The sequence below is a fragment of the Lichenostomus cassidix genome, chromosome 1, assembly GCF_008360975.1.
Source record: "Lichenostomus cassidix isolate B80296 chromosome 1, HeHo_3.0, whole genome shotgun sequence".
Taxonomy (NCBI): domain Eukaryota; kingdom Metazoa; phylum Chordata; class Aves; order Passeriformes; family Meliphagidae; genus Lichenostomus; species Lichenostomus cassidix.
This window is the reverse complement of record NC_139479.1, coordinates 8,795,547-8,867,635: the sequence shown is the minus strand read 5'-3', so window position 1 is coordinate 8,867,635 and position 72,089 is coordinate 8,795,547. Positions and strand designations below refer to the sequence as shown.

The following is a 72,089-nucleotide window of genomic DNA, read 5'->3' as shown; positions in this document are numbered from 1 at the left end:
ACTATGAAACAAATAGGAGTTAACTGTGTCAATAGAACAGAATCTATCTGCTGAGATAATGTAATGTATCTTCTGAGATAATGTCACACGAGCAAAACGAAATATCCCACATAATTTTCTGCATTTCTTATCACATGGTTACTCTTGAAATGTTAATTTCCATTTAACCACTTGCTTTTGCCTTAGTGAAACATATAGCAAGTAAATCTTTAGTGTGTTGAAGAGGATAAAATCCTTTAGTTAGTGTAGTCAATGTTATCTTATTGCTTGTAGAATATCACTAAAAGATTTTAATTTTCTCAGAACTTATTTAGCGTTTGAAATTACTCAACAGTTTAGAAACTACTGGCATGAATTTTTCAAATGAATAATGCCAAAGTTTTTGATACTCCAAGGAGAAAATGAGGACCTAAGACTGAAAAAGCTTTTGATTCCTCCAACTAGAAAAGAAGGTAAGCCATGGCAGAGAAGTTTGTCTTTTTCAACAATTGAAAAAGGTAAGTTAGGGTTTTTTACAAAAAAATGGTAAACTTTCATTCAGGGATTTTGAAAGAAAAGTTTGAACTTGTTTGTTTTGGAGGCCTAATATGCTGTGTTGTCCCCCAAAAAAGCAAAATGAAACTATGTTTAAGAGCCAATAGTATCTGAAAGATTTGTCAACAAATGGTATGGAGACCAAAGAGTTTCCACATGCGAGGCATTCCCAGTCTCCAAAACAATTTCAGGAAAAGTTACCATGTGAAATCAGTACATCAGTCCAAAACTGTACATTCTCGGATTTTCAAAGCATGAACAAACTGAGAAGGAGGAGTGAAACAGACGTTATTTTTCCAGTTTGACTAACCCAAGCCAAGAATTTGACTTTTACTAGGAGAGTTGCTACAAAGATCAGTTGCTGAAGTTTTCTGCTGACATTCACCCCTTAAGGAACTTTCATTACTGGCCCTGGGCTATACTAAGTAGATATCTCTTTAGCTGGAATTCATGTTGAATACATATTTCCGAGGTTCCTAGGAAAAAAATTATGTTCACTCTAAAATGTTGTTTACTTAGTTGCACTCTAAAAATTAAAACAACCCCCCAAAGATTTGGTGCTAATGAAATCAGTGGAAAAGTTCTGTAGATTTTCAATCAGAGCAAAATATTTGAGAAATAATGAGACTGAATGGTTTCGTTGGGTTTTGTTGTTGTTGTTGTTTTTTAATCTATTCACCTGTCATCTTAACACTTCAAATTTGCATTTGTTTGATCTTATATACAGTATTTCAGAAGAAATTACCATAGTACTATTACTGTCACAGTTTCTGTTGCCTTGCGAGTTTTGTTCCTTCCTTTCAATTTTGAACCAGTGAGCATAAAATAATCATTTTCTGTGTACCTAGAGAAAGTGGAATAGGGCAATGAAAACGGCTATTTTTGTAAAGCTTAACTTCTTTTCTAAGAATGCAGTAAATAATTCAGAAAATCTGACATGAACACTGTATTCACAACTTCTGCAGAAATAAAGAGGGGCTTTTATTGCTTTCTGCCATCAGTGTTTGGGGGTTTTTTATATTATTTAGATTATTTTAATGTGTGGTGTGAAACTGATGAAATAGCTTACCCTAGACCTATTTAACCTTCAACAATGGTATGAAAGAGAGCAAAGATATATATATATATATATGTACATATGTATGTATGACACAATGTTTTGCATCTGGACAGCATTTTTCTGGATTTGCCCTTATCTTGTGGACTGCCAGTGGAAAAAAAAAAAAAAATCCTGTTTCAGCTCTATTGGCTTTATGTGAAAAACCCTTCCTGGTAAAAAATTGTGCCATTTTCCTGATTAAATGCATGCAAATTTACTTTTTTGCTTTTTGCTTTTTTCTTTTCTTTTTTTTAGCAAATGTCAGTATCTATGAAGTTTCTTACGTTTCTTCAAGAGTAAACTGTCTGCATGACATGAAGTGCAGCATCATATTTCTACACATTCATTCTTGAAACGATTATTAAAAAAATTTTAATCATTCTTAAAAATCAGCATATGAAACAGCAAATGGTGAGCATGACCAGTCAGGGGAGGTTACTGTGAAGCTTATCCATGTGTGAGCTCATATATATTCATTTACTTCTTACCCTTGGTAGGAAAGTGGAGTCTTAGGGAAGATGTCATACCTGAAAGCTGATTAATATTTTCCAGTCATTGCTGAGCATCAGTCAGAAGAGAGAAAAAGGAAGGAGAAAGAGGAATTACAATCAGAATTTTTTGTCTTCCAGAAGAGGTTCAGTTCAGTAGTTTTTGCTGTGAAAGCATTTGATGTTTCTTTATCAATATGAGCATCTAAATTTGAGGACTGCCCACCTGTCTTAGCCTTCTTTTGTTGTCAAGGTTAGAACTGGATGCTTTTCTTTCATCATAATAACTATTTCTACATGAATATAACATCACAAAAAGCAGAAGTCCATGACCAGTTCTCATTTTCTTCTGTGCAAAACAGTTGCTCAGGTATTGTGAAGGATCCAGTTGTGTTAAAGAGGCAATGATTCCCATAGGAGGAAAAGTGAGATATTTTCATTACAAGCAAAACTGTGGGTAGAAATTCCTCATAATTCCTACTGTTCCTAATAAAAAATGGGATACCAAAGGGATATTATTTGTTTACTGTAGCATGACTGATGTAAATTATGGCAATGTGTTCATGCTACCTGTGTTATCATATTTTTGTAAGACTTCAAAGCTATGAGTAAATCCTTGCATACTCAGAAATATGAAGGATACTGAGGGCTAAAGAACCTGTGTTTGCCTCTCCTCTGAGCTCTGCCCTTGGATGTGCTTCCAACAAGCTTTTACAAGAGCTTCAGAAGTAGATTCCTATGGCTTATTTTTTATTTTTTTTTTGCCAGGAAACAAGTGATGGGTTTTTCACAGTGAAGCCAAAGCAAACAACAGAGGCTTCTCTTACATTTGTAAATGCATTTTTGACATTTATTAATTTTCTGAATAAAGTTGAAAGAATCAAGGAAAAAAACAGGTATGAAACTGACTGATTCCTGCTTCACAGTAAATTCAAAATATGTAGTGCTTTCCTGAAACTCTTTTTAGTGAGACTATACATACATATATTTTTTATCATTATGTAACAGTGTATACTGTTTTATATTACAGTCATATATGTGTATTAATATTCCTACCAGAATTGGCATAAATTAATCATCCACCTTCTGTTCTTAAAGATGAGCAGGCAGTATTTAGAGGACTAGACAAGCAAGTGGGCTCCAGGTAGGGCAAGATGACTCTTCTTTCAGCAGCAAAAATGATATGCAGACAATATTAAGTGTAATTTCACTTATCTCTCAGTCCAGGCTACAAAGAGGAGTCTGTTTATTCTCTGATACTCCCAGCTGTCCCAACATAACATTAATAAAATGGCTGTAGACATGATTTTGAAATCAAATTACTCAAACATTCTGCTAACATAAAAGATATGTTAATGATACTAAAGGCAGGGTGGAGTTTCAGTTTAAGTATCCATTAATATCTTACTTCTAGGAAACTGCATGTCATTAAATGTGTATAAGCCATGCAGGTACACTGCAGATAAGTATTTTTTCTTAAGATCTATATAAAAGCTTTTGCGTCAGTTAAAATGAACCAAGATATTCGATGCAAAATTTGGAATTCCCTTTCTTACAAGACAGGGTACTTGCATTTGGAAAATTTCATTATAGATCGTTTTCTACAGGCAGCATTAAGTATTTGGCCCTTTTTTAGGCCAAAGAAGCAAGGTAATGTGGTCTAATTCAACTAATTTTAAAGCTATTGTAAGCTATTTGGACAAGCTTTTCTATAATTCAAGAGTGTTAGGTCATAGGTTGGACTCAATCTCAAAGGTCTTTTCCAACCTAGTTAATTCTCTGATTCTGTGATTCTGAGTAAGAAAGTTTCCACATAATCACTCAGAGAGACACACTAACATTGCTGAGATTTAAAAAGAGGCATATGAACAGAAAGGAAAAACAATTCTCTGTCCAGCCAGAGACACCTGCAAAAGCCATGGGGGAACTGGAGAAACTGAAATGGCAGAAGTCACTTCAGCAGAGGTAGTGAAGTACCTGTTGATGGGATGGGCACTGGTGGGAACCCCACAATGGCCCAAAAAAGTTGTGTAATGGGTGTGTGGGGAACACACTGACCAGAGGAATCACCACTGCCCAGCTCAGCCTGCAGTTAGACTGATTTCAGCGCAAAGTGGAACTGAAATGTTGTGTAGCTGTCATTACCACAGCATCTCAAACCTTCAGTGCCTTGAAGTGTTCATTTTCTCAGTGTTCCCATGAGATGACAAAGGGTCAGTTCTGTTTCATCAGAGGAGAATTGGGGCAAAAAGCATTTTCCCCTGTTCTCATCTCAGCTCCTAAGAGTCCAGTAAAGTACAGTGCAGCCAAGAAGGAGGTTACTGCTAAAGCAATATCTGCAAGCACTCCTATTGCAAATGCAGCTTTTACTGATGAAGGACATTACAGTTCCCCAAACTAAACAATACATAGCAGTTGAGTTTTCACTTTTTGGCATCACTGTGCTGATAGAAAAATGATAGGTGAAAAAATACACTAAATTTAGGCAAACTGAATGTGTGGCTTACAGTCACCTGGTGACTGTTTAGTGTCTGCCCATCTTTTCCCATGTTCTTTGTGTACATATTCCCATCACCTGCTTTTTTTCACACCGAGTCATCCCAGAGCCTGAGTGCACCAGCTCATTGCATGGATCTGGCCTAGAAGGACTCATTTTGTTTGTCCTCAGAGTCAAACCTGGACAAATTTCACCTGGACCAGGGCATGGCAGTAGGAAGGCAGCTGTGGCTGAGCAGGCAGGGATGATGTGAGGGGAGACTGCCTTTTTCAGGAGCAGTACAAGCTCAGGTGATCTTAAATGTCATATAACATTTATGTGCTATTTTATGTGCTATCTTGTGCTATTTTAACAGCACAAGATGTGGGGTTAGCCAGCTCTCATCCTTCTGACTACAGCAACTGGCAAGGCTACTGGATACACTTTTGACTTTTCCTCCAGAGAAATAAAAGACCTTGTGCAAAGGTCCCATAGGATGCCTGTGGAAAGACTACAAACAGAAGGGAATCTTTTGCACTTTAATGATTGAGACATGCTCTGCAGAGGGCTTAAACGTCTTATGCTGTATATGAAACATTTATCACTCCCCATTGCAGTGTGTAGAATATTTTGGTATTTTTTTTTTAGAATGTTTTTCTATGAACAAAGCTATTTATAGTAAATAATACAGCTGGGGATCTCCAATAGCACATCTCCAGCACAGTCCTTACTGAAATATTGAAAGCACTCTGGTGATAACTTTTGGGTTTATTGGCACTATGACCTAATTTTGATGCTTAATAATTTTTTTAATTATATTTTTTTAATTGTTAGGAGGTTGAATGGCAAACAGGAAGCTCATTCAGCTACTGTGTAATGTAGGATATATTTCTCACATGTGGTAATGAATCACTTGGGGAAAGAACAGCTGCATATGACTCCTCTAACAAAATAAGCCAAGAGCTCCTCAATTCCAGGTGCAACAATTTACAGTGTTAATATGTAATAGAACAGAGGGTTGATTTTGATTATCAAGGACTCCCTGAATTGCCTAGAAGGAGAGTAAGTGGCAGCAGAATTGAGAGTTTGTTTTCGAAGCCAGCTGACCAAGGAAGTTCAGATTGCTCTGTAAATTACATGGCTTCTCAGACAGCAAAGGAGTGCTCTATGTGTAATCACCTCCTTTACTAAAAATGCACCATGGCCTTTCTTTTAATCTTGTGCTCAGTGAGTATGGAGCTAAAATGTTTTCCATCTGCTCCTATTTTCCTCAGATAATGTCGATGAAGTTTCACAGATGGAGGTGCAGACATCAGGCAAAATTTGCTTGAGCAAAGTAATAAAACCAACCCATTACCAACAAGTTTGAGAAGAAAACAATGGTAGAACAACTGTGAATATTTATTTTTGACTTCTTAGTTCAGACGCTTACAGTCACTGTAATGTATCATAGAATAATTTAGGTTGGAAAAGACCTCTAGGATCATCAAGCCCAACCATTAACCCAGCCATGTTCTCCAGGTATCATTACATTTGCTTTCCAGCAATAATGATTTTTTTTTCTCCCTAGATTTTGCTTTTCTTGAAAGTAATTTCTAAGACTTATGATATATAGTAAACACACAGGGGTAGAAGTCAGTGAGCTTGAGAAGATATACAACATCTGTGATCCTACGAGCAAATTACCTTCACTGTACTTAAAATGTGAAAAATCACAAGAAAAAACAATTAATCACCATTTAAGAATAAATACTGCCAGCAGTAATTGCTGAAAGAACTGAAGTGGAGGCAAGTGGTGTCCAAGTCTCTCGAGAGCAATTGAAACTGGATTTAAAAAAGCACTCAAAAGATGCTTTGCGTTAGAAGGATGGCAGTAGTTTTGGAGTCTCACATAATTGCACTAACCACACATAAACTTTCTCTGCTGCTTTGGTTTGACATCCTGAAGACAAGGCTATGCAGTCCAAAGTTGGCACATTGGGCTGATTTGGGGGAAGTGTAGATTCAGGTACCTTCAGGCACAGCTCCTGCCAAGTGCAAACCCCAGTGTCAGGGTTTGGGGCAAGGAGAGGACCAACAGCTTTTCCTTTTCTGGTGTGTGCTGTAAAAGAATATTTTTAAAACTTTCAGAGTTCAGCAGAACAGAAAGCTTTTTTTCTGGATGCTACTGCTATTCTTGGCTCCTACAGATACAGAGAAGGGCTTTGGGTATCTTTCAGATTAAGACTTAAGACTTCAGTTTCTGGGACAAAAATAGATAAAGTATTTTAACGCTGTAACTCCATGTAACAAATGCTCTTGCTGGAAGCTCAGGGCATTGTAAAGAGCGAGAAGCAATCTCCTCTGTATGAGGTGGCCACAACTTTATGACTTCCAAATGAGAGCACCACCTGCTAATTTGAATAGATGGCTGTGATCTGATGGATCACATGCAGTTCTAGGTGGTGTCTCGTGCTAGACCTAGAGCACACAGGAGGAAAGGGTAGCAGCTCGATGTGCTGGCACCCAAAAATGAGAGGGAGCACTGTCAGTGGTGGAGCTGCAGGTTGTGTTCCTCAGCAGAGCATCCTGCAAAGCTGGAAAAGCCTGGCTGCTCTCCTGGAGTAACCATCACCATTTATCCACAAGGAGCTGCTCACAAAAAAGGGGTTTTCTTCTTTTTGATTTTTTTTTTTTTTTTATGCCTAGCAGGTAGTAGGAAGGCACCAACCTGCCCTGCCTCACTGAATGCCAGCAATCAGGCCAGGAGCACTGAGCTCCAGCCCAGGGCTGTGGTGTGGGCTCATGGCTGGGGATGCTCCCTTCTCCACTCTCCACTCCAGCTAGAGACACAGCTGGGCTCAGAGGGCTCCAGGCTAGCCCAGGAAGGACTCACACCCTCAGAGCAGACCTTTCTAAACCCCAAACACTTTTGTAGTGATATTTTTAAGGCCTGGTGATCATCACGTTTCCCCTTTTCTGCTGGCAAATCTCCCCTCACATCACCCCACACCGAAAGCAAACAAGAACTGTGCAGCTGCACTCTCCTGTCTCCGCTTGCTTCATGTCTGCTTTGGTGTGACTGATTGGTAAAGAAGGTGGGTAAACAAGCTACATGCCAGCTGAAAGTTCCCTTTCATCACAAATACTCCCAGCTGGACAGATGCTGCCAGAGGCTGACTGTTTTATGCTGCCTAAGCAAAGTAATGGAACCAATTCAGTGGAAAGGATATTGCCCTACATATTTGCTGTTTAAATAGCTTTCAAATTTAAAAGCAGTCTCTTGATCATTTTTAAAGTGCTCGATGAATATGGAGTAAGTAATGCAAAAATAATTTCACCTTATTAGGGGATTTCAGTGTGCACCAGGGATAGTGGGCATTTAGTAAATTCAGTTGACGAAGAACATTCAAAAACAAGACAAATAATAAAATATGGTGCCTGCAATTCCCAGACTTCACTCTAAGACGTTGTTTTGATAAACAATAGTGCTGCTTAGGTAAACTATTGTCTGTTTTAACTTTAATGTATAGCCACAATAGAGGATATTACTGGTACAGATTTAACTTTAAAGGGTTTTTTGTTTTAAAAAAGAAGACAGGACAATATTGGATAGAATGGAATGCTTTATGGGAACATCTAATGTTCAGACATAAGAGTAAAGGCATTTTTATGGTTATATTTTTACATATACTTTATGTCCCCACTTTTATATTCATTTTAAGGAAATGTCGTGGATCAGTTATCCTGATTATAACTGAAAAATTCCAGAGCTATCTCTGTCCACTTGTTATTCAGCAATTTTGCAATAACTAAGATGCATCTTAAAGCCAACCTCCCAAAGCCCAACATATGAACATTCCTAGTACCTGCCAGTCAGTTTTTATTACTGCATCTTCTCTCATTGTGGCAGCAATTCAATCCCACCTTCCACAGCTTCTTTGCAAGTACATTAATGTAAAAACTCGAACTTGACTTTATCTATCATGTCCTAAAATTAGTAAATGTCTGTTTTGAAGCAGCCTAAGCAATGGTATTGCTTCCAACACATAGATAGAATTCAACACAAAAGCATCTATGAGAAGTTTTGGCAGGGAAAAAACTCATACATGAGTTGAACAATGTTTAGACAAAGAGTTGGAAAGAAGATGGAGCTATAACCTAAATATTTATATTAAATAGAAAATATTGTTTATAGCTTTTGACCTAAATTTTCTTCTGAAAAGCTATCCATGAGGGTAGGGACATCACAAGGGAGAGATATGTATGAATACCAAGAGGAAGCCACATGTGGGAAAACAGAAAAAAGAAAAAAGGTTCATTCCGGGATAATTGAATGTTGTGTAACCAAAGGGAAAACCCCAGTACATTTCTCTTTGGCAAGGAACACATCTTCATCTGTTTGCAAGGGAGGACTATACTGAAAAAACCCCAGGATATAAACAGGAACTGTACTTCTGATGATCCACGTGAGTTATTAATTCATTGCCTAGCTCAGTTCTGGATGTTTCCCTTAGCTTTCTAACATCTCAAGCATAGTTTAGTTTATTTCTTACCTCATTGATTCTTTAGTTAACATAACTTCACTTTGCAGGTATTTCCTAGCCTGCTGAGGCATAAGGAAGTGGTTCACTGCAATCAACATTACCTACAGCAGTCTGGACAGTAGGTCCTGAAAACGTGAATTTGCTTGTTTTTTAAAGGATTGAATTAAAGAATCATAGAATAACATGGATTGGAAATTACCTCAAAAGATATCTGGACCCACTTTTTGTGGAAAAGTGAGCCTAGCTGACATTATCTATCACCTTATTAATTTTTCCCTTTAAAAACTCCACCATGTCCCTGTGGGGTTATTCTGAATGATTGTTGTCAATGTAAAAAAAAATTCCGTTATATCAAATTGAAAACTCTCCCAGTTCAACTTGCACCCATTCCCCCTTGCCTTTCCCATGTGACTTATGGTGAAGGGAGAGTCAGTTTCATCAATGGAAAACTGTGATAGCACTGAGAATAGACAGGTTGCTCTGAATTCCAGCACTGGAGCTGGGATCAAGCTGTCAGGATAGCTAGCACAGCTTTGAGTAGCTCTTGTTTTACACTGTGATCAAGCAGCAGAATGAACTCTTAGTGCTCTCCCTCGATGAACCCCACTGGCATGTGGTGTGTTTACAGCCACAGTCCACAGAATGGAAAAAAATAATAATTTATCAGATTTAAAAGCAGTGTGAATCAATGCCTGTATTACTTTAATTCCTTTCACACTCTATGATCCCCAAAAGCAGGGTCTTAAACTACTGCACTGTGTTGATTTCTCTTTGACAGGAGATGTTTTGCAGGAAGATTAAGGGTTAAGTCATCTTGCCTCTGTGTTATCTGAAGCATAAACAATATAATCTAAAAAAATGACAAGATCTGACATACCTAATGCAAATAAAATAACGCAGTCACAACATTTTAAAACTTCTCCTTCCAAAGAATAGCAAGATCAAAAAAAACCCCAAAGTTTCAGACTGTGTAAAATGAAATTCATGGCTTGTTTAATGGCATATAAAACTTGTCAGATTTATGCTTTAAGTCAGAGTTTAGGAAGAATAATGAACCTACAATGAGACACACCATCCCCAGAAATATTATTATTCTTACTTGTCCTAAAAACTGGCGGGGTGTCATCTCATTTTTTCATTCTGGTACAAGCAGACAGAGGATTAAAACAAGGCAAAACCCAATCTTAAGTAAAACAGACATGGCTCAGGGCTCAAACAGAGACAGATCAGTTATCTTGTGACTCCATGCTCAAAAGCCTGGTAAACAGAAACATGTTTGATCACTGTTTACTGCACAAACCTTGGGCTTGCAAAAACTGTCTCCAAAAATTTCTGCTTCAGCCTTTTATTTTCCTTAGAGTACCATTTATGCTGTTCTTCTCTTTTTTAGGTGTATGAAACCAAATAAACAGCTTGAAAGAATATGTATAGGGCATCAAGGTAATCAATATCCTTCATCATCAGTTTATGTACATGCACCCCTTTCATCTCAGTTGGGAAGGGTGAACTCTTCACAGTTATTCAAATGGTTTGCAAGCACTGACATCCTGTTTACTGTTCAAGTCAGTTCAGATGTAGCACTGAATTTTGGGATTAAATGTGTCCATTACAGAGGTTGCTGTGGCAACAACTATGCTTTAAAACTGAAATGTTAGTTTCATTATAGACTCCCTTTTCTTTTTTTGGTTGTAGCCAGTAAGCAGCTCATCATGCCAAATGTTTGGAATATGCCCAGATGACTGATTTAATTCTGGTCGTTTGCACAGCATCCTCCCAAGCATCCCTGAATTCTGTGCTTTGTTTTGAACACAATGCAATACACCCCTGGCCTGTGCATACCAACCTCATTTGTATGATATATTTTATACAATATTTCATGCAGAGTCCAAAATTTAAGCTCAGCTTGTTTTATAGATTTCAATTCAAACAGAAAACTTGGAAAACTTTGAAAAAGAAGCACCAAACAATTCTGAGCTAATTTTTCTTCTGACTTTAGTGTTCCAGCTGTTTCAGAGGCCTCTGAAAAATTCAGATATGTAGGTACTGCTTGGACTTCAAGCCCTGCTGATTATCTCTGCATCCTATTTCAGTGCTTTTGCTGCTTGACAATCTCTTTGCATTACTGGCATTCATATGGTTCCCCTTTCCCTCACATAAAAAACTGTCCTTGGTTTCCAGCTGCTAAGTCAAGCAGTTTGTCTAGGGTGGCTAACTGGGAATTGCAGCATTCAGTAGAGTTTAGTGGCATTAAAAACTAGCAAAATCCTGATGAAGAAAACTCCAGCAAGTCCCTCAGACCTTCCAAGGAAAGGGTGGCTCAGGCTGTCCATGGCATGCCAGCAGGATTTGGTTATAACCACTCATCCTGTCTACATTTAGCTGTTCCCATTCTCTCTCTCATTCCCATCCCTCTCCCCTGTCTGGCTGCCAGCAAGGCTCCAGCTCAGGCCATCCCAGCAGCTCTGCAGCTCCTGGGAGCCTTGCAGGGCCAGCAAAGATTTGGCTCCAGCAGCAGCAAGCAGGCAGTGCCTGCAGCATCCCAAGAGCCAGGCTGGCTCTGCATGGAGCTCCTGGCACCCCTCTGCTGCCAGCCCTGGTGTTGTGTACAGCCAGTGACATTCCTCTGTGTCCCCCAGAGCAGCAGTAATGTCTTTAATTCTTTGTCAGTGAGAGAAACATTGAGAAAAAACACCCCACCCATCTTAATTAATCTACCAATCTTCATATTAAGTTATTAATCGTACCTATTCTGAGTGTCTTTCATTTCAGATTGAATGTTATTTTTAAAATGCTCACGTTCTGCTGATAAAAATAATACAATGTATTTCTTCAAGATGACTGGCTGTGGCAATTCTATTAATAACATCTTAATGAAGTGAGAGTTTTTTAATATGTCTTAATCTAAGCTGTGCTAACACTTCATTGTGAGTGGAATTAATTCAGGAAATTCAGATATGGTTCTCATTTAAACAGGATTCAGTGAGTGATCCAAGATCCATGCATCCACAGAGTTTTCTACCTAAAAAGGAATTTTACAAGAACAGATTTCTATTTTATTGTTTATTTACTTTGAAGAAACAAAAGCTATCCATTAAAAGGATAAATTCATATTTTTTGTCAAGGGCTTGAACACAATGTTCTCACTCTTCTGTTTCCTTCCCCCAAACAATGCTCTAGACATTGCTGATACACAGCTATGGCATTCACAAGCATATTAAAGTTATTTACAAAATTGTTGGAGGCAGAGAAAGTCTCAAGTACATGTCCCAGAACATATTGCCCTCAGAAACTCTAGTTATAAAGTCATTTCCTCTAGTTTAATCAGAGCCCTGAAATGTTTCAAATGGCGCTGTATAAACAAAGCAAAATATTAAACATCCTCCCTGTTTCCCTCAGCAAGTGAATAACTCTGTATTTCCCAAGGCTCTATAAGACCTGAAAGAAAATGAAGCTCAAAGATTAGAGTAGGACCTTGAGAGAATAACTGCAATCAGACTATTGCCACATTGCATTTCTGTTTCAATTAAAAACACCTTAAAAACTGAGAAAAAAATTAAATTTGTGGCAGACAGCTGAGTGCTTGCAACTTAAAAATACTGCTGCATCCCATTTTGACATGTTCAATGGAAATATTATCAGCACCATCTATTCATTCACATATCTGATCTGCTTCATGACAAGAAAAAACAGTTTCCTTTCTCCTTGTGAGACGGTTTTATTAGATGATAGAGGAAATGCCAAGGGAAGAAAAGAAAACTCTACAGATAAATAGAAAGAGCTCATGTGTAAAAATAGTTTCAGGAAAAAGCAAATCCCACAGGTTTCAGTTCTGTTCAATGGGTCCAGCCTGTAACACATTCACATCAATTCAAACAACAGAAAAAAAAAAAACCCAAAAATAACCCCACAACAGCAAACAAGCAAAAAACATCTTCAGGTCAGGTGTGAAACATAAGTTCAATTTTTATGCAGCCAGGATGGTTCCAAAGCCATTTTTCTCATTAAGGAAATTCTGACTATGTTGCTTTCATATTCTTAAGCATAATTCAAATGTATGTCAAAAATAGAAGGGAAATGGCTACATGGTGCAGCATAGCTGATATTAATGAAGTCTCTGAATGTTTACTTTTTATTCCTTTTTTTTAAAATTTATTTTTTATTAAGGGAAACTCTGCCAGAAGATTACAAGGAAAATTGTAAAGGAAAGTTATCACTTGCCTTATTCTTTGCCAAAATGTATCTCTTCTTGTGGCTGTGAATGAATTTTCAATGGTGAAGTGGGAAATAAAAGCAGAATATAAAACCACATTTCCTTGTGCTTTTTGGGATTCCTTGAATTTCTTCTTCATGGCAGATACAATGCATTTTTTTCTGTATTAACATAAAATTAAGCCTACTGTTAGAGAAAGATAAATAAGTCAGTTCAAATAAAGAAAGCCCCAGCATTGAGACCACTGATCTCAGTCAGTAGGCTTGACTCGATCAGCAAGATTTTGTTCTCACCAAAAGTCAGTGAGGAAGTTTCATTACACAGAAAAGATGAACAAGCTTGGCTGCAAGACCAGAGCTTTCTGATGGTGCATGATATTCACCCACAGCTACTGCCACAATTGCTGACTGTAATTATTATTAGTATTACTGTACATGTCCTCAAAGGAGAGCCATATATTTACTCTTTTGCATCCCCCCTATGGATGTGTAAATGTGATACAAATGTTAATAGGCTAACTTTTTAAATGGTGTTTTCTGTTTAGGGCAATAGTAAACAGTCTTTCAGGCTGTTTCACAATACTTTTGGAAAAAAATTATTTAAGATAGGAAAATTTAGGAAAACCAGCCAATTCTGTAACCCAAGATAATCTGGGTGTGAGGAAGTGCAGTAGTTTGTACAATTTCATATACAGAGCTCAATATGATGAACCAATTTACTGCCTTCCTTACAGCCAGAGGGAAGGACTCCACGGTGAAGGTGTCCTGTAATGCTTCTTGTGGGGTTCATGGCAGCACTAAGGAGACACAGCAGGATGGGGCAGCCTCACCTCCAGCACCGTGGGAAGTCTTGGTAACCACAATATAAGGGAGATATAAATCTCAGAGAGTATCAGAGGAGAGCACCAAAGATGGTACCTTGAGGTGAAGCCAGGTAAGGAGTGGCTGAAGACACTTGGTCTTCTCAGCCTGGAGAAGAGGAGATCAAGGGGAGATCTCATTGCAGTTACAACTTCCTGGTGAGGGGAAGAGGAGGGGCAGACACTGATCTCTGCTCTGTGGTGACAGTGACAGGACCTGAGGGAATGGCCTGGAGCTGTGTCAGGGGAGGTTTAGGTTGGATATCAGGAAAAGGTTCTTCCCCCAGAGGATGGCTGGGCACTGAACAGCTCCCCAGGGCAGTGGTCACTGCACCAGCCTGGCAGAGCTCAAGAAATGCTTGCACAATGCTCTCAGGCACATGGTGGGACTCTTGGGGTTGTCTTGTTCAGGGCCAGGACTTGGACTCAGTAATCCTTGTGGGTCCCTTCCAACTCAGGATACTCTATGACTGTATGATTCAGGCATGCACATTAAATACACTCACTTTTTCAAAGGGAATAACTCTAAATGGTTTCCTCTGAACATGAATAGGCACTCAAGAATCAGACAGAAGAATCTGTGTTGCAGACTCCTGGCTCAGACAACCCTGGAGACCTAAGTAAAGGTTCACTTCTTTATGTAATTTAAAGAAAAATTCGCTGGGATTCTACAGAGAAAAGCTCACCTCCCCTTCTCCATTTAGCCATTCCCATCTGCGGAGGCACCAGTGACTCACACAGCTGCTCCCTACATAATGCAGAGCACCTCACAAAATCATTTAGCCCACTTACAGGAGAATCTGTTTTCTTCCTGCTGTCTAGAGAGAGGATAACTCATTTCAATATATTTACACACATAAAAGACCTTTTCTGTGCTGTCATCTTCCCAAAAGCTTCCGTCCAGTGACATTAACATGACAAGTCTTGTAAAGTGACTGCCTGCACATCCACAAACAGGTAGCACAAAGCATCACTTAGTGGTGTTTTCTCAGATAAACCTTTGTTTTTACATTTCAAGGAAACTTATTGTGTGCAAGTGAAAGCTGTCTGTGTGCTCACAGATATTTGCTGTGCTTGGAGCAGCCACAGGTTAGACAGATGTGAGCAGGGCTACACTCAGTATTAATGAGCTCAGAAGCTGTGCAGCAACTGGTGACTCACTCAGCACTTAGATGTTCACAGGTGGGATGCATCCCATTAAATGTAGAGCTTTACAGCTGAGCTTTTAGGGCATGAGTTCTCAAGTAATAGCCTAAAGCAAATGACAGCAATTGCCCCCCCAAAATTGTCATTTAATTCCTTTCAATGGAAAGATAATCTATTTTGTAAAGCTCTAAAATAGGTGTGATGAACCCGGAGTGATTGCTGTAAGAATATGCAGGAGGGGAGGGGGGTTGGAAGTACCTATCTTTTTATCATCTCACCCTTGTCTTTACAGATGACCTGAGTGTGATGTTTAGCTGCCTCTGGACATCATTGTTTGAGCACTGGAGACAGAGCATCTTCATTAACCTTGCCTTCTACCACAAACAATCAGCCCAGGTGGTTCAAAAACACAAACTGTGAACATAGCCTTTAGGTCAGCAGTTTCAGTGGCTGTTTCAGAATCTCTAAGGCAAGTAAGAATTTCATAAATGTGGTCTTGAAGCTATATTAAATCCTTCTGGTTACTGCTAGAGTAAAATATTGACTTTATTAATACGATTACTGGAAGGGATGAGGGAAAGCAGTAGCTGCTTTTATTAGAAAGCAAAACAAGGAGCCAATTTTTATTAATGTTTTGTGTGTGAAAATTATGATAGTGTTGAAATTATCAGCCTGCCTTTGAGTATAAGAAAAAGCACTACAGCAAATGCTGAGTACTTGAGATATTCTCTCTCTGCTCTGTGATTTTTCATTTCACAGACACTTATGAATTACCATAGTTATTTCACAGCCTCAGTACCTCTTCTCAACAGCATTATGGAAGGAATATCATTTCCAACCACTCTGGTATCATGGTGCATGTGCACTTAGCACAAAAAGCTTTCTAGGTATTCCTTAATATATTGGTATAGGGTTAAGCTGAAGTGCAAAAGAGTTTGAGAAGCTGTTGGATACAATAATGAAGCACAACAGCAGAGGATGTCCTTCTCATCAGAAATGAGCAAGTGTCAGACTCTGACAGAGAAACACCACGACCTTCTCAAATCAGCCCAGACTACCAGGCCACTTCAGCCGTCCTTGGATGAAATTCTCAGCTGGAATAAAAGGGAAGGATCTACCACAACCCACTTCTGTTTTTTGCCCTCAGCAGAGGAGTGGACCTTCACTTCTAGATTAATGTTGTATTGTGTCATCAAATCTATTGTATGAGTTAATCCTTTACCCAAAGGGAATTCATAACTCTCACAAGATACCACTGCCAGAAGGAGAAAACAAGTTTGTCCCATAACTTCTCAGGTAGAATACCAGCATATCTGCACTGAGACCAGGAAGGAGTTCACAGCAGGGTAAAAGACATTAAAAGGAGGAATGTTGCTAGCATGAGATTTCTGCTCAGGATTCACTTCTGCTGGATGACTGTATTGTAGTAGAACAGAAAGGAAGACTCACTCATGCACTACAGCAATTTTTTTTAAAAAATCTGTGGCCAGGGAGTCTGTGGCCAAATACCTTTCCACCAGTCTACATGATGGGTTTTGGTAGCTCTGAAATCAGACACTGTCAGAGGTGAGGGAGGGGAAAGGGATCTGTTCGCCACTGCTGCTTAAATGAAGACACCAGAGCATGCTCTAGCTCACATGATGAAATCTGCTTGTGGAGCTACTCTTTTTCTATCTTGGATATCAATTAAACCATACACATTCAGAATAAGAGGCCTCCCTAAAGCTTGGAAGCTGGTTTCCCAGATGAATCCAGTATTCAAGAAAATACATGTTCCAACAACATGGAATATGAAACTTCTAATTTCAAAATGCTTAAGTGTTTTTTCTTTCTTCTGGTGGACCACATTTACAGACTTCTTCCTTTATCTTCACAACATTGTTACTGTTATCAGTAATGAAACAAATCTTTTGTTAAATCTTTTTAACGAGGTCCATTCTTAATCAGTCTTCTCTTAAATTTAGCATAGAGGCATTTAGGTAGTAATTTCCTTTGAAGTTAAACAAAAATATCTCTAAATATTTTCTCCAGAGCTCACAGTAATAGTGAAGTTCTTACTTGGTGAGAAATAGTTGTGTGGATTTGATAACTTAAAGCACAATCTTATATCTTCATTTATCCAACACTGGTTACCCTAACTCCCCTTCCACCACCTCAGACAATCCCTGATTTAAGAGCTACAACTGCCCACAAAAAATGTCTGCAGAAACTATTTGTAGATGACCTGTATGGTGATATTTTCAAAGAGACACTGGAACTTCACAGTTGTGTAAAAAAGAGAAAAGAAAACAGAAATACCCACAGAAGTCAGGGAAACTTTCAGCAATACACAAATATTCTACATGAGCCTAGTTGTACAGAACCAAAATAAGTACTATTCAGCTGCATTGCTTGAAACATGTTTTACTTAAAAGTCATTAAGATGACTTTTAAGGGACAGAGATTCCTAAATCATTACAAAAATGAGAAATTTAAAAATTACAAAACCTAAGAAAAAAGGCAAGAAATACCTAAAGCCAACAGAAAATTGATGGGGCAATTAAAGCTTTCAGCCTATGCCAAATTACAGGCCAAGCTGAGAGAATAAGATCTTGTTTGCAATATGGAAAAATGAGCACCCTGGAGCCAGACAATGGATTTTAGTCAGTTAATTGGAGCAATTCACATACAGCATTTTTTATTTCCTGAGATTTCTTTATGAAAATGTTCCAGAACTAAAAATCTTCATACAGCATAAGAAATTCAACTTTAGTAGGTATTGCGTGAGAATGGGCCCCTTGAGAAACATTTACTTCACATTTAAATGGAACTCAGGAGAATTTTTGTTCATTAAAAGCTCAATTAATTTAGTAAAAGATGACATTTGTTTCAAAAGCACAACAAGCACTGGAATCAACAAGTGGGAAACTGGGAAATTAGGTACTTACACCTTTGTCAATACAACAATAGAACATAGTTTAGTTTTCTAACAAAGGGATATTTTCAATAAACATGGAAAAAATCATGCTAAGTGCTGTGAGAAGAACATAATTCTGGAGAAGATTAGTTAACAAGTAATCATCAAGGGTAATTTACTTTCCCAAATATGGGCTCCAGATATATTTCTAGTTTCAAAAAGCTGATTTGTACCAAAGCCTGACAATTTTGAAAGCAAGTGTCTTTTGATGATGTAACAACTTTCCATATCAAAGACCTGATGATTTCCTACTGCAAAAGACTGGACCATGCTGATTTCCCAAAGCTCTGTTTTAGAAATGGAGGTGTAGCATATTAAAACAAACACCATTGAAAGGGGACAGGGGAGGAAGTGTTCCTCCTCCTAATAATCATCATCGTCATTCTCCACACCAAATCACTTTCTGAGCCTCTCAAAAAAAGAGCACTACAGGAAAAATGTCATCAGGGAAGTCCTGGGGAGCAGCTAGCAAACAAAAGAGCAATTACATGAATTATGGATCCCAGCTAAATCTCAACCACCAACCATTATTTGCCAAAAAAACAATTGCATAACTGATACAGAGAGGGGAAAAATCAAAGTGCAGTCTGGTTTTCTGCTGGTTTTCCTAACAAAGTCCATGTGTTAATCACCTTTTTAGCAATCTCATAAAGAAAACACCGAATTGTCTGCACTAAGGTAGATTCCAGGCCATATTTAGTGCATTTAAATTACAGAAGCAAAGATGTCTGGCTTGTCACTAGCTGGTATTTTGTTGAACAGAAAGCTGAACACAAGGGCATCTGCTGTCTGAAAACTGGCATCAGTCAGCGAACCTTGCAGACATGCAAAGACATGCAAGTGACAGATAAGGCACAGAAATCATGGTGGGAATTGGCACCACTTCGTGGCACTGACACTGCACACTTTAGGGTGAGAAGCAGCACTCTGCTGCAGCAGCCAAACAGATCCATATTTCTCCCTTTGCATGAAGTCAAAATAACCACACTCCCATGGGGGATAGGTGATGTGCCAAAAAAGGGGGAGATAAAGGGCAACAAGGCTGACATTTTTGCCTGCAGACAACCTCAGGCAGACAAGAAGCAGTGAATTAGAGCCATCCTGGGACACAGCAGCAGCAGGGCCCAGGTGTCAGCACCTCCCAGCAGTGCTTGTCAGGGTCCTGCAGAAGCTGGCAGTCACTCAGTGTCACCTGCTGCTTCTTTTGCCTTTCTCCAGAAGATTTGGTCACCCCAGATCCAGTCAACATTGCTGCTGCTGTGATGTAAGCCTGGCTGCAAGGAGGCTGTGTGCTTAGCAGGTGAGAACAGTTCTTGTGCCGAGCTCAAGTCAGATCCCAAACCACAAAACAGATCCCTAGCGTTGGAATATTGTGTCAAAGCCATGAAACAGACTCCTAGCTTCGGAATAACGTGTCACTTTGGAACAATCTGTATAATATGTCTCATGTCAAGTCCATGTCAACATCTAAATCACAATAGCCCAACTTCTAAAATTCACCAGTGATTTTTCATGCTTTATAGTAAATCCAAGCTCTTTACCAACAGCAGCAACAGTTAGTAGTTGCTTGAAAAATGCAGTTTTTTGGGAAGGGTAAAACTGAAATATCTCTTGTTACTAAATAATGGAACTCCACATGTTATAATTTGAATAATTCAGTGCTGTGACAGAAGTCTAATGTAAAGATGAAGGAAAATTTTCTCTATTCCTTTACCCCCACTAGACTGGATTGCCAGTGTTGCTCTTGTTTTGTGTCCCTAATGATATAAGCAGGGAAGGTAAATAAAAGAGTGAAGATACTCAGCAGATAAAAGTTGGCTTGGGTGGTTTCAGGCCTAAGTGAATTATTTATTAGTGACTCAGTGCATGTCTTCTCTGCAAAGGAACAGTGCAGCAATTACACTTACTGGCTTTTTTTGCGTAGAGAAAAAAAATCCTGATTAAGATAATGTTCTGGTTTTAGTTGGGATGGAGTTAATTTTCTTTACAGTAGCCAGTATGGGGCTGTGTTTGAGATTTGTGCTGAAAACAGTGCTGACAACACATAGTTGTTTTCACAACAGATAAACAAGTAAAAAACAAGGTTACTGCTTACTTCCAAAGCTATAAACAACATCTGCAAATTACCATCTACTGAAGATGTCCCTTGAAGATACTTTAGATGGCTTATACAATCCCTTTTAATATGAAATGCATTCTGCTGCAATCAAGATTACAGAAGGGTTAATGGCAGTAGAATTCCTTGTTTCCTAATGTCATATTTGTATTTCTGGGTAAGAGTAAGACAGAGTAGGAATATCCCATTTAATATTTAGTATGTTGTAGAAATATAATGGATAATCTCAGAACAAAAGTTACTTTGAATTTTTTATTGCTTTTCCCCCTAATGCTGAGGCTGTTTGAAGACAGAATAGCAAAGAAGGATACAGATACTGCAACACAAGTCATTCCTTTCCCAAGTTAAATTGGAATGTCTTATCATTAAAAATTATGGAGGGTTTTAACCATGGATAACACATGCTTTCTTGGATGAGCAATCATTCCCTACATACTCAACTACAGCACTTGGCCTTCCAGACCTAGAATTTATATGAAATTTCCTTAAAAATGGGCAAAGCTTCTTCCATTATATCATTTGCTTCAAGAGAAAAGCAAAAATCTCAAAGCATTGGCTTTGCATATTTTAAACCATGTAACACAGGTACAGAGCAGTAAAATGAGAACTCAAAGAGACTTTCTTGCTACAGCATGGCAAGTAAGGAACTTGCCTGGGCTCAAACCATTTTGCACTATGGTCATTTAATTCCACAGATCAGATGGTCAAGCAAGGTGTGGCTCAGTATGAGAGTGTTGTGGAGCAGAAAGTCTTTGCAAAGTGAGGGCTTTGCTGCCTTTGTAAAATCTTTGTTCACTTTTGTTACTTTGGTTAACTAAAAAAGCCTTTTGGGAATGCTTTAGATAAACTAAAGGTTATAAACAAATTATATAATTGTAATACAATTATTAGAACTAATAAGGGCTCACATTGTGAGTTTGTGGTTGGTTACATTTGATATTTGATATCAAATGTATTTGATATTATCGTGGTCTCTGGTGGTTGGTTAAGCACATTTGTTGTGCCTCACAAGTATGTAAACTCATAACAAACTAACAGTTTAAGAATTTTCAAGATTTTTACAGTGAAGTATCTTGTCCATACCATCATAGAAATCGTATGTTTAGCACCACATGAGAGCCAGTTTCTGCTCTTACCACAGAAAGTGTTCAGATAAATTCACATGGTGGTACAGAAAAAAGTGGAACATAGTTAGGAATGTTTGCTGAAGGGTTCCCAAAGTTGTTGTGCCTCCATCCTCCATCACCCTTCAAGAACAGCCTTTTCTTGGGATATGTTATGTAGACATATACAAAAAGGACACATCTTTTTCATGATAAAATTGTAACCTAAAAATCCAAGACAAAGACAGGAAGAATAAAAAGATGCAGAGAAAGGTGAAGTGATTTACACAAGGAAGAAGTAACAGTGTTGTTCCAAACATATTTGAAGCTTGCTAGTTTTGTTCTAGACCCAAGGGAACACTAGTGTGCTCAGAGTTAGTCTCTTTTCTGATTTCATAAAATCTGTTTGTGTACATGTATGGAGACTTTTCAATATAATTTTTGCTCTAACTAATTAACTAAAACAATAGAGTAAGGTCAAGTAGGGATCAAAAGCATTTTTCTGACACACTCTAACACTGTATTCACAGTTTCCCGTATTAATCATGTGTCTTTTAATACCCTCAACAAACATCACTGGGGGATAAATTTATACTATTATTTGGACCTCTTTTTCCAGCTAACTGTGCAGGGGACTCTGGGTGTGCATGAAGGCTGTTAACAAGTGTTAGTATCTGAATTGTAGTGCATTTTATGCCTAAAGCTACCCAAAATAGAAGGATTCAGCTGTGGACAGAAGGGAAAGCAGAGCTAAGCTCCCACCTGAAAGACAAACACATGAGTACAAAGCAGGCAGGAATTACATCAATGTGCAGCCCAGGCTTTCTGCTGTAGCACAAAGTGATCCTGCACCTTGTCAGAAACATCTCAGGATCTCCAAATCAGCTCTCAAATGCCTGGAGTGCTGCAAAAAAAAAAAAAAGGTTCCATGCTAGGACCCCAATAAAATTGCTTGTGGGATTTTGTGGAATTTGTTTGAAGTCAAACAGTATCAACACCCAAAAATGTCATGCAGGACAACAATAAACTGAAAGTATCACACGAGTTGAAGCATCCTGACAGAAACTATGACACACTACAGAAAAGGCAAGGATTACACCAATGAATAAAACATTTCATAGGTTACTTTGCAGAGACTAAAGAAAAATTAGAACAAAAGGGGGAAATCACTACATTTAATTTTAAAATAATACTTGGGGAGGTGAGGCAGGTACCCATAATTAGGTGAGCTCTTTAAGTAAGAATCCATTAAGCCTTGCAAACGAAAGACAAGACTGATAATCCAACTTGCAAGTTATATTTGCAAGAATTCATAGATAAAAATCAAAGGCAATCAGTGCTGAAAAAGGGATTCCCAATGAAAATGTTTCTGGGAACATATATTTTTTGTCATTATTATTGTATTTTAAGTGCAAAAGAACTAACACACACATCAATGGAAGGGGGGAAAAGCCTATTAAGCGATCATAACAAGTGCCACTGGTTTATAGAACAACATTGTGTTGATATGCTATATACCACCTTCTGCTATAAGAGCCAGTTTAAAAGAAGCTTTGCACAATATGCTTTCAGATCTACCCTGAATTAGGATTGATTTCTTTAATGGCCACAGCAGAGCAAGAAAAAAAGAATGACTCAGGCAAGTGAGGATCCACACAACCAGAATTACATTTTACAATAGCTCTTTGTACCTGCAGAGTACTCCAACTTGCAGGCAAAGCCAGTATTAGGTATCAATTGATTTTTATATGCTGAAATGCAGCTTAACTTCTCAGGGCACCACAGTGCACTGTAGCAGACAGTGAGAGATTGGTAACCCTCCCAACTAAGTGATCTGCACTGCATAGAAGTCATCATAAATCACCCCTAACACAAAAAGTCCTTAAATAATAAAAATCAAGATCATTCACTATGAGGCATTGATTTAAAATAAATCATAATTCTAACACAATTAAGGAACAAATATTAATTAGGGACAAATAACTCACTTCATCAGACAAGACACAAAAACCCCATAATTCCATAGTACATTTCCTCATCCTCTCTTAAGTCCCATTAAGTGTATATGTTTTACAGGATAACTGTAATATACAAATATTCAAGGCCATGAAAGAAAACAATTATTTTTTAACAGAGGGAGGCAGAAAAATATTCTATTTTAAAAGAGTTCAGGGAAAAGGAAGCTGGACAAAGCTGAGTTTACTTTATTGTGTTCACAGTCACTGCTTGCAGTCCTTTAACATCATCTCCCCCATTTGGGAATTAAAAGGAAGAAAAAGCAAGCGAGTGCATTTCTCTCAGGCAGTGGTGTTTGTTCAGCAGTTAGAAAGACTGCATAATATTGGATCTGGCTTCTATAGATCCAAATAAGTGTCTTAAGAATGAATTTTTTTTCCCAGCAACTTCATGGCAAAAGCAAAAGCAAAAAAAAAAAAAAAAATAGAGACAATGAAAGCTTTATCAGAGTCCCAGAACCACAGAACATTCTGAGTTGGAAGGGACCCATTGATGCTTTCAGGGAAGGCAGAAGCAGGTCTGTCCTGTGTCAGGGAAGCAGGATCTGTACTGCTCTGAGCACACTGCAAGAGCACAATCAACACATTTCCTTCAGCAGAGATGGCACAGAGCATGCTGGAGGCATTGTAAGAACTACAGTGGAGAAAAGCACAGGGAGGATATGTAATAGAGAAGAGTATAAATAAAAGTCACACATAAAGATATTCACAATGGGTATTTATAGCAGCTAGCAAAGGTTCCTCTACATCTATGTCACTCTGTTCACCTTAAAATGAAAAAAAAAAACCAAACAAAAAGAGCTGGAGATTAGACATTTAAATAAATTTACATAGAGTACTTCATCAAGTTGTCTCCTAAGCAGCTGCACGGTTTTGTTTGTGGTTTTAATCTGATTGTCCAGACAATGCCCATCCTTTTAGCAGTACATGGGAGTGTGCCTTACGTAGCTGTGATGTCTCTGTCTGCAGAATGACCACAAGACCTCTGCCACCAGTCATAAATATCATGAAACCTTGTAGTCAGTGAGGCATCTGGGTAAAACTTTATTTGATGTATTGAGAAACTCTTCATGGACAATGGCCAGGTGTTTTCATTTTCAGCTCACTGGAGGAGCTGTCCATGCTAGAGCTCTGCTAATGGTCTGTCAAGCCAGAGTGTTATTCTTGGGTATTCTATCAAGAGCAGCCCTGCTATACAGCACCACTTCTATAAAATACTTTATATCCCTGCACAGAGTTTTTACAGTGACTAGACCTCATATGCTTATGCTATATTTGACACTCAGCTGGAGGTCAGTCAGAGGGTTTCACAAAAAGCCTTATGTCACTTCCTAAAGAATAGTGTTTCTTCAGATCTTTTCAGGTGGAATTATAAGTTTTTATACCTGGAGCCACTTATGAAAAACTGCAGTCCCAAATTTGTAAGAATGGGTACCCACAGAAACAATGTCTCCATATTAACTGACCTTGATGAGCAGATCTATGAACTCTGTTGTTAATTCCTTAGACACGATGAAAATTCACCCTCCTACAGGAGCAGAGCATCACATCAGCTAGCATGGCTTGACAGAGATCCAAGGAACACCACCTGGATTTATGATAGGAAGGTTCATGGCCCACAGTCCTGGATTACTCTCCTGCTGAAATACCTCTTCTTGCATCCAAACAAAGGGAAGGAAAAGTAAGGATTTGTACTTGTGGCAGCATTTTATTAATTTAACACCTGTTCACTGGAAAATAGACAGTAGATGGATGTGTTTTATTGAGGCTGCTGCATGGCCTTCTGAACATAAAGATTTTTTTACCACTTCTGACTTGAGTCTGATATAAACAGCTGGCCTAGAACTGAATGATTCTACTTTGCATTAACACACCTTTGAAACGTACAGATGCCTCATGCTTGCATTTCCTTTCTCTAAGGTTTTCTACCTGGAGGTGCTTAGAGAAGTAGCAGCAGTTATTTTTACTTAAGAGAGATTCTAGAAATATATTGGGAAAAAAAGAAACAACAATCTAAAAAAAAGTCATTTTCCAGTAGTGAACCTAAACAATTGCTCCCTAACTGCACACACTGTTCTCATGAAACAGTAAGAATGTTTGCTTCTCTTTCCTAGGTAACAATCATACATACAGAAAAAAATCCCATTGAATTCTTGTGAATTAGCCTTAAAAAATAGATGAAACATGAATACCATCCATAGCATAAGCATGCAGTGCAAAAGCTGAAGGAATTAATAAGGTGTTCTCAGTACTTTGGATAAGGTGCAGCAGCAGCCTGTGCCACCTTAGTGACTTAGAGAGAAAGGAAGGAAAGGTTTTTTCTTCCCCTCAGTCTCCTTCAAATATACTTGGCTGGAGAAAGAGGGATTTGTTAACCTCATAACACTGGTATTTTAAAAGTACAGATAATTATAAACAAGGTGAGAAAACCCTACCAAATGGGTTCAAGTGGAATACTTATAAGGCCTTTTTTTTTTTTTCACAGCTAAATATGTACTAGACAACTTTAATGAGGCAGCACAAACAGGAACTATCTCAGAAGACATTCACCCAGAGATAACACAATCCAATTTCTGTTTGGTTCAGAATTTAACTCACAGTAGCAAACACTTATCCTGTTTAATTAAAAGAAACATTCATATAAAGAACATGAAGTTCTTGAATATGAATTTAAATATAACAGCCTGAGAAAGCAGTTAAGATTAAGAATGGACTACAATTACAAATTAAATTACCTGCAATCCTTACGCTTCAGAAAATTCAATAGCTGTACAAATATTATAAGCTTTGAATACAAGGTATCAGATCGCAGCTAATGCAGTCTGTTCAGATCAGTTGATAGTATGACTTTGGCTCTGTGTGTGTACAAGGAGCCTAAACTTATTCATACTGGAGTTGTTGCTAAATCCTTCAGTTAGACCTGTAGCTATATGACTCCTTCCACCAGAAAGCAAAATATGGTTCTACCCTGAAATAGCTCAGTAGGTTTCCTCTGTCAGTGTTCAGCTAGACTTTGTCACTTTGGTACCAATTTGGTACCATTAAAATTAAGGCATAAAGCTTCAATTTTTGTTTCCTTCCAAGCATATCAAGAAGGTGACTGGGAACAACCAGATGGAGTTTTTGAGAATTAATCATGCTTGACCAACCTCAATGCCTTCTACCAGTCATCCACCATTTAGGATGACTGGTGGGATGGATGATGGGAGGAACACATCACAGACCTTAATAAATCCAAGATAAACAACATCCACATTCTGCTGTGCATGTTGTTTATCTTGGATTTATTAAGGTCTGTGATGTGTTCCTACAGCAGCCTTATAGCCAAATTAGAGAGCAATAGACTAGAAAAACAGACAGTAAATAGGCTGGAAAATTGGCTGGACAGCCCAGCCAAAAGGTTCATCTCCAGGCTTCAAAGTCCATCTAGTGGCCAGTAACCAGACAAAGGAATTCCTCAGGAGCCAGCACTGGAACCAATCACGTCCAGTAGTTTTAATAATTACCTGGACTATGGGACAGCAAGTTTGCAAATGACACCAAACTGGGGTGAACAGTAAAATACACTGGAGGGCAGGGCTTCAATTCAGAAGGACCTCAGAGAGATAGAGAATCTCACTAAGTTCAACAAAACTGAAAGCAAAGCCCTGCACCTGGGATGGGGCAGCCCAATACACAAGACACAGGACAGGGAATGACTGAGCAGGGAGTAGCTTTGCCAAAAAAAGCCTTTGAGTCCTGGTGGACAAATTCAACATGACCCAGAAATGGGCCCTGGAGAATCAACAGCATCCTGGGCTGGCAGAAGTGCAACCAGGAGGTCCAGGAGGTCCTTCACCGCTGTTTGGCACTTGTGAAGCCACAACTGGAACACTGTGCAGTTTTGGGCTCCCCAGGACAAGAAAGACATGGACATCCCAGGGCAGGTCCAGCAGGGCAAGCCAGGGCAGTGCAGGGGATGGAGCACTTGGCAGATGGGACAAACTGAGAGATATGATTTTAAGCCCCAACAGAAGATATATCAAGGGATCTACTGCAGTCTAAAGCTATTTAATGGCAGGATGTGAGGGCAGACTGTTTTCAAAGACAAACAGTGGAAAGATGCAAGACACCAGGGACAAGCTGGAATACAGGTAATTAGACACAAGAAAAATGGTCAGGCACTGGAACAGAGGTTCAGCAAAGCTGTGGGAGCTCCATCCTTGTAGTTATTCCTTGCAGCTGAGCAGCCTTGTCTGAGTTACCCTTTTATGAATAAGGACTGGACCAGCAGACCCTCCAAACCACATGATGACCATGATTCAACGATTCCTAGCTCTTGATTCAACAGCAAAAGTGGTAAATGAGATACATCTCACTGTATCATCACCTTGGTGTTTTTGCCTAAACTGTCTACAGAACTCTTTGCTAATATTCTAGTTTGTTTTACCCTCAGAAATGGACTCTGTCTGGTGAAATGATCATTGGGCCCTCTTTGGAATGCTTATTTGTGATCATGTGGTGTGTATCCTCTCCCTGCTGCCTCCCAACATAATTAATTAGAAAGGTACCAAACCATCTCCCCACCCCAAAAATGAGGAAGACTAATGTGAAAAGGTTCAGAGATTCTCACAGACCCACACAAAAAGTTTTGGGGAGATCTTGGAATTCCACATGTTCTCCCTGAATCTTTAGGGTAACCCTGAACTTCAGGTGTCCTCTATTCTTCATAGTGAAGGCAGTGGACATAACTTTACAAAGGTAAAACAACTTCTGAAAACCCACAGCTCTCTCAAATTACCCAAGAGGTAATTTGGTGGCAGATTGTTGCAGGTGACTGTCATGGTGAGGGTGTATCCCTAGAAAATGAAGGTAGGAATAAAAGAAATGCAAAAGCAAAGTGGAAGAAACACCATGAGATGCTGCAAATGTGGCAAATCCCCACACTGCACTTCCATAGAATTTCCAGAGACCAGTCTGATTTTAAGCTTTGTATGTTGAATCAGCCAACAGTCAAGGGTGCCTATAGCCTGAGTGCATCTGTTTTAAAACAAAATACAAGGGGCTTGACTCTGCCTTTCAAAGGGATGACTGGCCCAGCCAAATGCATATGTAGCCCCATCCCTTTCACTACAGCAGGTATGTGAAAAGCCCTTTAAGGTAAGCTTGCAGCTGTTAACTAGCAATGATAAATTCTTTGAGTGCACTACCCTGAATATATTATCCTCACCCTCTGATTCCCACAATAAATTAAAAGCTGGGTCTGTTTGAATTGTATGTGTGTGGGGAGAAAGTTCAAAATCAGCAAAGTGTGACTGTATTGTAAAGTTAAATTTGTAGGTAGTTCTCATTTAAAGTTTTATGGGCTTGCAAAGATTGGATAATATGTCAGAACAGTTAGGAGGGGATTGGGAATCCTATTTGCAGTTCTCCAGCAGGTTCACTCCTCAGGCTGATCTGCTAATAAAGGCAACCTTTGGACCATGGAGAACTACTGAAGCAAAGCAAGGTGTAATGGCCAGGTGCAGTATTAACTCCAATTGTGAATTACATATTATTTAGGCCAAGCAGTGATATAAAAAAGGATATTTCCAGTGCTGGCTAAATGAGGAGAGAGAGGAGGAAACTGCTGACCATAATCATGACTTGGTATGCTTGGTTTCACTATGAACAACAGGAAAAAATATACATTTCTCACTTAAACTTATCGATATGAAAAAGGTAGGCCAACATCTCAATAAATATCAGGGTGATACATGAAAGACTGATTAATTGTTCAAAAAAAGATGTACAACGAGGAATTCAATTAGAGCAAGGCACAAAGAATGGTGGGAAGTGGAACCAGCTCGAGGACAAAACTTAGAGCTGTATTATTATCCAAATACCTGTAGGATCTGTAAACCATATGTACCCAATATGTGATATTAAGGTTATTCATCAGCGTGGGGGCTTGTAGTGAATCCCTTGGCACTCACAAGGGACCTGTCCAGCCTGTGGTTGGAGACAGAGGAAACATCCTAACCCAAGGCAACTCACCTCAGTGCACTGTGCTCTAGTATTTCACACCACCCAGGAAACATGAGGCTCCCCTAAAGAGTGTGGTATTTGTGTTGTGCTGTAATGGTAAACTTGTAAGACTCTGAGTGTGTGTACAGAAAGGAATTTGCACCAGACTTTTATAAAAAATATTTCCAGCTCTAAGCAAGCAAGATAGGAGAAACACTATGGGATAAAGATTTGAAACAGTGCACAAAGCACCAAAGCTATAAAATCCTAGTTAATATACATGAGGAAATAATTAGTATGCATTGAAGCCTTGGGAAGAAAGCAGATGCACAAGCATTTTTACTGTAGATAAACGCAGTGTGGCTGCTGCTGAATGTAAAATACAGAAGACAACTTTTTTCTTCTTATTCCTTGTTATGCTTGATGATCTTGCAGCAGTTTGGGATGGTAATTAAGTAGCGAACTCATGGAAATGAATGTTTTACCTAGTCCATTTAATCTCATTCCCAGGATGTGAATGTATGGGATGAAATCAAGTATCCCTTTGGTATCCCTGTTGTCTAAAGATACTGTTGCTCTATGCTGAGAAAGGATGCAGGTGTAATGATTCTCCACGTTCAGGATATAAAAAATTCTGTGATGAGTGTGGAGAGGTTCTGTACTAAAGATCAATAGCTAACTCTGGCAGTCTTCATTATTGTTATAAAAGGTAATCAGAGATAACATTTTTATATAAATTATTATTCAAAACTTAATATTGATTAAATAATAATATTTAATATTATTAAAATAAGGTATTATTATCTTATTTTTAATATAAGGTAGGAAGAAGAAGAAGAAGAAGAAGAAGAAGAAGAAGAAGAAGAAGAAGAAGAAGTTCCTTTTCTTTATCTGCTTTCCTTGCTTTTATTCCACTGTTCACATTGTTCATTAGTGCTCTTTTGAAGGGGGTTTAAGACCTCTTGGACTTCAAGTCTTTTGAAAGAAAAGTGGATAAATCACTCTAGGGTTTATCCTAGAAAAAACCTATGGAGAAAACCACTTCCTTTACCTTACCCAGAAAATTAATGTGCAGACTACACCAGGAACAGATATTCTGAGAAGCTGACATTATCTTGGTATTTGAGCTTACAATAGATATTCACAATATGTGGGGTCAAATACAATCTTTCCCACCTCTCTTGACTGTTACTGTTGGATCCACAACTAAAAAGGGGTTAAGCCATAATAGCTGCTTTCTCATCTGGCACATGCTAAGCAGAAGCAGGATTTGGCTTGTTTCAAGACCTGAAGTGCAAGAAATTCATTGTATGCCACAGTAGTGGGAAATTTTAAAAGTAGAGAGAGATTGAAATATGCAGCCTATGGCACACTGAAATACTCAAGAAGTATTGAAGAGCAGAAAAAAGGAATTAAAGGCTTGGCCTCTTCTCTGTCATTGTAGAAGAGACACCAAAGAGAAAGGAAATTTAGGGTCAGGCTGTAGCTTACACCGACAATTAAGGTGATTGATTTTATATCATTTGCAAGTGCTCATGTTTGAAACACAAATTATGTGTTGAGCTGAGGAGTTTTCAGCGACTCTCCTTTGTCTGATGAAGCTGCCCAGCATCCAACACACTGAGATGCACCCCAAGCATGACTGATATTGCACTGGAAGGAAGGTGCAAGCCAGCAGAGACTAAGGGCTTTTGTGTGGAGAAAAGAAAGTGACAAAATGTGATTCTGTGACAGGTTGTATAAATCTGACCATATCTCTAATTTCTTAGCAGCCTGGCAAGGGGAGCAGGATCATTCTGAATAGAGGATATTGCCCAGTCTCCTGTGAAAAGCTTTGCCTGTGCCACCCACAGTCCTGCTGAAAACCAGCTCTGAAATGCAATCACTCTTCTTGCCAAAAGCATCCTCTTCTCCACAGTAGCCCAAACCTTCCGTCTCTCTTTCCTTGTCACAAAGCAAATATTACAAACCCATTCAGCACTATCTATTGTTGCCAGAAGAGCATTTCTGCTACTGAGTTATCCAGCAGAAGAGGTACAAGTAGCCACATGTTCATCAGCCACCTTAATTTACACTCCCTCCAAAACCAGCATATATCTGAAACCTCATCAGCTTCTAAAACAAATTACACATCACTTGTGACTCATATCAAAACTGAAGCAAATCTCAGCAGGACCTATCAATATTCAGCAAAGACTTAATAGCATTGTGAGAGATTTCTAATTCCTGTTTAAGGTTTGGTTTTTTTTTTTTAATATGCATATGGACATCTTTAACTAGAAAATGTCATCATGAGTATCTAAGGACAAACTGCAGTTGTCAAAATCAGAGAACAAATAACATCTTTGATTTTTAATGTTTTTTGAAAAATTTGTCTCTAGCACAGAGCATATTACATCTGTCTTATCTTACTGATATTTCAAGCCACATTGTACCATATAGGAGATGAATTCCACATTCTTTGTGCCCCTTCAAGTATCAAGACAAATCTGTCCTGCTGCTCTGGGGTACAAAGAATTTTCCAATACCTTGAAATTAAAGTGGAAAAAAAAAAGAGAGAAAGAGGAAAAGAGCTATCTCCTGGTCTTTGTGCATATATTGAAGAGAAGAATCTGCAATTTTGATCCAAGTTGCTATTAGAATCAGATGCAACGGGAAGTGAAGTTCAATAGCTCTTACAAATATTGCCTATTGTGCATTTGCTCTTGAAAAAAGAGTCTACCCCAACATGTCAATGGAAAAAAAAATATAGTACATATATTTAAAATCAGTATCTCTGCAGAGAGCATCTTCATCCCATCCCATTGTCTGCACTTTGGCATGGGAAATCCCCATTTTCCTCAGTGTTAGACTTCCCTTTAGTCTCTTCAAACACTAAGGAGATGGCTGAGAAAAATAAATTTCTAGCTGTTGGAGATGTTCTGCCCAGGCCCAGTCATAGGGACAAAGGATAACCCTTTCTGATGGTATTTTGTCTGTCCTCATCTCTTTCCCAGCATCCAGGGATTGCTCTCCCAGAGAGGATGTTTTTTCCTTCAACTGTATCCTGAGTGCTGCTAGTCCAGGCACAACCCATTTGGTATAATTCAGAATATAATTTAAAGTTTATTTGAGGGTTACACCCATATCTGTGGAGTGTCCTTTTAAGATGGTGGACAAAATTTGCATTTAGCATCTTTCTCTGCCTCAGATTTAATTTTTTAAGCCCACATTCTACAGGCAGCCATGGAAGCCAAGGCAAGAGGACACATGCATGCTTCTCTTAAATTAAAGACTGTGGGTTTGTTCTATGTGATTAAGTTCATAGAAGAAAAGGGTAGGAAATTTCTATGGTTCATTTGGGTCAGAGACAGAATATTCTCCCCTTTGACCCAGGATTGTGTAACCAAATTACATGGAATGGGCAACTTGCACTTCACTGATGTTAGCTGCTCTAAAACCCCCAAAACCAAAAGAAATCTTTTCATTGACTTTGGTGGTTTTGAATCCAGTTCATACTCTACCGTGCAATCTGTATTTCCCACTCAGATCAATAAAACACAAAGCAAAATATTCACTATGTTGTGTAATCCATCCTGCTCCAGCTCTGTAGCAGACAAATGAGATGTCCTTTATTGAAGCTCACATGAATAAATGAGACTTTCTGCAAGTTTTATATGTTCATCAATGTTCACTACTTCTCAATTGATTTTCTAAAGTCTGAGATATTCTTCTACCTGCATTTAAAATATGCCCTCACTGTAGTTTTTTTGACTGCAGTTGAAAGTCTCCTGGCTCTGATTCCAGGCTTAAAGTTCCCTATTTTTTTATGACTATAAGATGAAATAGTACTAATTGCATCCTTCACTAAAGAAGAGTGGATACTTTGTAACTCATCAAAATTTTATAGGCAAATGAATGAGTTTACTGAACTGAATATCTCTCGCAACAAAAAAATTCAAATTAATATTACGGAATATTCACAGAAAACAAAAATTGAATCCAACCATAAAAACCATTTTAGAAATCCCTTTCTATTAATTTTGTGCATTGAAGCAGGGAACAAAAAAGGTGGCACTATGAGTCACACAGATAATTTAAATTATTTTGGAATTTCAAAGCCGAACATTCAGGATAGCTATCTGACTTGCATTTTTCAGACCAAAAGTTGCAAGAATTATTAGCTAACTATTTTGAAATATAAGCTAGTTTCCACATTTTTCCCCATTGCAAAGTTTGTTGTGGCCACTGATGCAATACTATATCAGCAAGAAAAGTAGAAAGTTTCCATACAAAGTAAGTGAAACTTTTGGGAGAGTCTCTAGTGGCCTGTTGGGTCAGATTGCATCAGAATATCTAATTCTTGTTTCAGACTCTCATTTTTGCTTTTTTTACGTTTTCCAGGGCATCTGTTTCATCTGGCTTGGAAAACAGATATCATTTGGGACTGGCAACAGCAGCACCATGAAGGAATTCCTGTTCTCTAAAGCCAGGGGTCACAGCAGAGAGGCTGAGGGTGTGACAATGTGAATTATCTCTGCAGAGGTGCAGTGACTGTGCATCCTTCTGGTCTGCTGCTGAGATGGTCTGAGCTGAGAAGATTCCCTTCCCAACCACTTCACTCTGCAGTGGATCACTGAAATGCCTCGAATTTACCATGCAGTGCTGGAAAAATATTGTATTAGAAGCACGGAGGTTGTGGACATGGGTATGGAGAGCAGGAGCAAGAAGCCAAAGGAAAATATGTCATTACAGCCTTGAAAACAAAATCTGCCTCAGGAAATCAGAAAAGACCAGAGGCCCATTTTCTACATTTTCTCCTTTAGCTTGAAAGGAATTTTCCCCTCCAGATGGTAACTAATTAATACCAAGTAAATGTCAATAAAGGTGGCTAAAACAATTTTTGGAGCAACAGTTCCTCAACACAAGTCAGCACTTTCTCTTCAACCAGCACTGCCCTACTTAGAGAAAAATCTCACCACCACCTTAATTATGAATTTGACTGGAAACTCCAGAGTATAGAGGGACTGGAAATTTTCAGGGGCTTGCCTATGGTGTTGGTTCTATTCTAGCACAACAGAGTCTTAGTCTCAGTTGGAATGCTTAGCTATGATGAATATACAAGTAACTAAAAAAATATTAATTTCAGTAATAATAGTACCCTTATTCTGATTGACCTCAATCCAAGAATACAACTCCCAAAGATACCAGAGGAAAATTTAAACACTCTTTTTTTAAACAGTGCTGTTTTTTGTCCTGAAAATAGACTCTCACAGATACTAAAAATACATTCAGCATGAGGCTGTGGCATAATGGTCAACAGTTTCTAGCACTATGAATCATTTTAGCTATGCTGCTGACTCCTAAATATTAAACCAATTTAATTTTGATTTTACTTCATTTTGCTTGAAAAGATTTTTCAATACAGTGTTTGGGGGATTTTCTTTTTGTTTTCTTTTTTTTTGTTTTCTTTTTTTTTTTTTTTTTTTTAAAGCGCTGCTGTTTCAGGTTTTCCTGGCGAATAGTGCTGAACTCATTCAATCTGTTTGCCAGAGTTAAGGTCACTGCAGCTTTAGTTTTACAAAGAACACCATTTCTCTGTTTCTCTGTTAATCTTGGCCTGAAAAGACCACACAGTACCCTTCCCAACTGAACAGTTTAGCCTTTGTTCCTTTGTTTGGGTTATACTATTAATCTGCTAGGTCGATAGCAAAAACGTGTGAACTGCTGGTGTAGCAGATGATTGACAGGCAATTAGCAGCTTCTAGAGAACCCTGCTTTGAATTCCCCAGATATGTGGCTGTGTTGGGAGGCAGAGGCTGCTGATCTGACTTTTTTGTAAACTTTCGCTGCAGTACTAAAAATGGGATCTTTGAAAGAACCAGTGTAACTATTCTCAGGAGCTTCAGCTGCATGAGACCCACAAAATTGAACCAGAGGTGTGAAAAGCTTAACTGTAAGCAAATAATTAACCTGTATCTGTTCAGATTTCTCAGAAAATAAGGTTTGCAAAGCAGCATTAATTTTAATATTTGCCCAAAGAGCAAGTAAAATTCCTTATTAAAACACGAATCTGAGAAAACATGCTTCTCCAACTGCCACTTTGTGGGAAAATTGTATAACCCATGAATAATGAAACTTTTATGCTTACTAGTTGTTTGTGAAATGCTCATTCATTTTCTTCCTGTTGCTCATTTGTTATTAAGATGACCACTTCATTTATGTTCTGTTAAGCTCTGCTAGAAATTACTAGTGTGAACAACATTCTAGAATGGCATTTCTATACTCTCCACTGATATATATTCTGATTTTTTTAAGTTTATACATTTGAAAGCATGTGCATGTGTTCAATGATATTCCATTTCTCTGTATTGAAGTGTAAGTCTAAGACATGTGAGTTGCATATCATTCTCTGCCAACATTATAATGCATTTTATTGCCTCAGATTTTTCTTTTCTAAAAACCTTCATCAACTGAAGTGTGGGAGTGTGGATCATTTCTTACAGATGTGTGTCCCAGAGCATCACCCAGTGACAATTTCATCATTTTTTAATGGGGTTTGGGCTTGGTCAGCCACCACCAGGGTAGCTGGTTACACCTTTTCCAGTTCCCATTTCATGTGCACAAATCTTCACCGGCTCAAGCAGGGAGCAATCTGACATTCCTTATTTCCCAGGGTGAGAGCAGCTGGCCAAAGCTCTCCAGGAGCAGCAGTGCTGTCCCACAGCCTGGCACAGCTCTGCAAATTACTGCAGGGACAGAGTGAGAATTTGTGAGAAAGCTGCAGTGGCTCCATCCCAACCCCCTTGCCACATCTGCTGCAAAGATTGCTTTTGTTCAGACACAGAGCAGCCAAACTCCTGGGGGTTTAGATGAGACTCAAGGATCAGAAGCTGCAAACAGCATCAAATCTGCTTTGCCAGGATGAAGGCAGGAGCTGAGTGAAGTCTGGATTTGCATCTTCTGTTCCCGAGAGAAATGGCATTTTAAATCCTGAGGCCTAAACCACCATGTTGTCACTCTCACAGCTTTAAAAACAGCCACAAGAAGAAGCTGCAATTCCAAGATGTTTGGTAGGGATAACAATGGCACTGAATTTCTGTCAGCTGAGGGTTGTTTTCAAACAATTGGAGCCCAATTTGTTCGCACTTACACTTCTCTGAATATCTCTGCCTGTTCCTTTTGCAGGTTCCATGATATTTTATGTCAAAATGCCCATGTGTTAAAAGATTCAGAAAAATTCAGCAGTGTTTCTTTTAATCCAACATCTGCAGAGCTTTTCAGATGTTCCACAGTGAAAATCATTCTCTCCAGCTAGAACTTTCTATTTCATTACATAAATCCCTTTTGGCTTTCCCTCAAGCAAATTTTATTGATGTAATAATTTAAGTTGTTTCCAATTAGGCATTGGAAATTAGGTATTCTAAACATTTCCATTAGAAATTCTTGATATTAGTTTAACAACTACTTTGTTATACAGCTTTGCAGCAACCATACTTACTTCAAAAGATAACCAGGACAAATCCTGAAATAAATTTTTCTTTTCTTGTAGCATCAAGGGAAGAAATGGGAACAGCTAGAAACAAAGTGTGTGGGTTTAGGAAAGAGAGGCCTTGTTTCTCAGTTGCTATTCATTTCACCTTTTTTTCAGACATTTTCATTACACAGCTATCTGCTGATAGAGCTGAAATTAGTACCCCCACCATCCTGTTATTCCAAGATAAGAATAATGTTCAGTCTTGCACTCTTATTCTCTCAACTTCCAAGTGGCTCACACATTTCAGCTTTCTTTTTCTGATTGATGTGAAAAACAGATAAGTAGTTGAAAGGGAAAGAAGAAACCAAAACCTAAAACAGATGTACAAGCCAAGAAATTATTTTAAAAGAGCTGAAGTTTCACAACTTGAATAGATTTAAGTATTTTAAATAATTCCAATATTATTAAATTTGCTGAGGAAAAAACTTGACTTGTTCTCAATGAAAAAAACTTTAAGAAAATGGCTCTGATTCTGCCTCCTGTGACACCAACCTGAAGACAAAGGTATTTTAAGCCTACAGCAGCTCTGAGTCAGAAAGTACTCCTCATATTTAGGGGGGCATTTATGAATCCATTCATCATTGTTCCATGCTGAGGCTGGTCTGCCACTGCAGAATTTCTTTTGTAGCCCACAGTGCCATCACGATTTATCTCAGTTACAGCTGGTTTCATACTCACCAAGAGACACAGCTGTCTGTATCTATTCTTGATCTGTGGCAGGACTGAGGAGCACCCCAAATCTCTCTGTGTCCTGCCCAGCTGCAGTGTCCCAGCACAGGGGGGCACATCTCCCCTCAGGGCAGGGTTTTCTCTGGTGCACAGTACAGTGCAGAGATGCTCAGAAGGTGCAGAGTGACCAAAGTTACCCACAAGGGCAAAAGCACCACAGGAAGCTCACATTCAGTGGGAATGCATTCAGGGTTTTAGCTCACAAAAGCCTCCAAAGCTGCTTTGCAGTCCAGCACCCCTCAAGGGATTGAAACTAAGATCTTTTGTGTGTCTTTGTCACCGTTGAGGCTTTAGCTCTGGGAGTTCCTTCTGCTGGCAGGAAGGTCACTTCTCTCAGGTGTCTCTCACCTTGACCTGAGACAGCAGGCTCCCTGTTTAAAGCTCACTTGTGCTGCCTGTTCATTGGACCCTGAACTCCAAAACCTTATCCCTGCCTGGCCAACTGCAGCCTCCTTCCAGCAGAGGATTAGATCCCCTCCAGAGTGAAAAAGGTAAACAGGCAACTCCTCTCCCTGCTGGCCTATTTGACAGACCCTTTAGTGTGACATAACATGCATGGCACCAGAAAAATACACAGATACACAGAACATTTCAGCTGCCTGTCCCAAAACTCTCACTCCAGGTGTTTAAGTTATATCATGATTCAGCAGCTTTGACAGAAAGGTGATGAATTATTACCTCCCCTCTCATCAGAGGGATGGAGGAGGCTGCCAGGCAGGGAATCTGCAGAGCAGTCAGGAACTGAACCCAGCTCAGATACCACTCCTGAAACATGGAAGTCACCACTCCTTTCCTCCTGGCATGTGCTGCTTCCACCAAGATGAACCCATCATCAGCAGTAACATGTCCCTGGCTCCTGTCCATCATTAACACCTGCTGTCTAACTCCATACATTTAGGTACTTTCTTGCAGTGGAAGGCCTAATGTGTTCATTCATTCATGTCTCAAATCTTACAACTCACTACAGTAAGGCTGCATTGGAGTCCTGTGTTTAGCTCAGGGCTCCTTAGCCCAGGAGAGACATGGAGCTCCTGGAGTGTGTCCAACGGAGTGACAAAGATGCTGAAGGGACTGGAGCATCTCTCTGAGGAAAGGCTGAGGGAGCTGGGCCTGTTCAGCCTGAGATACCTGAAACAGAACCTCATCCCAGTGTGTCAGTGTCTGCAGGGAGGGGTCAGGGATGGACCAGGCTCTGCTCCCTGCTGCCCAGTAACGGGACAAGAGGAACAGACAGAAACTGATGCCCAGGAAGTTCCACCTGAACATAAGGAAGAATTTCTTTCCTGTGCAGAGACCAAGCACTGAACAGATTGCCCAGAGAAGGAGTCTCCCTCACTGGAGATGTTCCAGAGCCATCTGGACACAATCCTGTGCCATGTGCTCTGGGACCTCCCTGCTTGAGGAGGTTGGACCAGATGAGCCACTGTGATTCCTCCCAACCTGACTCATGCTGTGATTCTGTGTGATTCTCCAATAGTATGATTTGAGTCAAAAAAAAAAAAAAAAAACAAAATAAAATTGACTGAGAGAGGAAGGCAGGAGCAAAATAAGCAATAGCTTTTGTGATTTTGCTATTACAGTTCAGAACTCTGTTGAATACCAGTATTTCACCCGCTTACAATGTATATATTGGTCATGGAAATTTTGAGTTTCTATATACCAACCAAACCAGTCACTCTCAGAGTGGGCAATGGCCTTCTGGATTGCAGACCTCATTGGTTTATTGTGGGGAAACTGTATAAACCATGCTGTTAATAAATCACTGAACTGTTGTTTCCTGCATCCCATATTTCTCCTCACAAATGAAAAAATCTTGATTAAGCATTAACTGTACAAAAGAAAAAAAAATCACAAAACTCAGCCTTCCTACAGGCTGCAATACTTGTATCAAATTCCAGACACTCACCTTTCTGGACATCTGGAAAATTTAGTCTTTTTCAAAGCCACTGGCCTGTTAGAAAAGCCCACTGCTTTCCATCAGGAGAATTCCATGAAGTCACTGGCACAGCAGAAAGATCTCCAGAACACCACAGCACCCATACATTGAACACTGTTGACTTGGAAAATACTTCTTCAAGGTACAGAAAAAAACAAGCATTACAACACCCTTTCCACAGACAAAACACCAAACCATCAACTTAAGACTTTTTTAAAGTGCCAAAGAGTTTTACTTTGTCTGCATGAGTTTGTACACTGCAGTTTCCATCATCACTTGCAGACCTCAAACCACTTGTTTGCACCCACTGCTCTGTGGTTTTCTCCCTGTTCAAGCTACATTTTAATAGGAACAAACTTGGGCTCATACACCATCTCCCACCTATTTTTCTCTCGTTTACACCATGCCCTGCATCTGGTTCAGCAGCAGAATGCAGAGCTGTGTTTTAGTGGATACCAAGCATGTTGTGAGATGCCACTCAGGACTGCCAAGATTGCTGAAAGAAATCTTTAGTACACGGAGGGGTTGCCAGGTCTTTGCCTGGACAGTGCTCCTATCATTCCATGTGTTTGGATAGACAAGGTTTGAGCAGAACACCCTCACCCTATGCCTGATTTCATCCCATTAAGCCAGTGGGCCCTTCTGACTTTGTGCCAACACACAGACACACAAATAACCAGAAATCTGGGCATTAAAACAAGGTCAAACTTTTGGGCAATGTACCTCCTAAAGCCACGACTGCAAGAATTTCAATGCAGATATCAAGAAATACACCTTCCATCACCCCTGGCTTGATCCCTGACTCCCAGTGACTGCAGATTCACAGTTCCCTATGAACATCCTCCCTCAATGCATTTCAAAAGAAAACAAAGCTTCAGACACCTCCCATCCTTGTTCACCTCCATCATGCTCACTCCCTGCTCTGAATTCCTCTTCCATGACTTGATCTCCACTCTGGGCACCTCATCCTTATGCCTGTATTCACTCAGCACTCATCCACCAAGGCCAAGCAAGGCTTTTACCTCTCATTCTGCTCCTCCTCTCTGCTGGCAGCCTCAGGTTGCTGCCCACCCACTCTGGGGGTATACAGGGATGCAGTGGGTACATTTCTCAACAGTAGAAAAAGCACAGTATCATGTCTTCAGAGCCTTAAAGATGGTTTTCTGTCTTTGCAACACCACGTTTCAGGTTCGGAAATAGCATCTGGTTTTTTTTTTCCCACACTGAAAAGTAACCCAGCTTTCAGATGCAAACCAGAAAAAAGTATTAGTTATTTGAAATGTGAAAAAGAAACCTGTATATAATGAATAAATTCCCCCACTGGAACAAGGTGCTCAGTATAGAGTCCCATTTCAACACATGGTTATTTACATTAAAAGCATTTGGTTTTCTGATGTTACAATACCTGCATCTCTATAAAGGCAGCATGGGCTTTGTGCCACCCAGAAACTCACCCTGTGCTGCTGCTTTTTGGTCAGGTGAGATACAGGAACTTGCCAGTGACATCTCTCCATCCCTCATCTCTCCCCCTGTGTATTTTGATAAGACTCCTTTAGCATGGAATAACTGAACACCAAGAATATTCATTAGCCTAAGGAGTCTGTTCCTTCTCAGGAAACCATGCCACCTGAGCTGCATACATCTACTCAGAGCAAAACAGGCACATTTTCTTAGTGTAACAATTTTTTTTTTATTTCAGTTACTTTTTCACATAAAACTTTATGTAAGCTACAAAAATCGTGAAATGCAGAAATGGTATTAAAACTGCAAACTTAAAAGTATAGATTAAAAAAAAAAATCCATCTTTCCCTGCTAACAATGACCATTTAAAACAAACCATATTTTGATGGATTCATTTAATAAACATACCATACACTTCTCAAAAATAAATAAAGAACAACATCAGAAAAACCAATACTATCAACAACATGTAGCATTTAGTCGTCTTTTTTTTTCTTTTCCTTGAAAGACATAAATGAAATTTCTAGGCACAGTTTTAGGCATTATAGAGGACACAGAGGCAATAGGTTAGTGTGCACTGCGCTGTACAAAAATACAGTCTGAATAAATTACATTGCTAGCCATAAGATTAGACTTCACTTACCAGTCAGTTCATTGCATGTTTAATAATGTACAGTTACATGCTAATCCATATATATCATTTATATTTCAAACACATAGGTCTCTCTATATTTGTTTTTAAAATTTACAAAAGCTAAACGAAGTTGTGCAAGAAATCCAGAAGAGGTGCTGGGTACTTGTCAGCACCGGACGGTATACTTTAAGCTTAAAAAATACAAATAACTAGCCCTGCTTGCAAGTTTGCTATATATATATTTATTCATATATATTTGGAAGAAAAGAAACGGAACTGTGGTGGGAGAGAATCATTCTGCCAGTGAGACAAAGTCGAACAACTGAAATAGTTGTGACATGACACAAGCACAACATATAAAATTATTAATTTGTCATACGTACACTCAAGACACAGACTTGCATCTTTTTTGTGGCTAAAAAAAACCAAAACAGCACAAAGTTGCATTTACCTTTCGTTTAGTTCTGAGAAACAGAATGCTTGCCAAAATTTGCAATGGTAAGGGGGAAAAAATAGACACTGCAGTAGCAACCTAAGCTAAAGGTAGGTACCTAAATCCACATACTAGATGCCCAAACACAAAGGTCCTGAGGAGTCTGAGAGGTGAGTCCTAATAGACTGCATCACCTTCAAGAGGAAAAGCAGATTTTGAGACTGAAAACCAGATCTCTGACTCAAATGTGGATCAAGAACCTTGTCTTTAGGCATCCACGTTTGTAAATTGTTTTGCCTGAACACCTTTCACTTTAACAGCCAGTGACTTGCAGAGCACACACCATCCATTTGCATTTGCCTTAGGCCTGACAGTTGCTTGCACTCAAACTCCACAAGAGAACAATAATTTGATAAACTAGTGGCTACAATATGGGTTCAGCATTGTACCTTCTTGTCAGCACAGACAAAGTGGCACGCAATGCCAGCCCCAAAACACCATCCTCTCAGAAAGGTACAGACATCTTCTCACAGTGCTCTGCTCTGCACTATTCTAATTCTCATGCCAAACTACAATGTTCTCCATGCTGCTAAAGAAAAGCAGAACTGCACAGCTGTTCAGAAGGATACTGAGTTAACTGTATACTAAATATCCGCCTTAAGTCAGTCGCAGGAAATATGGCAGAGTTACAAATGCTCTCTTGGTGCCTGTGACATAACCAGACACAAGTTTTCCTCCCATCCTTTTTGTTCTCCAGACCATGCCATGCAATCCCTTCCATGTCGAGCTGTCATTTTGCTCCATCTGATCGAATTAATCACCACTGGTTTGCAAAGACTGCCGATATGGAATATTCTGCCGTGGTAGTGAAGGCTGAACTCCAGAAGGTCCCAGAGTTTTACAAACCATCTCCATACACAGCAATATTTGCACAATGACCTGCTAAAGGCAGCCCTGTGGTCCCTGCTCACTGCAGACCCTCAGCACCCTGCAGATGGTGGCACAGCAGTAACACTAGAGATGCAATCTTAGCACCCATTTAATTCAGGAGTCTTTTCCGTGGATGTGCAACCCCAGTGTATCTGCTTGTGCAGAGGTCCACATAGAATATCTGTTAAATTTCTCCATTAAAAAAAATAGTTATTTCTAAAGATTACAATTGTATAAAAATATGCTTATAATTAATTGAAAATATCCAAATAAGCAAATTGTAAACAAAAATAAAAGTGATGCGGATTAAATTCATGTGGAAGTTCTCCCTATTTTAGCTTGGGTTTCATTTCATGAGTATAGTCTCTGGATGTTCTAAGTGGGAAACATATTAAGCAAGAAGTAATCAGATGTACATAATCATAAGACAGTCCATTAGAAACTCATCTTTTAAAAACAAGAGATTACCTCCTGAAGTGCTAATGTTTTAATAAGGACATGATGGGGTCTCAGCTGTATTCTTGATGATCAGGGACACTTACAACCTAACTAGATTTTTTAAAAAATGGCAGTTTTTTAATTTGCAACAGCCTTAGAAAAGAATTTTTAGCAAGTATTATATTACACATGGAATAGCAAGATGTTATTTTTGTCCAGTTCTACCTTAACTTGATGTGAACTTTTAAGCATTTCCCATAACACAGAGTCTGTACAAGGGCATATACAGAAAACAAACCATTGTGTGTTTATTTTGTAACACCAACCAAAATTGGGGGTACCAATCCAAGACTTTCATGAATGTGCACAAAGTTAATATTTTAACCACTGCATCACAGCTTCTATTAAAATTTTAAGATGAATCATTTCTCTCCCTCTGCATATATATTTGCCTTATATATATTCATTTATACTAACAAACAGCTTTCAAAAATATAACTGAACTTGCTCCATACATATTCTTTTCACGACAATGTTTGGAAGTTAAATGGGCACTCAGGACAACTGCAATTCATTCATACATTTTAGATGTCTCAGAGACAGATCAGGTCTTTTTCTATCCCCCCTTATCTTCACCCCTCCAGCAAAATACTCAGAGCTGAGACAACTTCCAACTACACAGTCAGAAGCACATGTCTCTGGGTTTGGACTTCCTTCAACAATCTGCTACAGCTGGCACGGTGATGTCGATTACCAATTCATGAAATCCTGTGTGGGTTGGTGGCTTGTTTGGGTTTTTCTTTTTTTTTTATTATTCTCCCAGCAGACTGTTGAATGCAGATATTAGACAAGTCATTAACCAGTTACATTCATTGCCCTCAACACAGTCACTTGCACCTAATTCCTTAAGAGCGTTTCTGAGCAAGTAACAAGGGGCCAACACAGTCTATTGTACAAGATGCCATTGCCTGCTTATCAGACATCTGAATCCTCTATGATACAGGGAAACTTCTAAATGGAGCCCATACCAGCTGCTCCCCTGAAGGCAATAGCAGATGCTGGCATTGCATTCTCATTCCAACTAGTTCTCTCACAATGATCGCTGTCACGTAGATCCTTTTGCTTGTTGTCAGGAAAAATGAAGTTTATGTATCAGCAGCTTGCAGCATCTGCCTATGTAAGATCAGCAATCCTAGTGTTTGCAGTTCTTCTAAATGGTTGTAAAAGCTGGTTACAGTGTTCACACCCAAAAGGCAAAGGCTATTTTATCAACAGAGCAGACTGTTTGGTGCTCCACGAGTGTTCTAAAAAAACTGTGAGCTAGAAAAGATGGGGTAATCCTTTTTTTATTTTTCTTTTCATTAAATTATTCTAGTAATAGTCTTCATAGTTCTTTGGGTTCAGGCAATAAAGAATGGCACCCCCAAATGAAAATATAGTTGCACCCCAAGCCAGGCCATAGCCCCAGTTGAATTCATGGTATATTTTCAAGCTGACCGTTTCAATGAACTTGATTGGGTAAAGGACTAAGCTGCAGACTTGGAGAACAACTGAAAGAGAAAAAAAACAATACAAATGTCAGAAGAAGCCTTAATTTGCTTCCCTAAAACAAAGAAAACATCAAATAACTGGAATTCATATTTAAAATGCTCTTGCTGAATTTTTAGCCTGTAAATGCTGCTCTTTTTAAATCACCTTCATTTCATTCACACAGGACAGAGCAGCTCTTCCATATTCCCTTGTTGATGAACAAATGTTATTGCTGTGATATAATGATGATCCTTCAAATGTCCACAAAATAAACAGTGTAAGTAGTATTTTCCAAATGCTTTTCTGTCTCTACTTTCTATTTTAGTTTGCAGTCATTATTCCTTCCATAACAGCAAAACTTGTTCTACTGCCATTAGAAATAAGTCTAAGAAAACAAGAAGCAGGAATACATATTAAGAAATGTAGCTGAGAATCAAATAATTTACTTAGCCTAGAAAGAATTCACTGCTGTAGGTGATATATTCTTGTGCTCAGCAGAGACTCACTGAATTACATACTTCATATGCATTACTGTGTTCTGTAATCAGAATTAATAACACTGTCACACAGAATACCAAGGAATCTATAAAGTTTGATCAGTCACTAAACTTCAAGCCTGCAAAGTATTATGAATTTAAGGGGTGGGTCAGAAATACTTTGTGATGAAAAAAGCTAATAAAATAGATCAAATCCAAGACATTAAAAAGCTTAAAAATCATTACTTCCTATAGCACTGCCTCGGTGATCAACAGACACACATTGGCCATTTCACTCCCACACACACCCTGCAGTGCTGTCCAACTGGCCCTTTTCATTAGCCCTGGAGACAAATGTTCACCTGTCCTGAGGACAGGACTGGTATGGGGAGATCATGTCCCATGTTCATCAGAAATTTGATGATAAAACTCTGTAAAATTTCAGCTCATCCCACCTTAGCCTACAGAGTAGTCTTTGGACCCTTACTTGAGACTGACAATCTGAATGATGTTTGCCCAGTGGATTTTCTGATGTGGATACCAAAATCCCCAGGATTTTTTTTTTTTTAAATTCTATAGTTATTGAAGTGTTACTTAATAATTCCATTTGAATCTAATTTTTTTGTCTGGCAGCTCGCAAAGCACTGCACAAAACTGGAGAAACTCTGGCAGGGTACACTGGGAAAAGCACCTACTCTTATGAAAAGATTATGCATTCCAATTCTGTATAATGAGAGCATCTTTACACCCAAAAACCCCTCAACATATGCTCAGCCTTCAGACACATCTTTAAGACTATTCAAGGTCAGAAAGGTTTTCTGAAAACATATGGAAATATATGAGTTTTTCTTCAGTGGCTTCCTGCACGGGGTATGCAGCATCTCTGCTGAGTCAATGCTGAAACTGCTCCATGTGTGTCTGTGTCAAGTGCAAACCAAGGAAGCTCTCCACCTTCCTCAGTGTAACATATGAAGTATGCTCAATTTCAATCTACAGATTGGACTTGTCAAAACACAACACAGAAAAAAAGTGATTCTCTTGGAAGAGGAACATGTTGCTAAAGCAGCAACACTCACAAGAGGGTTTTTTGACATTTCTGTAGTGAGGGTTCCAGCTTTTCCTACTATTGGTCCAGATACACTATTGTAGAACTCAAAGGAAGTGCTGGCAGCAAGAGGCTGGTGGGAGCAGCCACCCTACACAGCACTGTCATCACTTTGCACTAATTTTGCCTTCTGTCATTGTTTTTTCCTGCAGAGCAGGAAGGGAGCTATGTAAGCTAGAAACAGCAGTCAGTGAAGTTATGAGAAATGACCAGTATGACCCCAAAAGATGTTGAAAGCAGTGCCTGCAACTACTGATCTGCTTCTAATGAATTTAGAGGAACTCCATGCTATCCTGACCTGCTTAAGGGAAGTGTGTACTACTTTTCTTCAGAAGCACTAGTTTTTCCTGTAGAAAAAACAGGCTGCAAAGGAATTCTTAAAAAACCTGCTACTCAAATGCTGTTTAGAATAGACTAATCCTCTCAAACTGGAATGTTACTTCAAATGTAGACATGTTTTTAGGATGAGCACTATGATGCTTGCAATATGGGAACAGGAATTCAGTCATCTTTTTTCTTTGTTCAAGTGTTTGACTCTAAGTTTTGATGTCAAAAACCCCCCACTTATGATGTGGCTTTCTAATTGATCTGTAATTATAAAAATCCTGGTGCTGGCTACTAATTTCTGTACTTCTGTTCCCTACCTCCTGCTCATTTCACATGAGCAAAGCACTTCATTGATAAATGCTGGGTGTTGCAGTTTCAAAGATTACCTGAAAATGTAGCTGCAACAATGACAGGGAAAAAAAAATCCCTCTTCTTTGTGGTGCCAGGCAAGCTGGGAGTAATGAGAGTGGACACCATACTCTTAGTCAGCATGGACAGCAACAAAGAAAAAAATATCTTGAAGAGGATGGTATGGGTCCAGGACCACATGCTTGGAAAGGCTGTGACATCTTCATACTTAAAATTTCTTCAAAAGTGGTCCAGACAAAGCTGTCTCTGTTACAGACATCCTGCCTCAGCCAGGAGATTGGAGTACATGACCCACAGAGTATTTTCCCCAACAGCATTTCTTTGATATTATGACTCTCTTTGCTGCCCTGTAGCAACCTGCACTACATTCTACTGAAGTCAGTCCTACTTTTTCAGACCATTCCATCAATGCCAAAAAATCGAATTCTGTCTTTCAATGTATCTGCAATTTTTTTCTAGCTCCACTATAGAATTTGACAAGTAAACTTTCATTCTATCTTCCACATCATTATGAAAATAGGTAATAGCACAGAACTAAGGATGTAATCTGGCTGGACTGTGCTGTCAGAATTTAAAAGATACATCCTCTAAGTATTCTCCAAATATTATCTGCCACCATTTTATATTACTCTTTTACCTATAATATTTTTACTTAGCTGCTGCTTCCCTAGCTTGCATGTAAAAGCATCTTGTGAAATGTGTTAAAAGCTTGCTAACATCAACAGGTTATTCTTCCAAACACTGTTACATTTGATAAAACACAGCTCCAAAAGGCAGGCTTAAATTTTCCATTTTTTTTTCTTTTATGGACTTTCAACAAGCACACTTTCTCTTTTTGCCCCAAAATTAAGACTTGGTTAGCACTTAGTTATCTGGTAAGCATATGATGAAACTCCTACACTGCCAAGCTGGTGAGTTTGCACTTTGAGAGTGCAGTTTTCAGGGCCAGCTTGGTTGATGATCTCTAGAACGCCCCATGATGAGCTGGTGACCTCCACCAGACCAAAGAGCCACATGAGCCAAGGTGGCTCCATGCAGGAGTGCCCTGGAACTGCCTCCCTGCCTGCTCCACATTTTTCTATTACCTGAGGTGTTCCTCTTCTCAACATTTAAATTCTTACTGTCAGCTCTATGAAAACACATTCACATCTTTTCATTACTTGCTGGCTTATTCTCAGCATCTAGGTTGAATTTTGGTTTTTTTGGTCCCTTTCTTTCTCATCTCTTCCAGTCCTAGTCAGTCAATCTTCTCCCTCACCTACAGAGTCGCTAACTGAAACCTGAAGCTGAGAAAAAAAAATAAAAATAAATCAAAACTTGAAGGAAAAAAAATAGCCTGGAGCCAACTGTTTGGACTCTATAAAGCACCTGGAAATAACTTTTCCATTTTGTCCTTTCTTCCACACAGAGACCTTTGCTACCCAACACCCAGACATCATTAAATGTCTCTGGGAAATTCATACTGTGCTGTTTTTCCAGAGGCAGCTGATAGACTCCTAGCCACAGTTATACAGAATACTTGGTCTTGTCAGCACATTCACAGGTCAGAGCAGGGTTTATCCTCAAAGATTTGTGAAATCCACAGATGAAGGCTTGAATCCATGGAAAGCTGCATAAGGCGCAAACTGCTACAATCTTAACTTTCCCCTCTTCAGGGAGAATTTCTTGCCATAATTCTTTCAAGATATGCCATCCATATTCATCTCCACAAATTGCTGACATCAAAGATAAAATCTGCAGGAAATGTCTTTTAACAATGCAAGTGTCAAATCCTAAAAGGATTCTTCTCAGACTTGCTAGATAATGAAGAAGAATGGGGCAGGTTGTCTTGGCCTCATCATTTCTCTTCTCATATGCTTGAGGTTGTGGCTGTTTAAAATGCACATGCACACACACAGAGGCAAAGGGAAGATGTGATCATCATAAGCTAAAGGACCAATTTACTTTCCTCTTAGATTCAAGTAAGCATTAACCCACCTCACCATCAACCTTTTGCAGTAAAGACTGGAAGCAATTTTATGCAGAGGAGAGCACATGAAGACAAACAGTAGGATCTGAGGAAACCTTTTCTTGAGGAAAGCCATTTCTCTTTTTTAGTACCAACTTAACTACTAAATGAGTAACACTGTAAGACAGGCGTGTATGGCTGAATAATTACCAAGTTACTATACAATATTATGATAAATGAAGCCAAAAGCCAAGTAAGAAACCACAACAAAAATTCAAGAACCCCATTTCCTTCAAAGTTAGCTGCCCACCATGCCTTATAACCTCAGAATTAAGACTTAATTTTAAAACTATGGCACCCATACCTTTATTCATTCAACCAAGCAAGATATGCCACACATAGAACAAAACCAAATGACTTCCACTCAGGGAATCTGATGCTAGGTTGCTTTAATTTCCTAAAAGCAAACGAAATGTAATCCAGGAATATGTCTTGAGCACATAAAGTGCATCTTGAAGGGCTCACTTCCACCAAGGTAATGTTATCAGCAGGGGGCAGCAGGAGCCTTGCCCTGAAAGTTGTGCTTCATCCCAAACTCCCTCCAATTCTGCGCTCTCATCCTCTCATATCCTCCTAAGTGGCTTTTTTAATACATCCCCAAGGTTCTGTCATCCTCTTCATTATGGGCTATCAGAAATGGCTTAAGCTGCTGGCTCCAGTGCAGATGTGAGTGACAGGATGAAGGCAGACCATGCTTGGTGAGCCTCAGGAGAATCCCAAACACCCGTGCTGATGAAGCCCCAAAGCACCAGAATTCATAAAAGGAGACAATTTGATATTATAATTGTACCTCACTGGACCAGTCTTACAGACAAGTCAGATTCATAGGTCTCCTTTAAGATTTTGTGATAGTTTATATAAACTGTTCCATTTTTGTGTTTTTAAAACCAAACAGGGACTACGCTGTGACAGCTTGTTAAATTAATAACTAAGCGAGATGACACAATGAAATTAATTCCTTATGGCACAGGGGCATATATAAACACCTTGCAAGATAATCCTATTTATTTTCACATGTAGAGCTTCCAGGGTTCACCTTTGGGTATTAATTTCCCTGTCTTAAAATTGCAAAAGCGAGAACATTAAAATAAAAATGGCTTTGCATGAAGAATAAAAACAGGGACGTTAAGCAACACAAAGTCAAAGATTAAAAATGGTATTTTGAGATTTATCCTCTGTAGTTTCCCCTGCTGCATGTACTTCACAAAACAATAAATATAATGCAAATAAATAATTTTTTTATGAACTCATAATAGTGCAACTGCAAAAATGATTAATGCTGTGCAGAACCTATATCCTGAGAAACCTCAGTGGAGTTAACACAGAAGTAACCAAAAACCTCTGAATTAGTATGCAGAACAAGGCATATCTCCCTTCACAAAAGTTCAGCTGCTCTCAGGAAATCTTTTTAACGATGCCAGTGCTTACCTGCAGCAAAGAGCATGACTGCAACTGGTCTGTAGAACCTCCTCCGAGATCCCACGCAGATGGAGATCAGCCCAACCAGGAAAGCTATGAGAATAATGGCAGCACCACCCAGCAGCAGAGCCAGAGTAGCTATCTGCCAGTCTAGGGGGAGAAAAAAAAAGAGGGGAAAAAATAATAATACAATTTCAGTAAAACAAGCCCACAGGCCTGACAGAAACAGCAGAATATGAGGATAACAGAGGATACATCAAGGCTCAGGTAAATAAACAGCTGTGCCTTCAAATTCTTTTCTCCTAATTAGTGAATCACCTTTACATGAAACAGATGTAACTCAGAAGCAAAGTGCAACAACCTCCCACGCTTACTCAAGGCTTAGTTGGCCTCGTTGGGATTTTGTCTCAAGTACAACTGAGTAATTCAGTCCCCAGGTTTTTATCCAATTTACAATGAGAAATTGAGGCTGGCTCAGGATTATCTGGCGGTGTGTTAGCTGACCCTCAGTCTGCTGTAACTTTCACACAAAAGAGAGAGAAAGACAAACCTGTGCTTGAGCTGATTAGGATGACACAGCAAGGGAAATGCATGGAGCCTCATACACACCTGTCCCTTGAGAAGTACCAAGGCCACAATGTATGAGTAACAAAACTGAGGAGATGCTCAAAAAATTTAAAAAATATATATATTCAACACTAAAAGAAAGCTGCAAGTCAAGACTTCCTAAAGGCAGTAACAATCATTAGCTGCAGACCCAGTCAAATCTCAAGCCTGTGTTAAGATGTCAGTTATTCTCAAGTGTCAGTTTTTCTTCCCCCAAAAGCAACCTCTGCATTTGGCCCAGCACTTTTGCTCGTTATTCTCATATTTAATGGATGCAGTTATAAACAACATACTTGCAGTCTTAAATCACATAAATCAAAATCCATGTGTAAGCTGATGGCCATGATGCACGTATACAATATCCAAGATCTAACTTAAGAGCTTCTGTGGGATTTTAGGAAGGTACAAGCTTTGGGCTGTCTCTTTTCCCAAAAAAATATCTAAGACCTTTCCTCCCTCCAGTAGCAGGCACCAAGAAGAAGAGTCAGATCATTATTTACTGCTTATCACTACTATTTACTAGTTCAAGGAAGATGATACAAATTCAGCTAATAGGAAAAGGACCTATGGATTCTTTTCATCTCATTATTTTGAAAATACCAGCAGTCATGTGATACTTAGAACAAAATATCCAAATGCATTACACAGTTCAAAGCAAATAAGACTAATTATTTCCAAAACAACTTTAGTAATCTTATGATTACTAAAATAACAACAACGAACATTGTTTTTTGGAAAAGAGTAAAAAAGCACTGTTTTAAAAAACAATGGATCCAGTTTCAAGAGGAATCTAATCTGCTGAAGATACAGACAGGGCAGCTGTGGAGTTTGGGAATGGAATGCTGGCAGCTATTATCACCAAGAAGCCTTCATATATTATATGAAAAAGGATGAAGAAGATTAAAAGAAGAAAGTGAATAGAAGAGCTATAAAAGCATTGCTTGAAAAGAAAATTATTTTAAAGGTGTGTTTGTTCAAGTACACACATTTCTTTTCATTCTTTTCAGAAGTCCAGGCATGTTCTTTACTAATAATTTAATTACTAAGTACTCAACCTTCCAAGCTATTTTAGTTCTTGTTTTCTTACTGGACTAAACCCCAAGGCTGGGAACAATCTTTCATTTTATCATCAGCATGAAATCTCTAATACCAGTTTGCTGTGTGTCCCACTGCTATACTATCATTATTGGGATGGAAATATGATTTTAGTACTGGACAGAGGTGTTTTGGAGAGTGGTTTTTAATATTAACTTGATCCTTCAGAAACACCAAGTGACTAGCGTACTGCTTTAGAAAGGATTCTTCCAATATCAGAGTGCATTACAGATATAGAATACAGAAATAAATAAACAGAATGGACCACTTTGGAACAATATGAAAGGAATCCTTGCACTAGAAAATTACACAGATACAGAGACCAGCCACATAAATCCATGTCACACCAAAGTTAAAGCCATACAAAATTGATGAAATAAATCAAAGGGCCAGATGGGAAAACTCAGAAACTAAAATTTTTTGAAAGTCACTACAAATAATAAAATATTAAATGTTATCTTTGCATTGATCAGATGCCAAACTCTAATGCAAAGGGAAGTACAACACTGGAGTAGCAGCTAAATGGAAAAAAAAAAAGCTAAGCATAAGCTAAGCATCCTCTTGCTTTCCAAAACCACACTGGCAAGACCACCAAACAACTGATAATAACTTAGACCAGGATGATATAAGTGTGGGGTTAGAATATAATTTAACTTCTAGGACAAATATACATATACAGATTTTAGAAAGGTTAAAAAATAAACAAACTACCTTACTATAGTACTGATGTGGGAGGTAAAAGGACAAATGAGTGTTGGGAGACACCTACACTCCCAACTAAAAAAGAACTGACTTAGATAAACAAAATTAATTTCTTGAGTAAGACAACCTACTCAGTGATGCTGACAGCAGGACAGAACCAAGGCTCTTACTGTTCTTTGCTACTGGCTGGGGAGCAGGTATTGAATGTTGTGCTCTGGGCCACAGTGTCTGGAATTACCTATTTATTTTTGCTCCTTTCACAGGAGCATACAATGCTACAAGCCTTTGCCTTGAGCTGCAGCTGAGTGGGACTTTGAAGAACATCGTGAAGGTCAGACATTACTGCACAAAAAATACAGGACTCAACTTTCCTATATTGGCTACCATAGTAACTACATGTTTAAGTCTCCTTGTCATCTTGGGAAAATGTTAACTTTCAATTCTGAAAGCCATTTGATCTGGTGACAAAAAAAAGCTTATGTTGGATTAAGAAAGCAAAATCTTCTGCACGGGTCTTCCACTTAACAGCAATTATTATTAAATCCAGGCCATTAGAGTTTACATAAAATTAAAAAAAGATCCAAAGAAAATAGAACCACTACCTCTGAAGGCAGAACACCCTGTGAATCAGAAACCCACAATATAAACACGTACAGCAAACACAATTTTTCTGAAACAAAGATCTGTAGTGTTCCTCAGACTACTCAAGAGTGATTTACAACACACAGCATCAAAATGGGATGAGCAGATTGCTTTGTTACACAGTGCTACTGGTACACAGAACATGAACATCATAAACCTGCTTTAGAGTATCCAAAATATGTTTGTACCTCTTCTAGGCATGCACCAATCTTGCAAATAAGTTACTCATAAGAACTCTAAATTCAGGAGCCTCAGCAGTTCAGTGAGACTGCTTGTTCTTACAGAGACAGAAACATACAAAAGAACTAGTAAAATGGGACCTTATAGATAATTATTACTTTTCCACATTGAAAGCACAATTGGTTACACTTTAAGAGTGTACATCAGTCTTTTTCACTGTACACTTCACATCCACTATCTAAGAAAAATACTAGGAACCAGTAAAAAAACTAGTAAAACTCACAAAAATAGTAATAAACTTTTACACTTTAAAAAGCACTGTGACCTCATGTCATGCCCAAATTAAGTTGCTTTGTTGGTTTATGTAAGTTTAGACAACTTTAGATTTTTTCAGTGTTCCACCATTTTAGCAATACATTAAGAATTACACTAATTATGCCACATATCCCATCCAAACTAGAATTAAGACATTTTTGACAATTGTTAAGTAACTCAAGAGATTTCTTAAGAAAAGCCTCACTTAATGCATCCTATTTTTAGGTCTGAAAATCCCCAAGCAGCATCCCAATGTCTGTAACCACGAGAAATATATACTGCAGCTCTGACAGCGATTATGGTGTTTGCATATTTTTAACTATAATAATCTGCCCATTAGACTGGGGATGTGGGTTTTGGTATTTGGAAACATATATAAATATGAACCTAGGTACTTTACACATATTTCCAAAACGTATTTTGTGAAAAAATTATTAAAATTACCATCCTCAGTTAAAAAAAAACCCCACAAGAGCCCCCAAACCATGATGATGCTGTTTCTTTTCAGTTAATTCCTCATACAACAGTCAGTGCCTTTCTGGAGAACAGCTTGGTCTTCTTGCCATTTGGAATTTCTGATTATGTCTTAGTGATCCAGAGGCACAGTGTCAACTGTACATCGAAATTTCTAACTCTCCACCCTTCTTTCCCTAAAGAAAAGACCCAAAGCTTTAAGCTGCATAGTAATTTTTCATTAAGAGCAGCTCAAATTTGCTCAATCACTTTCCTGGACTAAATAATACTTCACTACTAGGATAAAATCAGGGAAAACCATAAAAGAAGAAGAACACAGTTCTGAAATGCGCATTTTAATAGCTAGGTCCTTTTTTAAACACAAGAAAGCTCAATGCAAAAGGCTTGTACAGATGTCACGTTTTCAGCAAGGTACCCCAAAATTAAATATTTTTTTCAACAAGGTATTCTACCACGCAAAAGAAGTGGTGGGCATAGAAAAATACTATGGAATGAGTGCAGCATTTGTGTATAGGGCTCTTTCAGACAGTGCATGTGAACTGAATTAATTTCTTAAGAGACAATAAAGTATTCCTTTCTTCCATATAATGGCTCTCCACCAAGTCTTCTCATAAAGGCTGAGGTATCAAAATGCATGCAGCTGTTACGTGACGAAGGCAACGACTGACCTTCTTTTTCTAGCACTAAACATAATCTTGGTAAGAAACACAAACACAACACTCAGGTAAGTTTTTCTGATTCACTGCAAAGCTTCCACTTATCCAATACCTGCCCTCAGACAATAAATACTCCAAGAAATTCCAACACAGCATTTAAAATCAAGAATAATGATTTTGAAAGAATGTGTCAAGCAAAGAAACTTGAGGCACTGACACACAAGATATTAAATATAACCCACTGAGTATCATAACAATCAAATAAATAGGATAGCTCGAGATATTCCTAATTGCTTCATATTCAGACTTAGATATCAAATAGCCAACAAAAGTTTAAGAAGTGTAGTGTATATATAAAAACATAAACTCTAGTTCCTAAAAGAATTTTGGTTGCATGATCAGTAGGATTTCTTCTTTCTTCAGCAAGATCATGAGCAGAGGCATCTGGGGAAGGAGAAGGTCCACTGAATTCTGTGGAAAAGCTGAGGTACAGCAGGGGCCATTAAGTTCTCACATCAAATTGCTCCACAGAGGTCACCTTTGAAGCCAAAATGATGGTTTTCAAAGAGCTGCTCAGATGAATTCTGCTCTAGGTGAAGGGGATATTGGCCTAAGATAGGAAGCTCAGGGCCTCCAAGTTACTGGGTCAACACTCCTCTGCCCCTGGACAGCCTTTTGAGACCCTGAAGTTACACTTTGGAACCCGGCAGAGAGAAGTGCTTTCTGGCAAGATCCATACCAAACCTCTGTAATCTGCTCTAGCCACAGCTGCACACAGTGGAACCTTGTATAAAAATGACAATTAATAAGTATTTTCTGCTCGTATAATATGTTTACTAGTGCTGGCTGCTGCACAGACATACTCTGGCTTTTATATCTTCTTTTTATTTTATGGATTAAGATTTTTCTCAAATAAGAAAATTACTTGTGCATGTGGCTACTCAAGTCACTCAGACACTTAAAAAGCATTACCAGAGCTCCAGGAACTGGCCAGCTGTGGCTGAAAGCATAATTTCCTTAAGAGAGAACTCACTTTACACCAAGGCTTTCTTCTAAAAGCCATAAATTTAAACACATGAAATAGCTATGTGAAGTCACAAATATATTAAAAAGAAGCTGTTTGTGGACATATTTTCCCCAAGAAATCTGTCTTCATCCCCACACAGCAGCACATGGGACAAAGTCCTCGATAACTCAAGTATCACACAACACCCATGGAATTAACAGGAAGGCTTTCCCACAGCTCTAATTCACCAGACACTGACAACACCCAAAGAAAAATTTAAGCATTTTTTGCTGGGTGCCAAAATCCCTAAGTGCCTCCTAAGGATAATTCAGAGGCTCCACATAAGGCATCAGTCATTTTCCATTTACTGTACAAGAGACTTGCAGGATGATTTAGTGTTCTTGATGCCAAGCAGAGAGTCACTTAGAATTAGTCAAAGAAAAAGAGCACAAGCAGAGAGACATCCAACAAACAGCTTTCTGGTGCAGCCCCTGTGTCTTACAGAGGTGCAGAATGCTAATGGATAATGATGGCAGCCAACCAGCGAAGGAGGAAAGGCAGACACCTCCTTAGCTGGGGCTAGACAGCTTCTCAGAAGCCCCCTGCACACACCAGGGGCCAGAGAGCTTCTCAGAAGCTGCAACGTCTTTGCTTCCCACCTCTGGCTCCAGACTCTAACCTCAAATCTCTGCTCCCTTTTCCCAGTGGGATTTCCTGACTGCTAAGGTAGATTGTAAATGCTCTCCTCTTCCATTCGCTAGACCCAAGCTGCAAAAAGATTTGGGAGGTCTGTGTACAAATAGGCCCAAGGGAATCCAAATCAGAGTCTTGTTTCAGAGAGCCTCTTACCTAACTGGGCCCTTCCAACACTCTTGCTCTTTATGCACCTTTGCCCTGATGTACAAGAATGCTGACCATTACTGTAGGGCAGCCCAGACACAGGGCTCTCTCACCTTTGAGGGGAAAAGTCCTCAGCAGCCACCTGCAGAGCTGCAACCCTCTCACTTGGGCTCCTCCTACAGTTTTCCTCTTCAAGAGCAAGATAACAGAGATGAGAGAGAAGGAGGCTGACTCTATTCCAGGCAAGATAACAGCTCCCTGGCAGGATGCTCTGGCTAGTAGCTGCTCTGCCAGCTATCCTCCTCAGCCTGGGAAGGACAGGCTTGATAGTCTGGGGGAATGACTAGGCAACCACTATGCAGACTGCTCACCTTTCCATGGAAAGCAGCCCCACTCGCCTTCCACCCAAAGATGCCACTGGGAGTGCAAGGGACAATTTGGTTACATATACAAAAACATGGTAAGCAACTCTACTGTTGTGTAAAAGAGACAGCAACACAACAAAATGGTTTCATGCTTAATGGGTGGTTACAGATGCATGAGCAACTCGAAACGTAGCAGCTGCTTGTTCACCTGCACATGGTCACACATCTCCCTTGAAGAATAAAGCTTGCATTCCTTATTTATATGAGATATATACAATTTGCAGAGGTGTGGGTTAGGGTGGGGTGTGTTGTACGTCTGCTCTGTGGCCTGCCCTTACTCCTAAAATTATAAAGTCCTTCAAGCACAGCACAACTTCAAATAAAGAATTAAGTGCTGCCATTATATAGATCTTTATTTTACCATTTAAAAGCAACACACATTGCACATCGCTTTTGCCAACAGAGGACCTCAAGACAAGCAAAGCATTACAGGAAATCATGTAATCTATAATTCATTCACACAACAGTACAGCATGTACTCAGGCATTTCCTCTATTGGATACACAGGATTCTTCTGAGATTAACTTGCTATTATGTCATTTTAATTATTGGATATTCATTCACTCAAAAATAATAAACTCTCAAAAAACTGCACACACCCACAACTCCAAGAACTTCACAAAAACCTGGAACTCTTAGAACTTTGCCATTAGGAAAGAAGTGTGGGAGATGTGTTATACAAGCTTTTCATAAAAAGCTCACTATTTCTGACCTCTTCTTAGTAAGCTACTACTCTTTAGCAATCTGAAGTACTACGCTTTGCGCTGGAACAGGAATCTAACTATTTCCCACAGTTATCAATGTTCTTCCAGCAAACTGGCAATCTTCTACAATTTTCAAAATTCATTCCATTGTTCCTTGAGAAAAACAATTAGCATTTAAAAGAGTCCAAGGATTACGTCCCACCAAAACCATGGCTTTAAGTGGAACAAGTGAAACACAAAGCAAATACAGCTAGATGGACTTCACCACTCCTCCTGCTACCCTGATTCTTATGTGGTCATCTTGGGCCAAAAATCAGTAGCAGAGGCAATGCCACTCTCTATGCAATTCTAAATATGAAAATATCATTAAATAATAAAACTACTTGTATTACCCCTACCTCAAGGAACATCATATTAAATAAACAAAACTTAAAACAATGAGATACGTTACTGATTTTAAAACTGCAATGAGCAACAGCAGTGGCAACAACCCACTATAGCTACAAGTCTTTTTTTTCTTTTTTCTTTTTTTTTTTTTTAAGAATATTATCGCTGTTAAGGTGTATGGTGCTCTTGACCTGATCAGATGAACTCATACAAACATCACAAATGTGCTCTAACCATGTCTCCTACTGGTTGGAGAAGGGTGGCTGAAATTGTAGCCTCCACCATACTAAAAGGTCCAGACTGCTGAACAGGAATTGTAGATCTGCTACTCCCATGGCCTTGGGAAGTCTGAGACTAAAATAACTGGTCCATTTGAAAAAGAAGGAGCATAACTGAAAATATTCTATTGGAGCTGTTGTGACAATAGTTAAACCAATTCAAGGCATTCTGCACACTTTGAAGAAGCCAAATAGACATCAAGCATAAACAGAGTATCAGTCATCATAGAATAATTTAGCTTGGGAAGGATCTCTAGAATCCACCTAGTTCAGCACCCCATGGAAAGCAGGGCCAACCTTCAAGTCAGACTCAACTTCAAAGTTAGATCAGCCTGCTCAGAGTCTCAGATGCTGAGTCTGAAGTAGTACCGCTTTTGATTTTATATCCGCCTTTAGATAAAATGCTGGGGATGATTATTACAGTTAACACACAAAATGACAGACTATAGTTTTCAGAATCAGAAGGAATATTTTATTAATTCCTCCTTACATTGTATGAGCCACTTTTTTTCAGGTTAGTAAAATTACATCAGTTTTTCTTCTGTTATTTTGTAGCAAACTACCAGCCTTGCTGAGCTGTTTACAAATACATGCCAACATCAAACCTGAGCAATGATCCAGATCTTCTAATGAGGAAGCTGCTTTTAAGCTAGCAATTTCCCCCTGAAACAACTCAGATTCCGAACAAGGAGATACCATCCAAGACTATTCTGGCATGTCAATTCAGATATCTGCATCTAATGTGTAATTAAGGTTAAGCCCCTTGAAGTGCTACCGAATGAACTGCCTCTGATGCTGTTTTTATTTTAAGAACAAATTAGAACAAAATTACGAGCATAAAACTAGACTCAAGCTGTTTACTGCTCTATGCTTTGAGCTAAGCTTACCTTCATGGTTTGCTCATCATAAAGTTTAATACACAGAGACCCTGTTGCATGTATTTCCTTGAGAATGTTTTTTCTTTCAAACATTCATGAACAGTTCTAAAAGAGCATAATATTCTCAGAGAAAACTGAGTGTTACACAAAGAAATACACAGGTTGTAAAGTAACAAAGCCATATAACCCCCACATCCACCAGAATGAATACAGTTAATCAGTACAAAAGCATTCAAATGTATTTTTATATATGCTGTATTCACAATAAACTTAAAGGCTGCATGGAGCCATTGTTTCCTATGAATAGCATATACATATATTGAAGTCAAAACAGACAATGTTTAACTGCAGGTCAGATTCTATGGAGCCATTTATTTCTTCCACACAGCATTTGTCTATGTTTTATTTAAAGAGCTATAATGGCTGCAGTCAAATGCAGAAATTTAAATTTACTGTTATTAACCCGCAGGAAGAAGAGAAGTACCTGTACAGGTACAGACACACCATGCAATTGTACACAAGATGCATTTAACTTTAATGCTGTGACAGGAATAAATATTCATATATAACTCTTGATGAATCTGCAAATGAACCATCACAAACTAAATACAATGCATTTCAAATAAGATCTAAAAAAAAAAATCTTTAAACACACACAAGTTTTAAATACAGTTGGTCTAAAGACAACTTGTGCATTAGTCAAGGTAAGCTTTGATCATGGAAAATAGTTGTATGCCCAGACAGCTGGTGAAACTTCAGAGCTTTACTACTGCATTTGTGAATTTAAGAATTTCAAGATTTTTTAATGAAGCTTTGCACACTGGCAACTTTGTTAGTTTTTCATCTCCTGAAGTTGCTGCTAGTGGGTGATTTACATAGACCCTAAAGAGTCCGAAATAAAAGAAAAGCAAATTAAGATGAGATACTTTATAATTTTCAGATGCCAAAAAATTAATTTGACTATCTTACATACTTGAACCATCAATACTGTGCAGTAATTACACAAGTTTAAAAGTAGTATGTGAGCAAGCAATTGCTTGCAAGTTACAAAAAAAGTCATTGGAACAGTGAAAGAATGAATGCGAACACATGCTCCAAACACTAGCAATGCTCAAGAAAAAAACAAGATTATTTCCTGCCATAACAGCCAATGTAATCATGCTCTGTGCATTTCCTTCTGCTTTCCACTACCAAGTTGCCCTTTTGACAGCAGTCAGGGGTCCTACATCTAATTAAAACAAAAGTTTTTAATTAAACCTCAAAGATGCTTTAACAGCTTCTAGCATGAGCTTGCCCTTGATGATGCCACTTGAGGTGCTCTCCTCCAAGGAATGATGAAGTAAATCTCTTAAAACCATGGGTGAAGATGCCTTTTCTCCTGTGTGTACTACTGCTTTTCACAGCTAGCTGCAAAGCTGCCTGCACTGGTATCAAGCTAAAAGAGCTTTCCCTGTGGGAGCTCACCACTATCTCCAAAATAATGCTTGCTGGGTTCACAATGTAGGAGGAAAGTGCACTTAAAATATTAACACCAGCACACAAAATGGTCTCAAATATGAGCCCAATCCAACTTGGTGAACTTAGTGGAAGCCCTCCTATAGGCTCTAATAGCATTGTAACATACTAGCAAAAGGCAAAACAGTGCAGCTTCTCGTATTTCAGGTCTGGTCAGAATGCAGTTCTCTGTGCTGAGCATGAGGAAAGTGAAGGGTTTATTCCAGTCACCTCAACTAAAACAATCATTCACTTCTTCCACAGCAGCTTGTGAAACCTGGCTCCTGTAGACTGGAAAGTATCTGAGGAAAATGGGTAAAGCTCATTCAAGGAACTTGAATAAAACTGGATAGGCAGGAATTTGTGCACATGATAGTAGAAGGCACCAGCAGAGGACAGACCAGATTTTCAACACACAGCATCCAGCAAAAACTACATCTCATTCCTATCCATCCTCACCCATTCATCTTCCACCTTCCCACAGACAGGCAGGTGACCAAGAGAGGAACAAGAGAGATTAGTGTCCTTTTATGCTGTTCCATAAGCTGTCCTGCTTCTCTTTCTGTCCTGCTTTTGTGTGTATGTGTGTGCACACTTTTCCTGTGCCTAGGAAAGTGCATGGAGGTGGGGGGAGATTTGAAGCAGGTTCTCACTCAAGCCATCTGAAAAGTCTTTCTGTAATCAAGGGGATACTATTTCAGGAGACAGGGAGAAGGGGCAAAGGATTCACGTTGCTAAGGAGACACGTAGAAGCTGACATTCCTACATAAATTTCCATTTATACCAGGGAAGGAAAAGAAAGCACTCCAAACTTTGTGCAGATACCCTGGTAACTGATTGAAACCGACATTTCTTTACAATTCATTTTATGTTATCTGAAACAAAACCCAAACAACATTTAAACCTTCAAATATTACTGCACATGACAGAAAAAAAATAAGCACAGCAGCAAAGGAACCTGTGTAATTCCAACTCAAAACAGAGACCAGTTATTTCCCAGAACCTATACAAGGACTTCAGAGAATAGAGAAAAACAAAACACATTCAGAATATAGTCAGTATTTTGCTTTCCCTCCCAAAACACACATCTTGTCCCTGCATGACTTCCCCAATCAAAGAGCACAGCAATCCAAATGGATGATTTATCAGTGCAAGTGTGTGTGTTTGTATGTGTGGACAGGGATGGGAATGAAAACGATGTGGGGGGAGGCTGGCTGCATTTGTCAGTGTTTCTGCTGGGGCTCCAGAAGTTGCTATCAGGCATAAAGTAAATAAAACCACCCATGAAAACCAAAACAATTATCGTGCTACAAAAGAATTCACTGAAAAACATTCAACAGGCAGCTTGTTTTTATCATTCACAACCCCTTTTTGAAGTACTCCAAGCAATAGTGAAATAACGTTAAAAAAAAATAACAATCTGTGATCAAAGACCTAAAAAGGTGAAGAAGGAACAAGCAGCAAGAAACCACAACGGGGAGTGTGGCATGAAGGCAAAGGAGCGTGAAAGACGATGGGAAGATCAGTACATGCTAGAGAAAGAACCACACAAGCACACCCGGCGTGATGCGGAGTCCGAGCCCAGGCGTCCCCATTCCGAACAAAGTAGCAACCGGTTTTGCTTTAGGAAGCCCCAACTTTCCAAGACCAGAGACTTCTCAGAGGGGGGCGGAGGGGAATTATAATACACTCCATCCCAAACAGTTTCTCACTTTACAGGGAAGACACCACACAGAGAAAAAATAACCAAAACTAGCTCAAACTCGGGATCTTTTGTGACAACACCGCGGCAGACAGGGAGCCAGTCCCCCTTTGGCTCCCCGAAGGCTCACATCTCCCGCACGCCGGGCACGATCCGAGCACGGGCGCTCGGCGCTGCCCCTCCCGCACACGCCGCCTCCGCCCAGCCCCACCGCCGGCGAGATGAGGGGTAGGGGAGGCTGGGGCAGCACGAGGAGGAGGAGGAGGAGGAGGTTAGGGATGGGATGAAGAGGCTCGGGAAGGGAAGGCTCGGGGTGCGGAGGGCGGGCGGACAAAGGTACCGGGGACTGTTGGCGGCGGCCGGCGCGGGGAGCCGGGCGGGGAGCAGGGGCGGCAGCGGGCGAGGCGAGGAGCCAGCGAGGACAGCCCCGGGCACCGCTCCGGTAAAGGGTGGCCCCGGGAAGGGGCAGGGACACAGCCCCGGAGGAGACAAGGGTGAAAGAGAGGCGACTCCAGGGGATGCTGGTGGGTCAGCCAGGACATGGCGAGGGGAAGGAATTCTCAGTGCCCGGGGTGCGGCCAAGGGAGCGGGAGGCGGACGGGGAGCGGGGAAAGGCAGCGAGGGAGCGGAGATGGGTCGGGAGCAGCCAGGGCAGCCAATCTCACCGCTGTGCAGCGTCGACTCGCAGAGCCAGCTGTCCAAGTTGCCGGGCTTGCGGCAGGACTCCCAGAGGGACAGGTAGTACTGGTGGTCCGCCGTCACCCAGGCGGGGCTCAGCACGGCTCCCAGGTCCAGGCACAGCGCCAGAAAGATGCACACCAGCCCCACCAGCTTCAGCGGGGTCAGCACCGAGACGCGCACCTCCTCCATGCCGCTGCCGGCCGAAGCCATGGGGCCCAGGGGAGACGAGCAGGAGGACGCGCTGCCGCCGGCCCCGAGGGGAACAGGAGCGAGAGCCCAGCTCCGCGCACAAGGGGCGGGCGGAGGGAGAAGCGGCGAGACCAGCGCTGTCTAACGGCGGCGAGAGGCGTTCGCAGGCGGCGGCAGCGCCGCTCCCTCCCGCCCGCCCTCCTCCGCCGCGCTCCCGCCCCGCTGTATCAGGTGCAGCCGCTCCCCGGCCCTCCGGCGCCGCCCGGCCCGGCCCGGCCCGGCCGCTCCTCCCCGTGCCCGCCCCCGCCGGGGGAGGCCGGGCCGCGCTCCGCGGGGAAGGGGCGGGAGCGCCGTGCCGGCAGCGGGGCGGGAGCGCGGCCCTTCCCGGCCCCTCCCGGCCCGCTCCGCCCCGCCGGGGCCGACTTTGGGCAACTTTCCGCGGCCGCAGGCGGCGCCCGGAGCCGCTCGGATCGCCTGGCCTCGGCTCCCGCCGCCCCCGAGCGGCCTCCCTGGGGGCCTCGTCCCCGGCAGTGCCCCGGCAGGCTCGGTTGTGCCACGGCTGTGCCCCGGCAGCCTCGGCTGTGCCCCGGAGCCCCGGCTGTGCCCCGGAGCCCCGGCTGTGCCCCGGAGCCCCGCGGCTGAGGGGCACTGAAGGTCCCGGGCCGCACCCACCCCCGGCCCCGCCGCGGCATCGCTACGGCCAGGAGCCCAGCGAAAGGAAAGGCCGCCGCGGATGCAGGATTAGCGGTGCCTGACCTTGATTCTTCTTCTGGAGTGACCTTTAAAGCACAAGTTATTAGTGGGTGGTTTAGGAAAATCACTCAGGTTTCATTATTCGTGTGTGGACTTACCTGCGATTCCCACTTCCCTCTCCCGTCAAGCGGCGTTGCTGATCCCAAATTAAATCTTTGAGGAAGGATAAGTACTTTGCCCGGTTTCCATTTAGTCTCTGTTTATTTTGCGTAATTAGCACTGAGGTGCTGAGAATGTCAAGGGCAAATGTTTAGGTTAGGTATTAAACAAGGCACTAGTATAATTCACTGTCTAAAGCAGCTCTTTCTCAAGGTACAAACACACAGAGGCACGAAGGTGGAGTGTAATGTCCATAAAGGATTACTAAAAAAAGAAGACTCAACCTGCAGATTTTAAAGCAAATGCTGCTACTTACATTTGAGGGAGAACTATAAAGTGGGAAGAGAAAAATTAAGCCAGGAAAGCCATCATCTAGTGAAGATGGCAAATCCTGTCAATAATGCTAATTATTATATCCCTATTAGTAATATTAGCTGCTTGTTTTTCCCTTCTAACTGTAAGAATTTTCACATTAATTTCAAAAGGTGCAGGATTAAATCCTAGTGGTTTGCACAACTTTCTTCCAAGTTTTAATTAATTCTGTTCACAGTTTAAGGCTGAAACAGAAAGAAAAAAAATATTATTTACGCGACAAACTTCTCGGAGCACAAACAGTTTTGCTCCCACAGCTGCTCATAGGAGTTAGCATATGAGGTTTAATCCTGGCTTCCCAGTGGTGTTATGTTAGAGAACACTTACAGCATATTGCAACGGTTTCTCCCTTTCTTTTTAGATGTCTCCTCTGCTAAAAGCACAACCACCAAAGCTCAGTACCCTGATACAACAGCAGCTGCATCCGAGTGCATATCCAGACTGTGATGTTAGCAGAAGTTGGGTGTATTTCTAAAGGGCTCTTGGCCACGGCTATCTGTCAATCAACTACCACCAGTCTGTCACTAATCCTTAATAAGAAATGCATGTCCTTGCCCTGTTACTGCTAGAACTTGGAAAGAAATTAGAAATTTGGGGTTGGAATTTTGTGGAGATTGGTGGTTTTGGTTTGGTTGTTTGTTTTATTTTAAATTTCTGGTATTACTTCAGTAGGTGTGTACCAGACATTAGTATTTTAACTAATTTGTTTGTTTGAGTCATGTTTTTATTGCCTCCCAAACATAAAATCTTACGTATTGGAAGAACATAGTTAACAGATAATTTAAAAAAAAGCAAAAGAATTTAAAAAATAATTTATAAAGAACATAGATGTGCCAAGCTAAAGACTTCAAAACCACATGAAGTGCAGAACCATGGTTCTGCTCTTTGTTCTGATCTAGTATTTCAAATAAAATGGAGAGAAAAAGTAAACAGTTTGCTAGAATATGTGAAAACTTGTGATATTATATACAGAAATAACACTGGCACCTATAGTTAATGTTGCCAGTACTTTCTGGCAACAAAGACTCAATTTGTTTTTACTTTATTAAACCTTTGCTCTCTGGCCTGGAGTTGCCTCTACAAGATACCTGCCTCAGGTTGATTTTTTTTTGTTGTTTAAAAGTTACAGCTAAAGTTCAGTCATATGTAGTCTGAAAAATAGACATTTTCACCATCTACAGAAAAAAACTATCCCAAAGACTTCAGCATTTTTCTCAGTGAGAAGCAGAAGGTTGACATACATCCCCCCCTAACACAAACCCAAGTACAGCCTGCACACCTCAGTACAGTGTGCTGTACTCAAAAGATGTTTTTGTATCTTACAGCCTCCAGAGGATTCATCTATGGTGAGTGTGCTGCATCCATTTACAGCTCCTCTGTCTGAGTGAACGATGTATCATCAAGTGGATGCTTGGGCATGCTCCAGCCCCCATCTTCTGGCCACCCACTGTTCCCGATGCACCTGGGGGAGCCTGCTGGAGCCCAGCCTGGGAGTGAAAAGGAACAGGGTCAGCCCACCTCGAAGATCCTCTGCTCACAGAGCTCATTAAAAACAGCCCACATGGTGGGACCACTTGTCCTAAGGCACCATCCAGCATTGGGAGTTCAAGGGTTAGGAAGGTAGCCTTGGCTTCACCAAGAGCAAGGTGGGCTGGAAAGAAGGCAGACAGTATAAAGTACAAGCAAGATTAAGTGAATAGAGGCAAAATGGGAAAAGACAGCAAGAAAGCTCAATGGCAGAGTTCATAACAAAGTAACAAGCACCATTGCCTCAGATATTTAAGTATTTTGACTCTTTTCCTGTGGTGAAGGGATGTGAAATCAGCTGCAGAAGTCTGCCCTGCCTCCCTGGGCAGTCAGTCTGGAGAAGGAGCAGCTACTGAAACTATTAGTTCAAGTGGTAAGGATCTCTGTGTCCCCAGGAAGACCTGACCTTTGCTGATGACATAAGTTGTGGTTCAGTGCAATTTCACACAATGTGCCTTTCCTCTGTACAAACAAGGAATTCTTTTAAATTTCTGAATTACTTACCTGGCTTCATGTTTGGAGCTCAAACTAGAAAATTAAATCAATTATAAGGATGTTTCTGACATGTAAGATATTAAAAGCTTGTTGAATATTTTCAAATATCAGGTGCAAAGCACTGCCTACTCTTACCATCAGTGGGCAGTTCCAATGAATCTCAATAAGTCTGTACATGAAATCTCTCTTAGGAAACAGGAAAAAATACACCATCTCTAAATCTAACAGAGATGTTCATTACTGTTTATGAGAAGCCATATGCTGAAGTCATAAAGACCATGAAAGTATTTCAAGAGAATTAATACTGTTGTATTCAATAAAAAGTCAGTATAGAGATAAAATGCAATGAATAAATGGTAAAGATTCTAAGACCTACTGTCTGCCTGCTTCATTTCCTTGGAGAGGCAGGGATCCTCAGGAAACATAGCTCATGCTCATGTATTAATTAGTATGCCACCATTTACGTTGTTCAGAGGACATGTAGAAACAGCTGAATTCAATCCATCTAAATTTTGTCATTTCCACACTTCCAAGTGCCACACTTTGTAGCAACAGTATCTTTTGAAGTACAATATGTTATTCTACATGTAACTTGAAAGAGAACAATTCTAATTTAAAGCATTTCCAATGAGTACAATTTTTCCAAGATACATACAAGTGTTACAAAAGTGAGCTACTGTTACTACTACTATTGTACTAGCTCATGTGTCTGGCACCACTATTTTTGTGTCTTCAGGTCAGGAAATATTAATATCTTCTTGAGCCTTTACTTCTCTAGGCTCAACAATCCCTCCTCTCTCAGCTTCTCTTATATAGACTGTTCTGACCGTCCTCATTTCTGTCTGCAGGACTCACTCAGCATGTCTATACCTTTCCTGCACTGGGGAGCCAAAATTCTGGACAGAGCACACCAGAAATGGTCTTCTCACAAATCCTGAACAGAGCTGGTGGATCACCCTCATGGACCTGCTGGTTATATTTTTGCCAAGGCAGCCCAGGCTGCTGTTGGCCTTCCTTGCTGCAAGGATACATTGCTGGTGTTTGTTAAACATTTTGATCACCAGGTCATTGTTGTTCAGAGCTGCTTCCCAGCTATCCTGCTCCAGGCCATACTGGTGGGTGGGATAATCCCTCCAAGGTGCAAGGTTTGCATTTGCAAATGGCTCCTGCCAGACCATCGGGGCTCCAGCCTGAGCAGCTCCAGCCTGAGCAGCTCCTTCAGAGTCCCAGTCCTGCCCTCCAGTGCATTGGCTGCTCCCCCTCCAGCTCAGCATGACCTGAAAATTTGTGGAGAATTGGTCCTCATGCTCTCCTAAGTCACAGTTGCAACAACCATATACCTTGTCAAGGGTCCTTCCAAGTCAGAGAGCTGAAGGGATTTGCCTGAATATGATGGACACAAGCCTTTTCTTCCTTCAGTAACGAACAAGACTCTTACAGGAGAGCAGTAGCAAGCAAAGCCCAGTCCCACAGCTGCCTCTATTATCAATTTTTTGCAGACTCAATAGGAAAAACTGTGACAGAGGTCCCCTGAGAAAGTTCCAGGCTTGCAATCTTTAAACAAGTATCCAAGCAAGCAAGATGTTGGTTTCTGTGGGACTTCTCTTATTCTGCAGACTATCTTAGCACCAGACCCTGTAATAATATCAGGAGTACTGAGGCAGCAGTTGAGTTATTTTTCTCTGAAGTGGGCTAGGGTCTGAATTATGCATGGGCTGAGGTCACTGCTGCTAACATGCTTGGATTTAAATTAGGCTCTAAAGCCAAATAGCAACCAAACTGGGAGGTACAGCACCACCTAAGAGCTGCTGCGTTTTCCTTAGCCACAGTGAACCTGTCACTACATGGCAGAAGAAAACCTCAGGTGGTTTAGTACTGGCTGTGACACAAAGTGCACAGTCACTATGAAAAAAATGAGGCAGATACTGAAAAAGCATGTGAAAAGTTTGTCTTGGTAGGAATGGAAAATAGTGTTATATCCATCCAAGAAAACAAAATGTGTTTTGAAAACTGTGATGAAACTGAATATGACATATCAAAGAAAATAAAAAAGGTGAGTAGAAACTACTCTTTGGTAAACTCATACCAAGGGAAAATATAATGGTTAAGCTAGTGACAAACAGAAAATTCAATGTGACTGATTCATCGAAAACTAAGAAGAGGAGCATCATTGCTACAAATTTTAATATCCTTTTCATTTCTTTTCTGTTGTTTTTTTTTTTTTTTTTCTGCAGAGGCTGGGATTGTAGAAACCTTATCTCCTGATATATTGTCACCTCATATGGCCAAATGAGCTGCTGTGAAACCTCCCAGACATCATATCTGAGAAAGTATATTTGTTCTGCTTGTTGATGCCTGTTGGAATTTCTTTCACAATGTTTTGAATCTTTCCCCAAATCGTTGTCATTTGTACATCTGACTGAGTGCATTTCCTCACTCATATATTTTAACACTTTTCATATGCCCTCGAGCATCAACAGAAATGTATTTTTCATTGGCTGAATTGATGTTGCTGTTTTTTCATTGCATTTGTAATGTGACATTCGCTTTTGTTTTGTTTTGTGTTTTGGTTTTTTTCTCCTAGTACTCCACTTTAAATGACAAAGTATTTAAAGAGAGCAAGCGGGTTCATTTTATTCTGCTATATTAAGAGAATGCTTCTAACTTCAATGTTAATCTAGTTAAAATTAGTGACAAAACTCAGGACTTGAACAAAGGGTTATATGGGAATTTATAAAACACATAAAGAAGTTGGGAATTGCACTGTTGCTGTGATCTTTGATTACTTTGGTTAACCCGAAGGTCACTTAGAAAACCATTCCCCCCAGCATCCATACTGTGGTTCAAGCTCTCCTGTTAGCCAAGCCTGGAAGTTTTGCTGCTATTCCAGGTGTGACCCATCCTCAGGTTTTTACCTTCCTGTGGTCCATTTGGCATTTGACAGCAGCAGTCCTGCAGTTCCCTCTCCCTCAACTCCAACCCTTTTGTCCCCTTCCATTTCCTCTTTTTCTTGTGTTGCCCTTAGTAGAAATGCAGATGAGGATCATTGAGGACAATCCTATTACTCATCTAGCAAGCCTATTGTATTATTATTACATGTCAGAATTTCAGTCATAGTCTTTGCCTGCCTTCAAGCAAATTGTTCAGATCTTTCTCCTAAATGAGGGAAAAGACAGTTACCTGATTGTTTGGTTTTTTTTTAAAACCCTGTCTGGCATTGTTTTTTGGATAGCTTCAGAATCTATAAAACGTGTTTTAGACCCATCCTATTTCTTGTATTCTCCTCTTCTGCCAGACTAACTTCATGAATGTTTAACATTTAAGAAAAAGAAAATCAAGACCTAGCAGTTCCCTTTCCTCCTGCTCCTCCTCCACATTGTACACTCACCACTTGTTTTTAGCCAAGAAGTGGTGCTTCACAGCTCCAGTTGCTTTGTTGTTCATATTAAGACTGCCAGTAAAAGAGTTTCATTTGGCTTCTGTCAGTCATACAAGCAGTTGTGAAAATAAAAGTGAAGGGACACTTGCAATCAGAAATACAGCCAAGAAAGGTTTGCATTGAGAAGTCTCAAAAACTTCATTTCTTAACAGAATTGAATTCAAAGCAAGTAAGATAATTATTTTTTAGAAGATTGAGAAAATAACATATATTTATCAGGACTTTTTTAGATCTATTTTCAAGTGCTTGGTTCACCAAAATGCTTTGTTTTCATAAGGAAAAAAATTACATACAAAATCAAGTTTCAGAATGAAACCAGAAAAATTATTTTGACTTGAAAAATCAGCTTTAGACAAAGAAAATAAATTAAAACTCATAGAAATTAAGACTCATGTCTCATAGAAGGTGACAGTTGAATTCTCTTTTAACATGTGCTTTTCTCCACCAGCTGGCCAGGTAAATTGCTCAATCCCCTGGTCCACTTAATCGGGACAGTGAAATTCCACTCTAAAAATCACTGGAAAAACAGTGACTCACTTTTCCTAAGTCTGTTTACCACAGTCCTATGTTTCTTCCTTCACTGGATGTCTCCACATTAAGAAATATGGAGAATGAAAGAGGCTGTCATGATCTACTGAAGAAAGGCATCTTTGATGTTTTCAGGATCCTTGTTCACTTGAAGTAAAACATTAGTTATGAAATGATGAACCGAAGAGCTGGTGAAGAATGTGAAATTAGTAGAAACAACGGTACAATACATCTTACAAAAATTAAATTTGTTGTTCAAAAGACAAAAATAGCTCATTCTGATATCCAGTGTATTAAATCTACCTTCACTGGAGCACAAAGCATGTACCAGTCAATTACTGATTAAAGGAAAAGCCATATGACAAATACAGTATATGATAGATTGCAGAAAAATCACCTTGACTAGCATGAAAATGAAACCCAGTCCCAGATTCTTTGCATACCCCAATCTCTTATTCAGTTGAGTAGATGAACACATTAGGAATGCAGACTAGTTTAGAACAAGCACTGCTAATAAATAACCCATACCCTTGTGCATTATCATTTCATTCTCCTTTCTCCCCTTTCTTCTCTTCACAGGGGGAAACATTTGTGTTTTGGTGTTGTTTTTTCTAAATCAATAAATTAAAAAAAACAAACTTCCTTTTAACTTTCAAAAGTGCAGAGGTGCACCAAGGTTTTCCCTTGTCATTTATCACTTACAGAAACATTATATAATCCCCACAGCTTTGTGTCCTTATGGGACCAGAGTGGGATGGCAGCCAGCTGCTGGCAGTGGCAGGGCTGGTGTTGCCCTGC

General features: G+C 39.8%; 1 protein-coding gene across 1 annotated transcript; it reads right to left on the bottom strand.

Moving 5' to 3' along the window:
* Positions 1-41,359: 41,359 nt before the first annotated feature.
* On the bottom strand, positions 41,360-64,326 carry TMEM47 (transmembrane protein 47). The gene is made up of 3 exons (XM_085049462.1): positions 63,874-64,326; positions 50,834-50,974; positions 41,360-45,140 (listed from the first exon to the last, which is right to left on the bottom strand). Exons 1-3 carry the CDS (start codon positions 64,097-64,099, stop codon positions 44,962-44,964), a joined length of 546 nt encoding a protein of 181 aa, XP_084905588.1. The 5' UTR covers positions 64,100-64,326; the 3' UTR covers positions 41,360-44,961.
* Between the last annotated feature and the right edge of the window lie 7,763 nt (positions 64,327-72,089).

What these genes read in the sequence shown, in the direction of transcription:
- TMEM47 (XM_085049462.1), bottom strand. Translation starts at nt 64,099, where the DNA reads ATGGCTTCGGCCGGCAGCGGCATGGAGGAGGTGCGCGTCTCGGTGCTG. An exon ending in CGAGTCGACGCTGCACAGCG is followed by an intron (nt 50,975 to 63,873) that starts GTGAGATTGGCT and finishes TTCTCCCCCTAG; the next exon opens with ACTGGCAGATAGCTACTCTG. An exon ending in AGTCATGCTCTTTGCTGCAG is followed by an intron (nt 45,141 to 50,833) that starts GTAAGCACTGGC and finishes TTTCTCTTTCAG; the next exon opens with TTGTTCTCCAAGTCTGCAGC.